Raw genomic sequence first — 68,951 nt, 5'->3', positions numbered from 1 at the left:
GCTGGCGGTAGAAATGTCTGCGTTCACCTTGAGCCCTAAACATTTCTCATCTAGATTTTCTTTCTTTCTTAAGATCATAGTTTTCTCCTTTGTGGCTTTTTGAAAATGGTGATTTTTAGGAGCTTGCTGTAATCTTGGATCCTTTTGAGATTTGAAAGCTTTAATGAGTTCATTCTTAATGGGCAATATCTGAAAGAAGGAGCGAGTTGATGGGAACAAGGAAGAGAAATAGAACAGAAGCCTTCAGGTTTTCTCTAAGTATCCTTAGGAGCCTGACGGAAGATGACAGTAGTGGTTTATTGCATAGAGGGGAAAGGTCAGAAGGCAGCGTGCAAGGTATGTGGGCGGGCAAGGCCTCCGCACAGTCTAAGTCAAACACGGTCACCTCTTTCTCTTCAGATTCTGTCTTCGTGTCCTGAGATCAAATGGCACTTCATTGGCCATCTACAGAAACAAAATGTCAATAAGTTGATGGGTAAGATAAAACTCTAAATATGAAGACACAATTTTTTCATCATTGTATCACTTACAGTACCTTCTGTGGAAGAGAGAAGATTTTAGAGTATTCCTGATTCACCATTTGTGCTTTGGAGTTTCTTTTGGGAAAGAAATCTTAGTTCTTTTTTCAATTTTTTTTTTTCAGTTGAAGTATGGCTGATTTACAATGTTGTGCCCATCTCTGCTGTGCAGCAAAGTGACTCAGTTATACACACATATGCATTCTCTTTATATTCTTTTCCATTACGGTTTATTACAGGATGTTGAATATAGTTCCCTGTGCTGTACAGTAGGACCTTGCTGCTTATCCATTCTACATATAATAGTTTGCATCTACTAACCCCAAACTCCCAGTCTGTCCCTCTCCCTCCCCCGCCCCCCTTGGCAACCACAAGTCTGTTCTCTGTGTCTGTGAGTCTGTTTCTGTTTTATAGATAGGTTCATTTGTGCCATATTTTAGATTCCACACATAAGTGATATCATGTGGTATTTGTCTGTCTGACTTACTTCACTCAGTATGATCATCTCTAGTTGCATCCATGTTGCCGCAGATGGCATTAGGAAATCTTCGTTCTTAATATAAGGGAAAACATCATGTAAGAAAAGAACGAACTCACCATTGACTGGGTAATATATACTTGGAAACCTACCCTACCTCACATTAGGTATTTTTTTGTGGTCTTTGAAATAAATTATAAGGAATTAAAGCCCATAAAATTTTTCAGCTGGCAAAGGAGACACTTTTGTCCTTTTCGCTTTAAATGAAAGGCTACAGTAAATAAAATGCAATAATGTACAATACTACAAGTAAAGTATATAATAATAAAATACAAGATAGAGTAGCATACAGTAAATAAAGTAAAATTAAGAGTTAACCATAGAAAGACTTAACTGCATGAAAATGACAGGTGGAGATCTTCCCGAATAACTGAATACTTATTTCTCTCAAGGTGTCAAAATTAAAGTAACCTGTATTTATTTTTTAAAACAGCCTTATTGAAGTATAATTGACATACAATAAATTGCACGTATTTAATTTGATAAGTTTTGACATATGTTTGCACTTATGAAACCATCACAACAGTCATGGTCTTAAACATATTCAGAATGGCCATCATCAAAAATTATACAAATAATAAATGCTGGAGAGGGTGTGGAGAAAAGGGAAACCTCCTTTTCTGGGAATGTAAATTGATATAGCTAATATGGATATAGCTAATAGGGAGAACAGGATGGAGGTTCCTTAAACTAAAAATAGAACTGACACATGATCCAGCAATCCCACTCCTGCACATATATCCAGAAAAGATGAAAACTCTAATTCGAAAAGATACAAGCACCCCAGTATTCATAGCAGCACTGTTTACAATAACCAAGACATGGAAGCATCCTGAGTGTCCATCAACAGATGAATGGATAAAGAAGATGTGGTACATACGCACAATGGAATATTACTCAGCCATAAAAATGAATGAAATTCTGCCATTTGCAGCAACATAGATGGACCTAGAGATTATCATACTAAGTGAAGTAAGGCTGAGAAAGACAGATCTATACTATCACTTATATGTGGAATCTAAAAAAAAAAAGGTACAAAATGAACTTATTTACAAAACAGCATCAGACTCACAGACAGGAAACAAACTTATGGTTACCAAAGGGGAAAGGCGTGGGGGGAGGGATAAATCAGGAGTGTGGGATTAACAGATACACACCACTGTGTATAAAATAGATAAACAACAAGGTCCTACTGCGTAGCACAGGGAACTATATTCAGTATCTTGTAATAACTTTTATGGGAAAAAAATCAGAATATATGTAACTGAATCACTTTGCTCTATACCTGAAACTAACACAATATTGTAAATCAACTATACTTCAATTTTTAAAAGAAGAATGCAAATAAGGTGATTAGCATATTACCTGGAGGATTTCAGTGTTTAATAAACGTAAGCTGCTGATGTTGCTTCTGTCTTGTTGTTTTTTATCTGAGGCAAGACTAAATGCATCTTTGGGAAAGAAGTTGGTTTTGATGACAGCTGAGTATCTCCCTTAGCTGTCAGTGGTCATTCTGATGTCCTTGTTGAATAAGAGCAGCCCCATCCCAGGAAGTTTAAAGACATGGAGATATCAGGCCCAGGGAGCACTTTAGCTTTCACTCTTTAACCTTTCCTTATTGTCATCTTGGCCTGTTTCTCTCAGTTTGAACTGAGATTTAATCAGATCAAGCCTGCCATTCAGAATCTCTACAATTACCAGCTTCTTTTTTTTTCACTGTTTATTGTTTTTTTAATTCTTATTTTTTTTATTGAAGTATAGTTTATTTTCTTTTTTTTAATATTTATTTATTTATTTTTGGCTGCGTCAGGTCTTAGTTGCAGTGTGTGGGCTTCTCTCTAGTTGTGGCATGCAGGCTCTCTAGTTGTGGCACGTGGGCTCTGTAGTTGTGACGTGCAGGCTCCAGAGCACGTGGGCTCTGTAGTTGCAGCACACGAGCTCTCTGGTTGTGGCGCACGGGCTCAGTAGTTGCGGCGTGTGGGCTTAGTTGCCCCACGGCATGTGGTATCTTAGTTCCCTAACCAGGGATCGAACTCACGTCCCCTGCATTGGAAGGTGGATTCTTAACCACTGGACCACCAGGGAAGTCCCTAAGTATAGTTGATTTTCAATGTTGTGTTAGTTTCAGATGTAAAGCAAAGTGATTAAGATAGATAGATAGATAGATAGATAGATTCTTTTTCAGATTCTTTTCCCATACAGGTTATTGCAAAATGTTGAGTATAGTTCCCTGTGCTATACAGTAGGTCCTTGTTGGTTATCTGTTTTATATATAGTAGTGTGTATATGTTACTCCCAAACTCCTAATTTATAAACTATTAGCTTCTTGAAGCTTATGGATGGATACGTGTGCCGCCTGATTGTAGCACGTCATCACCTCCCTTTCCTTATTCGTATTTTCCGATTAGACAGCAATGGGCTGACATTCGAACTTAATATCTAGTAAACTGTCACGTAAGTCTTAGCAGAACTGAGACTTAACTGTCCTTTTCCTGGGAAATTATTTTCCTGTCTACCAAGAAAAGCTTTGTGGTGTGCTGCTTGCTGCGGTCAGGTGAGTGAAGAATGACCTGGCCTCTTTCTCGTTACAGCTGTCCCCAATCTCTTCATGCTGGAAACAGTGGATTCTGTGAAGCTGGCAGACAAAGTGAACAGTGCGTGGCAGAAAAAAGGTTCTCCCGAAAGGTTAAAGGTTATGGTCCAGATTAACACCAGCGGAGAGGAGAGTAAGTGACCAGACCTGGACTGCAGACTTTTCTCCCCTTAGGATGGTTGTACCTCAGGAAGAATGGCAGGCCTAAGCATCTGATACCTAAGGTTACAGAAAGAAGTCACAGGCCTTTAAGGAAACTGTTGTATGTAGGGTCTCGGCACAGTGACATCCAAACCTGTCCACGTGTAATTCTTTAATACATCATGGTTCGTTATTTCCTAATTTTTGAGGAGGTGGGCAAGGGGAATCGAGAAGGGCATTGTGACTTTGATCCTGAAAATTCTCAGAGGTCACCATCCCTCCTGAAAGAGATTGCAGTTTTACATGTATAATACTTCTCAGGACCTAACAAAACTATTTAATGTTACATTAGGAGAAAATCGAAGAAATATCACTGTGAGTACCAATCAGTGAATATGTTTATGGGGCTTGGGTTAACAATGTAAAATAGTAAACAGAACCTGGGCTCTGAAATCAGACAGACCTGGAGTCTGAGCTCCACCACTTGCAGCGTTGTAACCTTGAGTAATGTACCTAACCTCTCTGCACTTCACTGCCTGCCTTATCTGGCAGTGCAAGCAGGGCAGTACTCCCAAGGGTGTTGTGAGGCTTGAACGTGGAAATGGAGGTAAAGCTGTTGCTATAGAGCCCTGAGCGTCTTACCTGTTAGCTCTTTGTTAAGAATAAGTGTTTACAGACCAGTCATTTGCCTACAAAGCTTAGGCTGAAGGAACAAGCATGGGGCCTAGAGTCAGGCTACCTGGATCCACATCCCAGTTCCACATTTCCTGGTTGTGTGACCTTGGGAAAGGTACTTGGTTTCCCGGTGCCTCAGTCTCCCCTTCTTTAGAATGGAGAAAGTAAGAGTACTTACTTCATCCAGTTACTGCGTTTAATGAAAAGCTCTAAGGACTTGGCACATGTGCCTGGCACAGAAGCGTTCAGTAAATTTTAACACTTATCGTTATATGTACGTGTACCTAGATTCTACAGTACATTATCAATATAGGTAAATCTGAAATTGACTCCAGATCAAGTCTGTTGCATCATTTCTTGATCAGTGGCTGTCATTTGCCCTAATTAAAGATTGGTGGATTGTTAGCGTCTCCATTTGTTAAGTTAGAGAAGGACAGTGTCCATCCTCATAACTGTACAACAGATAATCGTTTGCTGCGGCTTCCTCCTCTGGTTGTTAATTAGCAAGTTCAGTTAAATTTTGCAAGTTATAGTCAAAACTATGTAATATAAACTTCATTTTTTATTTTTTTACAATTCTAATAAATTAATAAAACGGTAGAAATACCAGATTTGGAAAAATAATTCTCGGGTTAATCTGGCATTTTGGCGATGTGAATCTTCTTGGTGTCTCAAGAAAAGCAGTGTTCTTTCTTTTCCTTCTACTCTAGCTGTTCTCAGATGCTGAGATAGAATAAAGAGAATCCAGTTTAGAGCTCTTCCCTTGAGAAACTCAGAACCAGGTCAGAAGGGGAGTAACACACACGGAGACCTCAATGTAAAGTCACTCCTTTGGTCTTGAGGACAAGTTCTTCCAAGAAGTCCTCTTGTCTGAGAGCCACCTCCTCCATCATAAGGAAGGGATGAGAAGGGGGCTCTCCTCTGGCTTCCTGGAACATCTTGGTATGTTCTATGTGTCTTCTGTTTCTTTTTGTGAAGGCAAACACGGCCTGCCCCCTGCAGAGATGGTGGCCGTGGTGGAACACATAAGCGCCAAGTGCCCCAGCCTGGAGTTCGTGGGGCTGATGACCATCGGGAGCTTAGGGCACGATCTTAGTCGAGGACCAAACCCAGACTTCCAGGTACTCGGGGCCCGGGGTGGGGCGCTGCTCACGTGCCAAGCAAGCATCTGGTGAGGTGCTGGAGCAGGGCTGGCTGCTGCCATCAACTCCACAGACATCCCGGACGTTGCCTGTCATGTTATATTATTACCGTCTTCTGGAACTCTCCTCATACGGGACACAGAACAGGTCTCCAAACCTCCAAAGACCCTTCTCGGCTCAGTGTGAACCTGCCTGACATGGTCTTTAGAGAAAATGAGCTCTGACTTCCTCCCCAACGACTGACAGCTTTCTTGAAAAGGAGGAGAATTTGCTAAAAAAAAAAAAAAAAAACCTTTCAGTAACTTCTGGCAATTTTTTTTAAACATTTTTTTTCTATCTTTTTAAAATATTTTATTTTATTTATTTATTTTTGGCTGCATTGGGCCTTCATTGCTGCGTGCGGGCTTTCCCTAGTTGTGGCGAGCGGGGGCTACTCTTCGTTGCAGTGCGCGGGCTTCTCATTGCCGTGGCTTCTCTTGTTGCGGAGCACGGGCTCTAGGTGCACGGGCTTCAGTAGTTGCGGCGCGCAGGCTTAGTTGCTCCGCGGCACATGGGATCCCGGAGCAGGGATCGAACCCGTGTCCCCTGCATTGGCAGGCGGTTGCTTAACCTCTGCGCCACCAGGGAAGTCCACGTCCAGCAATTTTAACAGGCCTTGAAACCATGAGGAATAAAGAATCTCTGTCAGAGATGTTGAGATTCAGCCGCTTTCAGGCATCCTCGGAGAAGGCAGGGATAAATGGATGTCACACTCGTCTCTCTGTCAGGTGTTACTGTCCCTCCGGGAGGAGCTGTGCAGGAAGCTGAGCATTCCTGCCGACCAGGTGGAGCTGAGCATGGGCATGTCCATGGACTTCCAGCATGCGGTGAGTGTCCTCCCCGGTGCCCTCAGTGCCTCAAGTTCGGGTCCAAAGGCCCCCAGCAAGAATGTGTTTTTGCTACAGAAAAACCTCGTTGTAGCGTTAGGTGCCCAGGAGTGCTGGCTCTCACCTATACTAGCATCCCCAGCCGCTTCTTTTTTGAAATGAAGTGTATAGAAATTATAGCCCCACACATAATTTTTTAAATTAATTCCCTAAGTGGAATCTAAAGGAAAATAAGAAGAAATTAAACTACAGCTTCTTAAAAAGGCATTTCACTGTGTTCATGCTTGGGCGTGGTTACATGACAGTAAGTCATGACGAAGTAGTCTGATGCCTCATCGTACGTGTAGATTCACCATGATGGCAGCAGCTCTAAGTACGTTCTGATAGGTGTGCTGTATTAACAACTCACGTACGTGATCTTCTGGGGCAGTGAATAACTTGATAAAGTGTTCCAAAAATCACACTATAAACTTTCCTCCAGGTATACAGCAGGAGCTCATGTGGAAAACAGAATATACTAAAGCAATGCAAAAATACTTTGTGTTTATAAGTAAAATGGAATTAGATCCTGTGCTCAGGAGGATCTAAGCTGTGCCACGTAGCTTGCAACATCTTAGTCCCCTGAGCAGGAATCGAACCCGGCCCCTGCAGTGGAAGCACGGAGTCCTAACCGCTGGACCACCAGGGAAGTCCCCTTACTTATTTCTTAAACACCCTCTCCTGGTGAACCACTGCCCCATAGTCCTCTGCAGCTGCGTCATCGTTGTCCTTCCGAGAAGCCCCTCAGATGAGGCGCAGCTTCAGCGTCTGCTGCGTTTCGTTACTTTAAACTCAGCCCTCGGTACTCCTTTCCCACAGATTGAAGTGGGATCTACGAATGTCCGAATAGGAAGCACCATTTTTGGAGAGCGAGATTACCCCAAGAAAGCTGCCCCAGACAAGGCTGCAGCAGAGCTGAAGGCCCCGGCGGCGGAGGTGGCCCGGGCACATTGAGCAGCGGCCCAGCCCAAGGGCCGGGTCCAGGAAGACTAACTACGCACTACTCTGGGCTTTCGCTTCCACGTGCCCCACGTCACAGCACGACCACACCCTCCTCGGGACCTGGAAAGAGCACACCGACCATTATGTGCGTCGATGGAAACCATCTGACTTAGTGTCTGACGCAGGAAGCTCACTTCAAGCAGTGACTTTGGATTGGATTTGAGGAATCCAGACTTTTCTGCAGAACAGGTACCTGGGCACTAGTCAGGAGTTGAGTTCAGGCTTGAACATTGCCCAGGAGCACCAACCAACTCATGAATGCCTTTCCCAGGTTAAAACTTGCTGACTGTCGATGCCTATAATCACCAAAGTCAGAGGGATTCTCACTTGTCGTCCACTTCAATAGAAAGTTCCCTGTTACCAACTTCGTACAAACCCCACTGAGTAGCCATTTCTGCTGCTCCGGAGCAGCGTGGTTTCTGCCCCCAGTCTCCACGCCAGCCAGTAAACGTTGGTCTCCACTCTGGAATGGCAGTACAGGTAACTTCAGGACCTGCCTTGAGTTAGTCCTCCAGACCCACATTGTGGCTGATGAAAGCTGTGTCCTCAGCCACCGTGTGGTGCTGACCCTGAAAATTACAGGGCAACTAACATAAGCGGTCCTTGGGCCTTTCTAACGTCCTCCTCCAGAGACAGGACTTTGAGCTTTTGCCCTGGGCCCTACGGTGATGACCATCAAATGATACGATTTTTCTGCCACCATAGTCCCCGTTATGATGATTTCTTATCTCATAGCTCCCCAGATATGAAAGATTCCCTCAAAGCCAGTTCAGGCTCACAGTTTCAACAAAGCCTGGCTTTGAGGTTCCTGTTCCTGGGAGCACTTTTTAGGCACATTTATAGCCTCCCCTCCCAACCATGTTTATAAGGCAGAATTTTGCAAGTCTTGACGTTAATGGAGTAGCTAGCTCTTCAAAACCCAGAAAGCACAATTCTCGGATAGTCACAACAGACAACTGTAGTCTGGGTCGTTGTTTGTTTTCTAGGTGGGTTTTTCTTACTTATTCAAGCCCCAGCCTTTAATTTTATGAAACAACTTCCATTAAGCTCCTGCCGAAATGAAATTTTGTAAAACTTAAACCATTATGATTCCTGTACTGTTTCAGTCAAAGCTACAGTGTGATATTTCAGTCTATTAAATAAAAATGTGAGTTTGAATTATGCCATCTATGCCAATTACAAAGCGATTAAAAGATTTATTTTCTACATCTGGTGTACTGAGTGAGTATAACAGGAGGGGGGCATTGGACCCGATAGGAAGCTTTGGAGAAGGGCTTCCTGTGGGTCACAGATACAGCCAAAGCCAGACTGCGGATGAAAGAGGGATTCTGAACTTCTAAGAGCAAGAAAGTGAAATGTTGGCATTTCAGGAACTGCAAGAATAAAGAGGTTGCCTCTTGCTGTAAGAAAATCTTAAAACTGCCTCTAGGTGGCGACATTGGCTAACCTGAGGGGCAAGCTTTGGCGCGCCACTGTCCCCAGACTACTCTAGAAGAGGCTGTCATCCGACGTCTCACCCCTTATTTTTTTTTTCAAATTTGCCTGGGAGTGGGTACAGGGTAGGGGGCCCGGGAGCCCAAGAGTGCGCCCCGCCCACTGCTCACAGCATCCGCCACCTCCTCCAGGCTGCCCTCCCGGTTCTCCAGTCAGACGCTGCCGCCCGTCACCCCTTCTTTTAAGGCAGAAACAGAAGGCAGGGAGGACACGATTCTCCCAAGTGATATGGCTGACTCTTGCAGAGTCACAAGGTTCTTCCAGATACAGCATTTCTTTTCGAACTCGGCTGAGGGTCCTGAGGGTGACTGTGGAACCTTTGGGTGAGAAACGGGTCTGAGCAAGAGAGCCCTCTGGCTTGTGCCTAGAAATCAAGAACAACGAAGCAGGGGAGCCCGGAGAGACGGACTCAAACCCAGATCAGGAAAGGAAACCAAAGTATGTCTGTCCGGTGTGCCCACCACAGGCCAGGACCTTTTGTGGAGAGAAAACAGCAAAGTTGTGTTACACGGGCCGGGCATGAGTACTCACAGATTTGCATCAAAGCCGTGACAGTATCCACAGCAGGTTTCCGGAGTGACAACAGCACGCTGTCCTGGGTCGGACCCTCCCAGGCAGCCTGTCTCTGTGACGATACTGTCAACCTCCTGGGCCCTGCTCTGCTTGGTGCCACTCAGAGGCTCCCAGTAATCCATCAAGGCTCTGTCCTCTGGAAGTTCCTCCCAGATTCATTGCACCTCTTAACAAAGCAACCTCTTAATAGTCAAACTCTACTCCTCTCCCCCCTTTTTTAATCATTCATGGCACATAAAGCACCATCCCCTACATCCACTCGTTTTGCCCTCACGGCAGCGGGTAGGGTGATTTAGGCTGTTGGGCGGTGTCCCTTCGCAGACGGCTCAGAGGCCCAGAGGATGTTCAGTGTGCTCCTTGCCTGAGGTCAGAGTGGGTTGGTGACAGGACAAGAAATAAACTCAAGACCTTTGATTCCTGTTCCAGAGCTTGGTCACCACACCACACCACATTGGTCTCTTCTGTTGTCTCAGGCTTTAATAGTTAGTAAGCGGCATATTCTTAGATTTATAAGCTTCATTTAGTTTAGGGTTTTTTTGGTTTTTGGTTTTGGTTTTGGTTTTAGTTTTTTTTTTTTTTCTTTTTTCGGCAGTGCCACACAGCTTGCGGGATCTTAGTTCCCTGACCAGGGATCGAACCCGGGCCATCACTGGATCGCCAGGGAACTCCCTGTAAGCTTCATTTAAGAGAACCTTCTTAAAAAAAAAAAAAAGAACCTTCTTACCATGATAGAAATGTATGTTTTCCAGCCTGCAGTCATTGTTGAGAACTGACACATCTTGATGCAGAACAAACTTTGAAACCACAAGTAGAGGGGATGAGAAGGAAGGAGAGAATTAAACGCAGCCTGAGTGAAATCAGCCTTCCCCTTCTTTTACCCTATTTCCCCCCAAACAGATTCAAACTGTGCCACAGGCTGCAGGGCTCAGGGTGTGGCGGACTGTGTCCTCCTGCCCCCAGAGCTAGATGGGCAGTGAATTCTGTTCCCCAAGGCTGGGCCGGGAGGAAGGAGGTCAAATGGGACATTCTGAAAATCCAAGACATCCTAGTTCTTCAGACAAGAAATGGCCCTGGGCTTCCCACCAAAGCACTGGAGGAGGAGGGCCTCGCCCCCAGTCCCTGGAGGGCTTCTATGAGGATGGATGTGCAGTGGTGCAATTGAACTGATTTGCTCCGGGAACTGCGGCTGCCTTTACCATGAAATCAGTTGAATGCTATTACATCAGCCTCGTGACTAAGAGCGAAAGAATCCAGCCGTCCACGAGATGTTTTACTAATCTGCTCCCCCCTCAAGAAGCTTGTTTGAGGTAAAGAGAAGGTCCTTCTTTCCCACCCGCGTTGCTCCCACCACACCCAGCAGCACCCAACTTGCACCCAGTTTGTAGATACTTGGGCTGCGTGTGGCTGAGCAGCTATTCACCAGGTAGAGTTCTCCTAGAAGCACCTCAAGGTCCCAGGGGACCTCAGAACTAACACTCTATTTTTCTATCAGCTGCAGCACAGTGAGCTGACATGGCACGCAGTGGGGACAGAGGTGAGGGGTGTTTTCAGCAACACTCGTATTTAAAATGAACACAAGCTCCGGCTCCTGATTTGAGACCACAAAGGAGCAGAAGGTGTCCTTGGAGTGCCGACGGCCTTCTCGAAGGTTCTTTCCGTGAACTGGCTTACTGCGCTCCTGCTGGGGCTCCCCTACCCCTGCACCAGCAGAGGCACGCCGCTCCCCAGCTTCAGAGCTAAGCTTGACCCAGCTGCCAATCTCCAAAATAAAATCAATGTGTGACCTTATTCACCAGCTGTACCGAAGAAACTAACTCAAACTAGGGCCAACTTTGAAGCCAAAAAGGAAAGATGAGAAGTTGGGAGAGAGAGAGAGAAAGAGGAGGGGGGAAGAAAAAACTTGGCTGGACATGAAAGGTGTCTTGTCTGTCTGTTCCCCATTAGGCGCAATTCTCTAGCAATCTGCAGCCTCGACATAATTCTCTTGACCAGAAACTCTCCAGAGAGATAGTGTCAGAAGGAAAAACAAACAGAATAGCATCTCTGACAGCAAAGTCACTTAAAAACCTATTTGGGGGTGGGGATAGGGGGAGAGATGTCAGCTCTTAGGAGAGGGCGCTCCTCAGCAGGCCATATGCGGAGGACCACTCGCCCTGGGACAGACAGGCATGGGAGGGAGTGCCCAGGAGAGAGCTGGTGGGGAAGCAAAACCCCAAGTCCTCTGCCCTCCCAGCCCCTCTGATGCCACACGACCCCCCTTGCCTGGATTTCTCAACTGTGCACTCAACACAAAACCCCACGGTGCTGGGCTTTGCACAGCCTGCGTTGCATTGAGGGGACTTCAGAAGGATTACCTTAGGAAAAAGTGCGCCCAATTTGTCCTAACTCCACTTCTCGTTTCTGACTGCCACCAGCAGCCAAAGGCCGAGAACCCAGCTCTCCCTATAAGCTGGCAGCCAGCTACCCAGGCTGCAAGGCCTGTCCCCCCAACCCCCTTTGACCTGCCTTTGAGCAAAGCCTTCAAGTGTTCAAAGCCCCGCCCTTGCCTGCAGGAGCCTGGGGGTTAGGATTCTGGAGTCGGGGTGCAGAGCGGGAGAGAGCACAGTTCTGCACTCAAGTTTCTGGGGCAGGCATCCTGTTATAGGAGAGGGCTTTTTTTTTTTTTTTTATAAGGAAGAAAAACTAATAAGAAGAAAAAAATAAGAGCTTTCCCCTGCCTTTCGGACTTGTTTATTGCTGGGATATCTGATTTCAGCAGAGGAAGCCGGCACTGAAGCAAGGTTTTTATTGGCCGCGAGCAAGAGGCATTCAGGCTTTGCCTTTGATTTGGCTTCTCCAGAACTGGAGGTACAGAAGAGCCCTTGCTGCTTTGATGAAGCAGCTCCATACTTCGGGGTCCCCCAAACTCCCTATTTCTGCAGTAGCAACAAAAATGCCCTTTGGAGGACGAGGATGGAGCGAGGGGGACCCAGAGTGGAAGGTGGCCTCGTGGACATTTCAGAAGAGAGAGCAAAATAGGGGACAAAGGTTTAAAAAGTTCTGAAATTGGCTCCAGGGCTGTGCTCTCTGCCCCCCTTCCCCCAAGTGGGGACCTGGAGGAGGGAAGGTCTGGTTTGGATGAAAGCTCAGTGTCTCTAGCTGACGGGGCTAGGCAGGCTGCTCGGAGGGCCAGGCCTGATGGTTTCAATGTGTGGGGAAGATACAGCCAGATCTGCAGAGGGGGCCCTGCCAACGGCACTCCTCAGCTGGGCTGGCAGGCTCTGGGGAGGGGCTGGCCAGCTGGGCCACAGGCCCTCGGGGCTGCTGCTGATCCCCCAGGGCTCTCCACAGACACCTTTGTGCCCAGACAGCAGCCGTTTGGTGTCTGGAGCTCCAGCCACATTGATCTACCCTCCGGCGCTGGCTTCCTGCCTCCCGCTGGCTTCCAAAGGGGGCACCTCCTCCCTCACAGAAAGAGAGGGTGTTCCTCCATTGGGGGGGCCTCTGGGTGAGCCCAGCCAGTTCACCCTCTCCCTTTTTTCCTCCCTGCATCTTACATCTATCTCTCCCTCGGATCCCCCCGCCCACCTTTCCCCCACAAACCACTGGTGATGGGAAGGACCCCGAGACTGAGGACTCTTGAGTGTCTTTGCTTTACTGCTATAGCCATCCACGGGCAGGAGCCTGCTGCTGCGGGTGCCAGGACTTTGGGGCCCGCGCAGATGGTAGAGGGCAGCCCCTCTGGCGGGAAGAGGCTTCTGCCCGGGTATGGCGCGCTTCCCGTTTCAGATTTGCGACCAGAAGGTCCACAGGAGAGCCACGTTCTTCCCCTCCCCGGACCTCACAGCATCTGTGTGTGCCTGTGTGACGGGTCGAGGGCCTGTCTCCATCACTGAGCACGTGGCCCAGTCGAGGTGGGCGCCGTCCCCGGCGTGCTCCGCTCACCTGTGAGGTCCAGGCCCGCTTTGGCAGCCACTATGCCGTTTGGCGCTCTGAACTGAGGCCCAGAGCCTCCCTCTGGCAGGGGTGGGGAAGCGGGAACAGGGCTCTCACTGTGTCCGCTGCAAGGAACCCGGGCATCAAAAGGATTTTATGCAGTGAGTTTGGGAACATACTCCCAGGGAGAGGAGCTGCAGGAAGACGTGCAGAGGAACCACGCTGGGGCCGGGGAGCTGTGGGCGCACACACACGCGTGCCTGCGCGCAAGCACGCACACGCACAAGCACGCACACGCATGGCCACGAGGCTTGCTCCAAGACTGACACCCGTCTGTCTGTGTCTGAATCCCAAATCTGGTCCTCGCCAGCCAAATTCCCGTGGGCCAAAGACTAACCCCCTTGGTGCCTTGGTTCCCTCATCTGTAAATAGGGCCTCACGGTGTCCTTGTGACCGAACCTGGCACATCGTAGGCGCCCAGGAAGCATCAGGGACCAGCACTGGACCCAGCCGGCTGGGCTTTGCAGTCTGTTGCAATCTCCACGGAGCAGCATCGGGGCAGAGCGCTGATGGACGGAGCAGATAAGGACCGTCGGGAAAACTGCCTCCTTCCTTCAGAAATGAAACACGAGCCTCTGAGGCCGAGGAGGAAGGGGTCCCTCCGACAGGCAATTAAAGCTCAGAGTGCCCAGCAAGCTTCCCTCGTGGGTCTCTCACCAAGTCCTGCTGACATAGGAGGCTGGATGGGGGCAGTGGAAAGGGCAGCTTCCCCTTCACAGGCTGGCCGAGCACGGAAACCCAAGCCTCCCTTCTAGTCCCCCTAGCTTGAAAGGAAAGGCCCAGCTGGAGACTGGGGCACAAAAACAGCAAAATCAGCCCAGAGTGAAACCAAAACTAGACACTGGCTCACACACTCTGGGCGTCAAGGCTCTAGCCACACACCCTTGCTCTCTGAGTGCAGCCCCTGGACAGGAGGCCCAGAGCGAGGGTCCTGCTACTGCATTTCTCCCCTCCACCCCTCCCATGGGCCTTGCAGGGCCCCAAGGCAGCCTGACAGGTCTTAGGGAATAAAGCCCACCTCCCGCAAAGAAGCCTGACCTTGGCCTTCCAGAGAGAAAGAGAGATTTGATGTACAAGAGGACAGCAGAGGAAAGGAGAAAGAAAAGCACAGAGAGGGGGAAAGAAGCAGAGGGAGGTGACAAGACAAACGGCAAAGGGCCAGCTCCAGAACCCCCAGCCCCTGCCCCACCACGGGCCAGCCAGGCGCCAAGAGGACAGCTGCCGCAGGAAATTGGGGTTCCACGCAAAGACTGACTTTTCCAGCAAACTGGAAATCCACTCTGCCAGGCTGTGTGTGAGTAACGTTTCTCTGAGGCTCCCCTGTGACTGGAGGGGCTTCCCACGTGCTGCAAGCGGTGGGGAGTGACCCATGGGAAGGGAGCAGTAGTTTTGGGAGAGGGCAACAGTGGCCCAGAGCATCAGACGTGGGAATCTAAGGACAGACACTGGGTGGGGAAGCTCCTGAAAGCTGGATTTGCAAACCCACGGTCACGCAAGGATGCTCTCCCAGGTCTGAGGCCTCCTGCCCCAGCTGCTCCTACAAAGAGCAGAGAACCAGAAGCAGGACTGGGTAACAGCTGCCTCTGGCAGCAGGACTGGAAAGAGGCCCTTGCTTTTCATTACAAGCTCTTCCGTGCTATTTCATTTTTTCACCATATGCGTGTATCCCTTTGATAAAAATAATTTTTGTAAATAGTGGTGAGGGCTGGAAGCAGGCTCAGCTCTAGACAAATGCTTGAGGTTTGCCTTGACCTCAGGCTCCCTGCCTCATGCTTTGCAGAGGGAGAGCCTCCACCTGGCCTAGTGCCCCAGGGTGACCCCAAACACTCCAGGCTAGTCTGGGTCGTCCTCCACCTCTCCAGCCACCCAGAATAATGCCCGCGACCTCCTCCAGCAGCTTTTGGCTCCTCTTCTATTTTCTTCAGCGCCGCTTCAGGCCTCCCTGGGGTGTGATGGGCACAGATGTGTGAGCCTCGGTACTGAGACAGGGAGACCAGAGACTGACATCCATGCAACACATCCACCACAGCAAACGGGGGCAGGTGCGGCAGGTGCAGTGAGAGGGGCGTCCAGAGAGCTGGGGCCCAGCCAGGCTGCTCCAGTGAGCACCCCTGTTACAGCACAGAAAGGAAGAAGACCAGCGAGCCCTCCCGCCACACACACACACACACACACACACACACACACACAAACTCTTCTTTTGGCCAGAGCTGCTTCTCCTCCCTCCAGGGCCTGAATACTCTGACCCCAGTGGGGCTCAGGGAGAGGGGTGCTGGCCTGAAACTGGGCCCCATCCTCTCAGCTGCCTCTGGAAACAAAAGGCTATGGATGGAGCAAAGCAGAAGCAAGAATAACTACAATTCTGCAGCCCATGAAAGGACAACCACATTCACAGAAAGAGAGACAAAATGAAAAGGTAGAGGACTATGTACCAGATGAAGGAACAAGATAAAACCCCAGAAAAACAACTAAATGAAGTGGAGATAGGAAACTTTCCAGAAAAAGAATTCAGAATAATGATGGTGAAGATGATCCAGGACCTCAGAAAAAGAATGGAGGCAAAGATTGAGAAGATGCAAGAAATGTTTAACAAACACCTAGAAGAATTAAAGAACAAACACCTAGAAGAATTAAAGAACAAACACCTAGAAGAATTAAAGAACAAACAAACAGGTGAGCAATACAGTAACTGAAATGAAAAATACACTAGAAGGAACCAATAGCAGAATAACTGAGGCAGAAGAACGGATAAGTGACCTGGAAGACAGAATGGTGGAATTTACTGCTGCAGAACAGAATAAAGAAAAAAAGAATGAAAAGAAATGAAGACAGCCTAAGAGACCTCTGGGACAACATTAAACGCAACAACATTTGCATTATAGGGGTCCCAGAAGGAGAAGAGAGAGAGAAAGGACCTGAGAAAATATTTGAAGAGATTATAGTTGAAAACTTCCCTAACATGGGAAAGGAAATAGCCACCCAAATCCAGGAAGTGCAGAGCCCCAGGCAGGATAAACCCAAGGAGAAACACACTGAGACACATAGTAATCAAACTGACAACAATTAAAGACAAAGAAAAATTATTGAAAGCCACAAAAGAAAAACAACAAATAACATAAAAGAGAACTCCCATAAGGTTAACAGCTGATTTCTCAGCAGAAACTCTACAAGCCAGAAGGGAGTGGCATGATATACTTAAAGTGATGAAAGGGAAGAACCTACAACCAAGATTACCCGACAAGGATCTCATTCAGATTTGATGGACAAATCAAAAGCTTTACAGACAAGCAAAAGCTAAGAGAATTCAGCACCACCATACCAGCTCTACAACAAATGCTAAAGGAACTTCTCTAAGTGGGAAACACAAGAGAAGAAAAGAACATACAAAAACAAACCCATAACAATTAAGAAAATGGTAATAGGAACATACATATCGATAATTACCTTAAACATGAATGGATTAAATGCTCCAACCAAAAGACACAGGCTCGCTGAATGGATACAAAAACAAGACCCATATATATGCTGTCTACAAGAGACCCACTTCAGACCTACGGACACATGCAGACTGAAAATGAGGGGATGGAAAAAGATATCCCATGCAAATGGAAATCAAAAGAAAGCTGGAGTAGCAATACTCATATCAGGTAAAATAGACTTTAAAGAATGCTACAAGAGACAAGGAAGGACACTACATAATGATCAAGGGATCAATCCAAGAAGAAGATAAAACAATTATAAATACATATGCACCCAACATAGGAGCACCTGAGTACATAAGGCAACTGCTAACAGCTATAAAAGAGGAAATCCACAGTAACACAATAATAGTGGAGGACTTTAACACCTCACTTACACCAATGAACAGATCATCCAAACAGAAAATTAATAGGAAACACAAGCTTTAAATGACACAATAGACCAGATAGATTTAATTGATATTTATAGGACATTCCATCCAAAAACAACAGATTACACTTTCTCCTCAAGTGCACATGGAACATTCTCCAGGATAGATCACATCTTGGGTCACAAATCAAGCCTCAGTAAATTTAAGAAAATTGAAATCATATCAAGCATCTTTTCCAACCATGACGCTATGAGATAAGAAATCAATTACAAGGAAAAAAATGTAAAAAATACAAACACCTGGAGGCTAGACGATACATTACTAAATAACCAAGAGATAACTGAAGAAATCAAAGAGGAAATCAAAAAATACCTAGAGACAAATAGATAACAAAAACACGACGATCCAAAACCTATGGGATGCAGCAGAAGCAGTTCTAAGAGGGAAGTTTATATCAATACAAGCCTACCTCAAGAAACAAGAAAAATCTCAAGTAAACAATCTAACCTTACACCTAAAGGAACTAGAGAAAGAAGAAGAAACAAAACCCAAAGTTAGTAGAAGGAAAGAAATCATAAAGATCAGAGCAAAAATAAATGAAATAGAAACAAAGAAAACAATAGCAAAGATCAATAAAACTAAAAGCTGCTTCTCTGAGAAGATAAACAAAATTGATAAAACTTTAGCCAGGCTCATCAAGAAAAAGAGGGAGAGGACTCAAATCAATAAAATTAGAAATGAGAAAGGAGAAGTTACAACAGACACCGCAAAAATACAAAGCATCCTAAGAGACTACTACAAGCAACTCTATGCCAATAAAATGGACAACCTGGAAGAAATGGACAAATGCTAAAAAAGGCATAACCTTCCAAGACTGAACCAGGAAGAAACAGAAAATATGAACTGACCAATCACAAGTAATGAAATTGAAACTAATTAAAAATCTTCCAGGGCTTCCTGGTGGCGCAGTGGTTAAATATCCGCCTGCCAATGCAGGGGACACAGGTTCAAGCCCTGGTCCTGGAAGATCCCACATGCCGCAGAGCAACTAAGCCTGTGTGCCACAACTACTGAGCCTGTGCTCTAGAGCCCTTGAGCCACAACTACTGAGCCCATGTGCTGCAACTACTGAAGCCTGCATGCCTAGAGCCCGTGCTCCAAAACAAGGGAAGCCACCGCAATGAGAAGCCCGTGCACTGCAATGAAGAGTAGACCCTGCCCACCACAGCAGACCCTGCTGCTCGCAAGCAGCAGTGAAGACCCAACGCACCCAAAAATAAATAAATAATTAATTAAAAAAAAAATCTTCCAACAAACAAAAGTCCAGGACCAGATGGCTTCACAGGTGAATTCTATCAAACATTTAGAGAAGAGCTAACACCCATCCTTCCCAAACTCTTCCAAAAAATTGCAGAGGAAGGAACACTCCCAAACTCATTCTATGAGACCACCATCACCCTGATACCAAAACCAGAGAAAGATACTACAAAATAAGATGACAGACCAATATCACTGATGAATATAGATGCAAAAATCCTCAACAAAATACTAGCAAACAGAATCCAACAACACATTAAAAGGATCATACACCGTGATCAAGTGAGATTTATCCCAGGGATGCAAGTATTCTTCAATATACACAAATCAATCAATGTGATACACCATATTAACAAATTGAAGAATAAAAATCATATGATCATCTCAATAGATACAGAAAAAGCTTTTGACAAAATTCAACACCCATTTATGATAAAAACTCTATAGAAAGTGGGCATAAAGGGAACCTACCTCAACATAATAAAGGCCATATATGACAAACCCACAGCAAACATCATTCTCAATGGTGAAAAACTGAAAGCATTTCCTCTAAGATCAGGAACAAGACAAGGGTGTCCACTCTTGCCACTCTTATTCAACATAGTTTTGGAAGTCCTAGCCACGGCAATCAGAGAAGAAAAAGAAATAAAAGAAATACAAATTGGAAAAGAAGAAGTAAAACTGTCACTGTTTGCAGATAACATTATACTATACATAGAGAATCCTAAAGATGCCACCAGAAAACTACTAGAGCTAATCAATGAATTTGGTAAAGTTGCAGGATACAAAATTAATGAACAAAAATCTCTTGCATTCCTATACACTAACACCAAAAATCAGAAAGAGAAATTAAGGAAACAATCCCATTCACCATTGCAACAAAAAGAATAAAATACCTAGGAATAAACCTACCTAGGGAGACCAAAGACCTGTACTCAGAAAACTATAAGACACTGATGAAAGAAATCAAAGATGACACAAACAGATGGAGAGATATACCATGTTCTTTGATTGGAAGAATCAATATCGTGAAAATAACTATACTACCCAAAGCAATCTACAGATTCAGTGCAATCCCTATCAAATTACCAGTGGCATCTTTTACAGAACTAGAACAAAAAATCTTAAAATTTGTATGGAGACACAAAAGACCCCGAATAGCCAAAGCAGTCTTGAGGGAAAAAAACGGAGCTGGAAGAATCAGACCCACTAGCTTCAGACTATACCACAAAGCTACAGTAATCAAGACAATATGATACTGGCACAAAAACAGAAATATAGATCAGTGGAACAGGATAGAAACCCCAGAGATAAACCCATTCACCTATGGTCAACTAAACTATGACAAAGGAGGCAAGGATGTACAATGGAGAAAAGACAGCCTCTTCAATAAGTGGTGCTGGGAAAACTGGACAGCTACATGTAAAAGAATGAAATTAGAACACTCCCTAAATTGGGCGATTGGGATTGACATGTATACACTGATGTGTATAAAATTGATGACTAATAAGAACATGCTGTATAAAAACGTTAATAAAATTAAATTTAAAATAAAACATTCCCCCCCCCCAAAAAAAAATTCCCTAACACCATACACAAAAATAAACTCAAAATGGATTAGAGACCTAAATGTAAGATTGGACACTATAAAACTCTTAGAGGAAAATATAGGAAGAACACTCTTTGACATAAATCACAGCAAGATCTTTTTTGATCCACCTCCTAGAGTAATGGAAATAAAAACAAAAATTTAAAAATGGGACCTAATGAAACTTAGAAGTTTTTGCAAAGCAAAGGAAACTACAAACAAGACGAAAAGACAACCCTCAGAATGGGAGAAAATATTTGCAAACGAATCAACAGACAAAAGATTAATCTCCAAAATATATAAACAGCTCATGCAGCTCAATATTTAAAAAAACAACCCAATCCAAAAATGGGCAGAAGACCTAAATAGGCATTTCTCCAAAGAAGACATACAGATGGCCAAGAAGCACATGAAAAGCTGCTCAACATCACTAATTATTAGAGAAATGCAAATCAAAACTACAATGAGATATCACCTCACACCAGTTAGAATGGACATCATCAGAAAATCTATAAACAACAAATGCTGGAGAGGGTGTGGAGAAAAGGGAACCCTCTTGCACTGTTGGTGGGAATGTGAATTGATACAGCCACTATGGAGAACAGTATGGAGGTTCCTTAAAAAACTAAAAATAGAATTACCATAAGACCCAGCAATCCCACTACTGGGCACATACCCTGAGAAAACCATAGCTCAAATAGAATCACGTACTACAATATTCATTGACGCTCTATTTACAATAGCCAGGACACGGAAGCAACCTAAGTGTCCATTGACAGGTGAACGGATAAAGAAGATGTGGCACATATATACAAAGGAATATTACTTAGCCATAAAAAGGAATTAAATTGGGGCATTTGTAGAGACATGGATGGATCTAGAGACTGTCATACAGACTGAACTAAGTCAGAAACAGAAAAAGAAACATCGTATATTAACGCATATATGTGGTGCCTAGAAAAATGGTACAGATGAATCGGTTTGCAGGGCAAAAATAGAGACACAGATGTAGAGAACAAACACATGGACACCAAGGGGGGAAAGTGGAGAGGGGGTTGGTGGTGCTGGGATGAATTGGGAGATTGGGATTGACATGTATACACTGATATGTATATAATAGATAACTAGTAAGAACCTGCTATATAAAAAAATAAATTAAATAAAATTCAAAGCAAAAAAAATAAGATTACTTAGAGATAATGGAGATAAACCTAAAATACAGTCAGCTAAAAGAGTTGAAAATAGATGCCTCTGAGAAAGCGGAAATGGGGGAAAAGGTAGTGGGCTGCCTTCTGTTTTCATAGAAAACCTTATAATACTTGTTATTTCTTTAAGCCATGCATATGTGTAACTTCTGTTTTTAAAAGAATATAAGTTTCCTGATGGCAGGGACAAAAAAAGAAAAAAGGATGGAGCAGCCCCTGGGTCGCGGGGGGAGGTCCTGGGAGAACAGATCACAGACCCCAAGGAGCCCCAGAGCCAGATGGGAAGCCAGGCCATGATGCGCACGGCCGCCCCAGCCCAGCAGAAAAGCCCCTCCCTCCGTGCCCTGATGAGAGGCCTCCTAGGTCCTGATCCACCTGGGAGACCCGGAGCAAGAGAGACGCAACCGTCCTGAGCTCTGAGCAGCCAGGCAGCTCACCGCGGGGCTTCAGGGGCTGGCCAGGGAGAGGCAGCGGCAGAAGGCGCGCCCTCACCCCTCCCAGCCTCCCCCCGACTCCCTCCAGTGACAGAGGCCTGTCGTCTCCCAGCCTCCCTCCTGGCCTGGCCGAGGCCTGATTATCCTCTGGGCAGCTTAGCCATTACCTCCTCAGAGGCCTGTCCTGATCGCCAGTGGACCCTAAGGGCCTTCCACCCCCATTATTCCCCCTAACGGCCCCCTTCCCTTCACGGCTCTCATCACGGTGTGTCATTATAGACTCATCTGTGTCCTACTTTGTTCCATCCCGGCCTCTCCTGCTGGACTGTCAACTCCATGACGCAGCAAGCTGGACCCCCAGCTCCGAGCACAGTGATGGGCCAAACTCTTGATTCGTTCCCCAGATCTGATCCTTCCTGAGTCTCCTCCAGCTTCCTAAGTGGGGATTCCATTCCCACAGCCTAAGCCAGACACCTAGGGGTCATTCTGGACAAATTTTTCTCACCCCGCTCTCTGTGTCAGGGATCCCGCTGGACTCGCTTTCCACTCACATCCAGGACCCAGCCTCCCCGCCCTCCTCTTTCACCTCCTCGTCCACTGCACTGTTGCACTGGCCTCGGACATGGTCTCCCAATCGCCGTGCTCCTCCCGCCAGAATCATCTGCCCAGGAGGCAGAGAGGAGATGTAGAAGTCCAATTCAGATCGGACCACTTCTCTTTTCAAACCCTCTAGGCTTCTCTTCTCATTCAGAATAAAATCCACATCCTTCCTGTGGTCTTCAATACCCAACATGATCTGGACACGAGGTCAGGGGTACTGTGAGGACACCGCCCTCTTTCTCTCCCTCTCGCTCCCTGTGCTGCAGCCACGTGGTCCCTAACTCTTCCTTGACTGACCACAGATGGCGCTCTCCCACGGTGCTGCCACTTGCCATGGCCTCAGCATGGAGTGCTCTCTCCCCCAAAATCCATGGGCCTGTTCCCTCATTCCTTCAGAATTCTTCTCCAAGAGCCCATGTTCAGAGAGGTCTTCCCATCATTCTTTTGTTTTTTATTGAAGTATAATTGATGTACAATATTATATAAGTTACAGGTGTACAATATAGTGAGTCACAATTTTTAAAGATTATACTCCATTTAGAGTTATTATAAAATAGTGGCTATATTCCCTATGTTGTACAATATATCCTTGTAGGTTATTTTATACATAATTGTACCTCTTACTCCCCTACCCCTGTATTGTCCCTCCCCCCTTCCCTCTCCCCACTGGTAACCACTAGTTTGTTCTTTATATCTGTGAGTCTGCGTCTTTTTTGTTATATTCACTAGTTTGTTTAATTTTGTGGGTTCCACATATAAGTGATATCACACAGTATTTGTCTTTCTCTGACTTATTTCACTTAGTGTACTACCCTCCAAGCCCATCTATGCTGTTGCAAATGGCAAAACTTTATTCTTTTTTATGGCTGAGTAGTATTCCATTGTGTGTGTGTGTGTGTGTGTCTGTGTGTGTCTGTGTGTGTACACAACAGCTTCTTTATCCATTCATCTGTTGATGGACACTTAGGTTGCTTCCATCCTCCCATCATTCTTTGTTCCCTTACCCTGTTTAATTTTGCTTCATTGGTCTTATCCCCACCCACTAGATTATACATATTTATTGATTTATTTACATATTATCTGGTTCCCTCTGCTATAACGTTAGCTCCATGAGACCACAAACTTTACCTTCTATGCACCGACTGCTGTATCTTCAGTGCCCGAAACGGTATCGGGCACATAGTAGATGCCCAATAAATGTTGTTTAAATAAGTAAGATCTCAGGAACACTTTGCTGAACAAATTAATTAAATGTCTCTTCTATTTGTTGGGCACTAAAACTGGCTGGGAATCATAGAAATAAGGAAAATAATAGCCTCTTCTGGGATCTTCCATCCTAGTGGAAGACTCATGTAAACAGTGAACTATAACACAGGACAAAACTAAGCAGGTATCAATAACAAACAGCAGCAGGCCCTACTAACGTTTACTGAGTATGTGACTGTGTCAGGCTGGAGTGTTTTCTGACTCCAATCAACTCTCCAATTCTCCAGCACCTACTGGGTGTCCTATAATTTAATTTGATTTTGACACCGACTGCTCGGCACAGACCACGCAAGCTAAGGGCTCAGCCCCACAGGGCTGCCTCCACTTCAGATGCCATTTACGAGTCCGGGGTCACTGTCCTGGCTTTAAATGAGATTTCCATGACCCCCTCTTCAAGTTCGATAATTTGCTAGAACGGTTCACAGAACTCAGGAAAACACTTTATTCACATTTGCTGGTTCATTATAAAGGATACAACTAAGGAACAGCCAAATGGAAGTGATGCATAGGACAGGCTATGGGGAGAAGGGGCGTGGAGCGTCCGTGCCCATCCTGGGCGTGCCACCGTTCCAGCACCGTGACTGTTCAGCACCCCAGAAGCTCTCTGAGTCTCAGTGTTCAAGAGTTTTTATAAAGTTGAATCTCCAGTTCCCCCATCCTGTTCCCAGAGGCCAGTGGGTGGGGCTGAGACTGCCAACCCTGGAATCACTAGGTCTTTCTGGTGACCAGCCCCCATCCTGAGGCTAAGAGTACCACCCTCATGAGCAGAAACTCCGGTGTGTCCCAGAGAGGCTCCAGATGAAGAACAGAAGATACTCCTGTCATTCAGGAATTGCAAAGGGTTTTAGGAGCTGGGGGTCAGGAACAAAGACCAAATATATTTTTATAGTATACCACACAGGCACCGTTGACATATAACTGACATCATCATCACAGTCCTCTGAAGTAAATATTCTTTTTTTATCCCCATTTCACAGATGAGAAAACTGAGACCTGGGTAAATTAAGTGAGTTGCCCAGAGTTACGTGATCCATAAAAGGGAGAGCCCAGGATTTGAAACTTCAGAGTCTCATGCTCTTAGGCACGGCATTCCTAGTGCAGGAGGTTATCCATCATCTGGGCGAATGTGAGCAGATGTCACTTAAAGGGGAAGTGATATTTTCATGGAGACAGAGATTATGACGCCCTCCTAAGAGAGCGTCTAAAGTATACACAGGTACCCTGTATGGGGTGGAGTCTGATCTCCAAAGGGAAGCCCTTGCAGGCCCAAATATTTTCTCGGTAGCTTCCCACAATTCCTATTCATTCCTTCCGGTTGAGGCATGAGCATTTCTCTGCCCTGAACGCCCAGTGTGACTGTTCCAACAGGACAGGCAGCTTAGCATAGTCCCCACAGGGAGGAGAGGACAGAGAGCTCAGAGGACCGCCCGGGAGAGCCATGGGGGTGGGGGGAGGTGGGAGAAAGGGGTGGGGTTCACAGGTTCTGTGCCTCCGTGTCCTTCTAATGTAAAAGAGCTCTGGAGGGCTGTCACGTTTGCATGATTGATCCAATTATGGGCCATGAGCTCATCCACTGTTACCCTGGGTCTGTGTTAGGATCCTGCCTCTGGAAGATGAGAAGGCACAGAGGGAGCCTGGAAACCTGATAATTAAATGTGAACATCCCCGGGATGGGGGGCACCCTGACAGCCAGGAGAAGAGACCAGGGCCTGGAGCTGGGCGGTGTTAGCTACTGCCAGCTCTGATTCTATAAGTGTTTATAGTCTCTCATAGCCTTTCGAGAGAGACTATTTTCTTCTATAGCCGAGGAATGGAGCTCCTTGGAAAGCTTTTGCCTTCCTTGACTCTGCTAGAAGAATTAGGGCTGGGGGTCCTGTTTCTACCACCAGCTATGGTTTGGGGGTGGACGTCTGTAAAGGTTCAGCTCAGAGAGGGCCAGGGAATCAAAATGAGAAAACCTTAAGGGGAAGTGAGGGAATTTCTTGGGCTGATTATTGAGAGTCCCTTCCTCCCCTAGAAATTATAGAGCACAGCAGATAAAACCGGACTCTGGAATCCGGAGTTCCTGGTTCAAATCCTGGTTCCATCACTTCTGAGCTGTATATCCTTGGGCAAATTACTCTTAAGGTGCCTCTTCCCCTCTTGTCTGTTAAAACAGCCATCCTCACCCTGTTGTGAGGACAAAATGAGCTAATTCTTGTAAAACATAGTCACAAGTGCCCAGCAGGCAACAAGCGCTCAGTAGATGCTAGCTGTCCTGTCGTGCAGGCTGTCCTGTGCTAACTCTGCTCTCCTCTGGGATCAGAGGGAGGGGACACCAACCGTGGCCCCATTTTCCACTCTCAGCTGTCCCCAGTGGAGGGTCTGGTCAATCGTGGGGTAAGAGGCCGCAGCCACTCCTTGACAAAGGGGAATGGATCAGCTTTGAAGTTGGAGGCGAGACAGACGTTGGCAGCTAACACCCAGCAAAGGCCAACTTCTTTAGAGACAGCATAACGGATATGAGTCCCCCCAGGCCCTTAAGGGGACAATTATGGTCTAGTAGAGTCAGGTCGGTTACACTTCTGTGAGAGATTGGACTAAAGCTTTTGGGAAGCCCCCCTCCCTTGCTTCAGGCAGGATTAATTCAGCCCATCCCTATATCGTGGTACCTTATCCATAATTCAACGAAGAGTTTATCACAGGCGATCAGGGCCAGGGTCATGAGGGTGGGAATTAAGCCTGAGTCATCCTTCTATTGCAAACAAACTTCAAAACGTGTAGCCACTTATTCATTCCACCCTGCACGTCTGAGAACAGATAACCAGGAAGGATTTTTATGCGAAAAGTTTTGAGTGGCTCAGACAAAAGAGCATTTTAAAAGGAGTCGGAGGAAAAGTTCCCAGCCCTGTCTTTTTATCTCTCAGCGATTTGGTTTCCTCATCCATGTTTGTAAAATGCAGAAGTAACCCCTGCTCCACTCACCTTCCTGGATGGGTATAGAGACCAAAAGTGACGACCAGCAGGACAGGACAGTGTTTTGTACGTGTCTCCACCACGCACCTCATTCCCACCTGTGGGGAAGCATCACCTGATTAAATGTCATTTGGCCTTGATTCAGCCTCAGAGAGCCGGTGTTTCAGTGGAATTCCTTTCCGTACTTAGAGTGTCTTCGTTTAGCAAAAAAGAAATGACGGGGAAGCTGTGTGACCCAGGCCAGAGGCCTCCTCTTCTCTTGTCTTTGAGAACTTCCCTGGCCTGTGAACAGGATGGTTGGGTGGCAGACTGGCCTGTGGGCCGCAGCTCTGTGAGGACCCTTCCTAGGAATGCAGGCCCAGCCCCTGTGCCCGCCCTGAGGAGGGCCGCTGCTGGGGGAGGCCGGTCCCCTTCTTCCATTTGCAATCACTATTTATTTATCTTTGAAAATTGAAGGAACCAGAGCCTGCAACTGGGAGAGACTTGTGGAGCCAGGAGAAGCCAGCGTCTGGGCTCAGTGTCTGCCGCCCACGCAAGGGAAAGAAGCATTCCCAGAAAAGGGGGGTGGGGACCCAGCTGAAAGGCCACCGTGCTGGAAAAGGTGCCACACACCCCAGCAGGGCCAAAGGCACAGAAAGAAGGTGGCAGTCACCGGAGGGACGACTTTGGTGGCCCAGTGAAGGATGGGGAACAAGAGCCCTGCCCAGGGATTCCTCAACCCGGGCAGCCTGCGTCTCCACAGCAAACGTGCTGTGGCATTAAGCGGCAGAGAAGGCCGCCTTCATGGGCAAACTGGGGAAGCAGATACACTGGGCCACACTTCACTGTTCCCTCTGTCCCCAGCCCGGTTCCCAACTTGCATTGCAGCCCATCTAAGAGCCAAGGCAGTTTTCATCCCCATCCGAGTGCCCCCCATCACTCACTCATTCTCAGGCCACAACTTGCAGGCAGGCACGGCCTCATTTTGACCCCCGAGATTAGATACCCCAGGATGTTAGGGGCTGTGTCCTTTGTCAGCGCTGCCGAGAACGGGCCCTCCTGACTCAGCGCTGTGCTCCTTCCACACCCAGCGGGAATCCCTGCTTTTCCCGCTGTGTTCCCCCCATTCCCACCTACCATCAAACACACACACACACACACACAAACACACACGGATGTGGAAAAGGTAGGCAGCCAGATCTGGAAGGCCTGCCTCGGCCTTTGACCCCTCCTTGGCCGAATGACATGCTCCCCCCGCTGGGCGAGGTCACCCAGAGGGTCTGAGCCTCCTTAGCCTCCTCCTTGTCTCCTGCAGTGGCTGGAGCAGGGCTGTGAGAGTGGGCCCCGGCTTCCAGACTGGCCCATCAGGTCAGGGGGTCAAGGGAAGCCGAGTCTCAGCAGCCTCAGAGCGGTGAACGAAGTTCAATACAAAACATGGGCATCTCTGGCCAAGCCCGCGGGTCAATGAAAGCCCCAGAAGCATCGGGAGGTGCAGGCTGGACGGCACGAGTGAGGGAGGGTTTTGTGGAAAGTGATGGCGGTTGGCCTTGAGGTCTGAGGTGGGTTATGGAGAGGAAGATTCCTGGGTGGGGGGAGAGAGGCGCGAGGGAGAAGTCTAGGCTCAGGGCGGGTGCAGGGGACACGCGGGGCCTCCAGCCGGCTGGCCCGCTCTTACTCCGAGGAGGGCAGCGGCCTGGCTGCGCATCGGGAGGCGCTAGGGCCTCGCGGACGGACGAGCTGGAGAGGGGAGGGCGCCCTCTCGGGAGGGCGGGCGGGGGCTGGCGGCGGCGGGAGCGGCGCCGAGCTGAGTTGCCTCCATCCATGGCACGGAGCGGCGGCGGCGGCAGGAGCCCGGCTCGATCCGCTAGGTCACAGCCCCGCGCAGAGCGAGCAGACGACGAGGAGCGGCCCGGCCTCAACCGGCCCGGGAGCACCACGCAGACAGTCGGGCCGCGCCGCCGGGGCCCGCCCGCGCTGCGCTGACAGCCGCGCCCGCGTCCTCCCCGCCGGGGCGCTCGCCGGACATGCCCCCGGGGCGCGGCGGCGGGGACCCCGGGGCTTGCCTCCGCCCAGGGCCCCCCGCTCCGCCCTCGAGCGCCCCGGGCCCCCGCTGAGCACGCCTCTCGCACGCCCGGATCCCTCCGGCCGGCGCGCAGACGGGCCCCAGCGCTGTCGGTCCCCGCGGGGCGATGGGCTGATGGGCGCCGCGGGACACAGGATGCGGTGGACGCCCGCGCGCCTGCTGCTGCCGCTGCTGCAGTGGCTGCTGCTTTTGGCGCCCGAGATCCGCGGCGCGCCCGGCTGCCCGGTCCCTATCCGCAGCTGCAAGTGCTCAGGGGAGCGGCCCAAGGGGCTAAGCGGCGGCGCCCCCAGCCCGGCGCGCAGGAGGGTGGTGTGCGGCGGCGGGGACCTCCCGGAGCCTCCCGAGCCCGGCCTTCTGCCTAACAGCACCGTTACCCTGTAAGTATCCTACTTGGCCGGCCCGGCTCGAGCCCCGACGAGGGGACGAAAGGAGACCAGACGGGAGGGCTGGGAAATGGGGGACAGAGTCGATGTGCCACTTCAGACTCTAGGACAGGCCCGAGTCCAGAAGCCGAAAAGGGAGGCTTGAAGAGAAGTAAGGGAAAGATTAGGGCTCCAGGGGTGTGGAGGGAGGAAGGAGCATCGGGGGGCGGGGGCGCCCCAAAGTGAGGCACCGCGGGCGCCCACTCACCTGCACAGGTGACAGGGAATGCGCGCTGGCGGGACGCCCACGCCCCTTGAGTTTCTAGCCAGGGCTGGTGTTGCGGACCTGCGGGGTTGGGATGGGGGGAAGGCTCAGGGAAGACCGACGCCCGCGGCCCAGTAGATGGCTGTGGTCGTTACCACCGCGGACGCGTCCCTGGCCGCACTGGAGGAGTCTCCCGGCTTCATCCCGCCGGCCTGGCTCCTCCAGTTGGGGGCGCCCCATCGGGGACGGGAGCCTGCCAGCCCCGCTTGCAGCCCGTCTCTCTAGCGCTGGCGGGAGGGTGGGCTCGAAAAAGTCTGTCCTTGGGGTGCAGGCACTTCTGGTGTGAATGAGACCCCGGCGTCCCGATTCCCACTAGGACCCCTCTCCCCGCCGTGCGCATCTGTGAATTGAGCTCTGCTCTGGATCCTGCATCCCTCCCTCTTCCTCCCCTCCTCGGATATAAAGACGAACTTTGGCTGTTTCTCGATTGACTTCTTCGCGAAAAGAGTGCGGAGAAAGAAACCTGGCTGAGGGGAAGGAGGCTGCCTCCCAGCCTCCTTCCGTCATACCCTTTCCTTCCTCAAGCCCGGGCCTTATTAAGCCCTCACTTCGCTGGCAACCAGCGCGGCCCGTTGCGCCCGCCACCCGACCCCAAGCCTCCTCGATGGGGGTCCGAAGTCCCCGCAACTGCAGGAGAATTAGCGACCCTCCCCACCGCAGAGATTTCCTGCGCAGACCACGTGCTTGGAGCTCCACGCACGCCGTGGACTGCAGGGTCGGGCCCTGGCGACAGTCCCTTCCTTTCCTGTCCTGCATCCAGCCTCCAAGCCACTTCCCCTTCCCTGTCCTCCTGACCCCAGCGGCGAACGTTTCCCCACGGCCCCTTGCCCAGAGTTGGAGCTGGCTCACAGTCTATCCGATTGTGTCCAGAACAATACAGTAACGCCTCTGGTTGGGTGAGTTCAGAGGCTGCCCGCTTCCTGACAGGACACGACTGGTCAACCTCTGACGTTGTCCGCCTGGCCTGCATTTTCCCCAGCTGGGGTGGGTGTGTGCATGTGTGCATTAGGGGGGTGGAAGCGTTGTCTCTGCTCTCTCCCACGTCCCAGCAGCTCAGGGATACAGCCATGGCCTGGGAAGGCAGCTGTGCCAGCTGCTTCAGGTCCCTCTGAGTGTCCACTGGGGTTGAAGCGTCCAGACAGGCCTGGGCATTCCCCAGCCCACTCAGTTCTGGAGGAGAAAAATGCCTGCTGTGTGGGATGGCTGGGCTGGTGTCTGTGTGAGTCCCCGCTGGGCCACAGTCATTCAGTTCTGAGAGGAGCGTGTGTGCCGTGGACCCTGCAGCAGAGCTCACACTTCTGTGCTGGGGTTAGGGAATCCTAACATACTGACGGCAGAAAGAAGGGAAAACATTAAAGGTGGTTTTGCAGTACATTTTAGAATGATTTGGTAACTAATGCTTTCCAGCCACGGCTAATTCCCATCGACGCCACTCCGGGGAGAGAGCGGGGCCAACTCTTGGCGAGAATATATCAGGACAGGGTGGCAGCCAGCAGGACTGCTAGCTCACCTTCCCATCCCAAACCATCCCCAGAGGAAGGGCCCTTCTTTTGTCCCAGGCCACTGACCTACCTGGCTTAAGATACCTTCCAAAAGAACAGCCCCCCCCCCCTGCCCCGCAGCATGGCTGGACATCTCCGCAGGAACAACAGACAGGGCAGGTCAGGCCGGAGCAACCCCCAAGAGCCCGCTAGCCCATCAGCCAGGGGTGTGACTAAAAGCAGCCACAGACATATGCCTTAGGCACCCCCCACAGGCTCCACCTAATCCCCATCCTGACTACAACCCCTCCCCCAAGCTGGCTTCTGAAGGAAAAAGAGCGCAAGTTCTTCTTCAGCAGAAGTTTGGCAGGGATTCTCTTCTGGGGGCTCAGTTCCCCCAGCAAACCCACCCCTACCCAGCAAGCATCTCGAGGGAAGAAGGAAAAGACGGGCTGGGAAGGGGCTTCTGCCACTCCAGCCTGGCAGCAAAGAGAGGCTATGAGCACAAAAACCTTCACACTCTCCCAAACTCCTTCTCCTTCCTCGTTTATTTATTTATTCTTTTTCCAAATGTCCCCTTTCCCCTTTCTGCCCATCACCTGGTGCAAACAACAGGACTTGAGCCAATAGTCTTTGCGTTATTGCTTTCCCCTCCCTCCGCCTCCCCTGTTTTCCTCCAGAATGGACCACCATCTCCCAGTCCCCTCCACACACCACCCTGCCCACGTGGGTCCTGGGGGAGTAGGGGGAGAGTCAGGCCTCTGCTTTGGAAAGCCCGGCTGACTGTTCAGGCAGGGAAAGTGCTAGATAAGGTGCCTGTCTGCAGAGAGCCTCCGTCTCTGCTCAGAAAGCCTCCAAGCCGTTGAGGGCAATCCTGTGGACAGCCCTGTGCACCTCACGGAAAACCCTTCCACCTCCACTCGGTTATCTCGGCTTCTGCCCTCTGGTTTTGTAGACTGCAGGCCCCCTTTCCCCACGCTTGGCTTTTTTTTTTCTTTCTTTCTTTCCTCTAATGGATTTTCGTTCGCGGTTTTCCAGGAAAGCTGAACTCTTGGCTTCCTTCCTGATCCACCTGCCCCACCCCAGCCCCCATTCTCAAGGCCTAGTGCACAGGGCAGCTGTGGGCATGTCCTGTCCAGAGCAGGAGCATTTATGGGCCTTCCCTGAGGGACAGGGTCTCATGGGCAGCGGGGTGGAGGTGGCTTAGCACAGGGAGAGCCCGGCTGGAGGAGGGAGACGCAGACCACTGTCAACGGCCCCACCCCACCCCCCACCCCCCTGCCCGCCCTGGCAGCAGCTGATGGGCCTGCCCTCTGGTTCTGGGCTCTGGGAGTTCAAGTGAGGGGGATACTAAGGAATTCCAGGAAAGGGCTGATAATGGATAACTCTAGAAGGAAACCTCCTATGAGGACCTCCCAGGACATCTGAGCAGGCTCTCGGAGGATACCAGGCAGTGTCATAAATTCCTGGGCCCCTGGGCCGAAAGGGGCCTTAGAGATGCCCCTAAATCAGCGTCTGACAGCTGAGCAAACTGAGGCCAGATGGGGAGAGGGCCACGTCTTGCCAAGAGTCACACAGCTTAGCTGACGCCAGCCTCAGGATTAGCTGGTTGGATTCGTTTAGTTTTCCTCTCAGGTGAGAGACTCACTGTTCACCTAGCTGGACTTGGGACCCAATGGACACAAAGCCTGCTTTAAAAAAACCCGGTTCCTTCCCAGCAGGACCCAGGCCCTTTTGACCTGGGAACATTCCAAGGCTGGGTGGAGAGAGGGGCAGGCATGGGACGGTCCCTCGGTCCAGATTCTCCCAGGACCCGCAAACCCTCATCCCCTCAGCCTCCCATCTGGGGGAGCTGCCCACCACGTAGGCTGCCCCCATAGGGGAGAAGGGGCAGTTTCCACACAGATGTGCCTAGTGGAGGCCGGGGCCCTTTGCTCGGAGTTTGGTGGTCTTTGGGAGCCCCGGGGGAGGGGGAGGGGAGGGGAGGGAGGGGAGGCCCCTTCACAGCCCCATCCCCCGTGCTTGGCCCAGCAGTTCTTGAGCACAGACGTCCCTCTGGACCTCCAGCTCTGGACTGGGCCCACCCCTCAGTGCCCCACATCCCAGCCCCCGGGGTCCACTTAGGGGGAGTTTGGGGCAAAGTGTGCCAACCGCCTGCACAGAGCGTGAGCGGAGGGAGATGGTGGCTGGAGGGGCGGGCCGCGCGGCCTCCCCACCCCCTTCCCTTCCACCCTCTTTCCCCCATATGGTTCTCATAAGGTCTGGGCTCAGAGACAGCAGCCAGAGGAAGTGGCAGTGTACAGAGAGCTTTTGTGCCTGAGCGGAGGGGGAGGGGGAGGGAGCGAGGAGAAAGAAGGAAAGGAGGGAAGAGGCTGGAGACTCCAACACACTCTCCCTTACCCTCCCCACGGTGCCGGGGGAGGGGCGGAGGGGAGGGTCTCAGCTGCAGCGCCCCCATGTGGGCTCCCGGCCCCCCGCTGGTCTGAAGGGAGGGACTCAGAAGGAATCTCCCCGACTACCTACTGGAGGAGTTGGAGGCCACCAGCCCAGGTTCCAGGATTCATTAGCCCCTTCCTGGAGGTGTTAGGAACCCTGCCCTGAGGGCTGCCCCTTGTGCAGGACGTCGGGGCCCAGGGTCCCAGTTCAGGAGAGCACCAGGCGGAGAGCAGAGCCCTCCGTGCTTCACTGGTTGAGTCCTTCTTGCACCAGAGAGACTGGACCTATAATTCAGGCCCCCAGTGGGACCAGGACCCAGAATGGGTTATTTGGCCTGAATTTTTCAGAACCCATGCAAGAACCCAGCCACTCCTGACCCCTAAGGAAGTCCCTTCCTGCCGCCTACTGTGATCACCCCTCTGGGTTAGGGTTGGGAGGGATGCAATCCCTAGTCCTGGTGAGTCTGCGAATTTCCCCCAAAGGCACGGGCAAACCGGTGTAATTTGAACCTCACCGTAAATTGACCCTTAAATTTGGGGTCATGTTTTTAAAGGGAGCGAGGGTTCCTAAGTTTATGTCACATGGGAGTCATTGGGATAAGAACTCTTTCCTGAAGGAGAAAGAGTTCCAGCCACCTCTGAGTTGATCTCTGCCCTTCCATTCAGTGAGCTTTCCTTGCCAAAGCCCAGAGAGGGGAGGTGAGTTCCCCCGTGCCACGCACCCTGGACCAGGACCCCTCACTCCCCCATCACCCTGAGGTAGAGCCTTCACCCCCGTGGGACCAGACAGAGAAGAGGGGAGGGGAGAGGAGGGAAATGGCCCTGGGCTGAGGAACCAGAAGGAAAATCCGGTTAACTGCTAGGAAGGGGCTGTTCAGAGGGGCTGTTTATTTTCATTCCCCCAGCCCAGCCGCTCCGTTCTATTTAGAGCTCAGACACTGACAGGACAAAGCTGCCTCCTCCCCTTCCTCCCTCCTCCGGGGGGCCCCCATCCTTCCCAAACTCCAGAACATTCCTTTGCTTTTAGAACTGGGTGATGGGGGTGGGAGAGCTGAGACACTGTGGAGTGTAGCTAACGCGGCAGCCTCCCAGGACCCAGCTTTCCCAGCCCTGGGAGTGGGGAGAGGTGGGCTTGGGGAGCCGGGCTGGGGGAGCAAAGGGTGTGTAAAATGGATGGGACCAGGTGAGGGGCAGGGGACCAATCTGTCACGGAGTAGCAGGGAACCAGCCTCAGAGAGCGGCCCAGGAGGGAGTTCCAGCCTGAGCTTGAGGGGCCAGACGTCTCCCAGCTGGAAAGCAAAGGGGAGGTCGAAGCTCCCTCCTCCCTGTGTCCTCTCCCGGCCCCCCCTCCCCCAGGGCGCTTTGCATGCTGGGAACTGTGTGTTGGAGCAGAAACTCTAGACTTCAGGAGACTCGGCATCCAGGATGGGAAAAGCCATCAAACGTACGGAGTGGGAACCTTCGGTCCAGACCCTTCTTTTACAGAGAAGAAAACCCCCAGAGAGGGGCTGACTTGCTCAAGGTCACACAGCTCCTAGCCAGACCCGAGGGCTCCTGCTCGGGGTCAGCCCGGTCCCACACTGACCAATCAGAGCCGTCCTCCCTGGGGACAGGGCAGGGACATAACCAATCCGCTTCCCCCACGTGGATAGTGAGCCGGGGAAAGGGGCGCCACCCGCGACGATACGTGTGTACTTAGGGGACCACTAAGTACAAAATCACTTCACAGAGGATTTGGTGGGAAGTGGAGGCAGGAAAAAATGCCTCCCGACTTGGGAAAAGCGTGGGTCCTGGACCAACCCCACCTTCCCTGGAGCTCTGCCCCTTCAGACAGCCACCCGCCCATTCCGCCAGTGCCTGTTGTGAGGTGAGAGAGCTGGCCTTGGACCTCAGGGGGCTTGCAGTCTCACCATGGAGACTGGATACAGGCTCACCAAGCAGGACAGGAGCCTCCAAGCTCCCAAGGAAAACGTCTGGGCTGGAAGGATTAAAGGACTAATTTATACTTAGGTGTAAATGACTGATGACAGACAGATCCTTTCGGGTTTATGTGTGTGTTTAAAGAAACCTGCTTTCTTCACCTGAAAGCTTGGCTCCCCCCGTGGTGAGATTTTAGGCTGTGAGCGCACGAAGTGCTTAAGGTGGATTGCAAGTAATTTCCCAGCTTCCTCAAGCCCCGGGGACACACGCACGCAAACAGTCCACCCAGTGTGACACATCTCCCTTCACCTTCCACGAGTGGGAGATGGTAAACACCAGGTCTCATTTGTGTTTGTAGTACTGATGTGTTCCGTAAGGCCGAGCACACAGTAGGTGTTCACGTAGGATTGAAGACCAAATGAATGGATGCCCAGGGTGAACGATTAAAGCAGAATCAATTCCAGTGCTGGGGGCCCCCAAATCCCCACCAAGCCACACCGACCACCCACCATGAACACCAGTAGGTTACTCCTTCCCATCCCCGCCCCAATTTCTTGGTTTCTGCCTAGTGACCATCAGGACGCTGTGACCTTGCAGAGAGGGTAGAGAAAAGGACCGAAGGAAGGCCCATGTGTAGGAGCCGTTGCAAAATAGTTTTCCCTCTTGGCCTTGACCTCAGGCCCTGCCTGGACAGCCCATCTTCAAGGCTGAGGTCAGAGGCTGTCTCAGGATATGGCTCTCTAAAGTCTGGGGAAAAGATGTCCCACATGGGTGCCCTCCTAACCAGAGGGAGGCTGACAGACAGGCTTCCAGCCAAGGGAGGGATGGCAGGAGGTGTGGAGGTGCTGTGTGTCCTCTCCAGCATCTATGTCCCCTGCAGTCAGGCTCGGTACACATGAAGGGCAACCTTTAGCCTGAGGTGTGTGTCAAAGCAGGGCCTGTGGACCAGAGGTAGTCTTCCGTTCGGAGGCCCCACTGTCCCATCAGTCAGGCTAAACGGTATCCACAAGCTTTATGAAGCAGAATAGTTATTGCTAATTGGCATAACATGACATTTGGTAGTTCTATAGCTAAGTCTTCATTAATTTATGTTTGTAGCATTTATATATATATATATATATTTTTTTTTTTTTTTTTTTTTGCGGTACGCGGGCCTCTCCCTGTTGTGGCCTCTCCCGCCGCGGAGCACAGGCTCCGGACGCGCAGGCTCAGCGGCCATGGCTCACGGGCCCAGCCGCTCCGCGGCACGTGGGATCCTCCCGGACCGGGGCACGAACCTGCGTCCCCTGCATCGGCAGGCGGACTCTCAACCACTGCGCCACCAGGGAAGCCCTGTAGCATTTATATTTCAGTGGTGATTTTTTTTTTTTTTTTTTAGGTTTCAGATGCCCTTGTGGGCCCTGGAAATGCTCCAAGGCCCTGGGTACTGTGCCTGCGGGCGGGGCTGGGAGTACAGTTTCACCTTGATGGTGCAGCTGGTAATGGGCCTGAGGCCCTTTTGGTGTTAGCAAGCAGACCACCCTCCTCCCCTCACTGATGGTCTCCCGAAGACACTGCCGAGGTGCCAGCAGCAGGTGCTGGAGACGGGTCCCTCACAGCCCAGAGGGCCTTGGCAGCGGCCTAAATTCCGGGCTCAGAATTCCTGGAGAGCACGGGGCCATAGTGTCCAGGCCTGTGGTCCTTGCCTCTCTGTGCTGGGGTGGGCTGGGGGGTCGGTGAGGGGCTGACATGTATGACTCTCCCCGCACATGTGAGAACCCTTTTGTTCGGGCAGGTGCTGGCCCCGTGCCCAATGGGGCGGTGCCCACGTGACCCCTATAGGGTCATCTTTGATGTCGGACTGGGATCTGGCGAGCGTTTGTGGCTGCCCAGAGGCCACAGGGCCTCTGCAGACGCCAGCCACTCGCTCCCGTGGCCTCCAGCCTCATTAGTGGTAACTGCTTGCTGCTCTTCCCTAAAATAGGACCCGAGCCGGGAGAGAGTTCTGGAATGGACTCAGTGTGCCCCCTCTCCTTGGCCAGATTTCAGATTCTGGGGTAGAGAACAGGGGCCCCCAGGGACTGGCCCCCCCTTCCTGTGAAAATGTGATGTTGAGTGGTAGACGCAGGAGGGAGGGAGAAGCCGAGGATGCTGGTTTGGGCGGGCCTGGGGTCTGAGGGATGGAGGCATGGCTGGGAAGCAAACCCACCTGGCAGACGCCCTGTGCTGGTGCTGGGGGGAGGCCGGTGGGGCTGAGGCTCTCTGGGCGGGGTTGGGAGGCGATTAGGAGGGGGCAGAGACTGGCGTTGTGTCTGTGACTCTGGACAGAAGCATGGGGCTGCCCTGCCTGTTTTCCTCCCATGAGAGCCTAGCATGGCGGGAACATTTTTCTTCCTTTTGGATGAGTGTGTGTGTATGTGTGTGTGTGTGTGTGTGTGTGTTTGTGTGTGTGTGTGTTTCAGCTACCCCATTAGCAGCCCCGTAACTGCCAACTTCCTACCTGCCCCAAACACTCTCCCAAATCCCTGCCTTCACCTCCAGAGGACTGAACCTACCAGCATAATTGAGGCCATTCTCCGCCTAATCTAGGTCTGAAGTAAAATCCCCTCAGCCCGATCTAGATTGTTAAGACCAAAAGATCCATTTCTGGGTATCTGGGGACTAAACCATACCAATACCTGCTGAAGTCTGTCCAAGAACTGGAGACGTGGCAAGAAGGGGCCCATTGGAGGAGAAGGAAGCAGCACTGTTTGCCTGGTGCCCCGCTTTAGTGAGTGGCTTAGAGGGTGGGCGATCAGGAATGTGTTCTCGCAGTGAGAAAAAAATCTCATTTCAAGACTCTCCAGGATGGAGTTTACACTGGGCTGGCCAAGCCTGCAGCATGGGCAGCAGCTGACCCCAGCGTCACCCTACTGTACCCTCTCCTCCCCAGCCCAACAGAGGCTGCCTCAGAGAAGGCGGGCCTTGGGGGGTGGCAGCCAGGAGATGAGCTGCTCTGGACCAGAGGCTTGTCCTCACCTGCCTTGGGGGCTGGTCCCCATCCTTTGCTCTGTTCCCAGGCCACACACACACACAAACACACACACACACACACCCCACCCCGGGCCACCTGAGTATCCCCCCAGCAGCCCAGACTTCTTCCTGGGAAGGTGCTGGCTACAAGGAGACTAAATCAGGGATAATAAGACTTAAAGCCACCAGCCCCATGTGGCCCTGAGTTCTTGCGATGTCGCTGGTCTGAGTTAAGTAAGTTGTGCTGGAAGAGGAGAATCCACACCAGATTCCGAGACTTAGTACCAAAAAAGGGAAAATATCTCATTAATAATTTTTGTTATTTATATAATTTATAATATATGTATATTTATAATATATAATAATATATTTATTATGTGTTGAAATGATAACATTTTGGGTGCATTGGGGTAAATAAAGTATATTATTAAGATTAATTTAATTTTTAACTTTTAAACAATGTGGCTGCTAGAACATTCTAAATTACGTATACAGCTGGCATTGTACTTCTGTTGGCCAGTTCTGGATTAAATCTGGGGTATGTGAAAGGTGTTCAAGGGTTAAAGGACAAAGAGTCTGGAGAATGTGGGGTACCTATACCCCCAACACAACCACTAGACTTGTCTGGATAGGGTTCTCCAATTAGGATCCCGGGTTTTAATGTTGGGGATTTGGGAGTTGGAGAATTTGTTTAATTTTCTGTTTTCAATTCAATGATCTTTGAGCAAAACATTTTTTGCCCATAATTTTTTTTTTTAATTTCATTTTATTTATTTATTTTTGGCTGCGTTGGGTCTTCGTTGCTGCGCACGGGCTTTCTCTGGTTGTGGTGAACGGGAGATACTCTTCGTTGCAGTGCACGGGCTTCTCATTGCGGTGGCTTCTCTTGTTGCGGAGCACGGGCTCTAGGCGCGTGGGCTTCAGTAGTTGTGGCGCACGGGCTCAGTAGTTGTGGCTCGCGGGTTCTGGAGCGCAGGCTCAGTAGTTGTGGCGCACGGGCTTAGTTGCTCCGCGGCATGTGAGATCTTCCCAGACCAGGGCTTAAACCCATGTCCCCTGTATTGGCAGGCGGATTCTTAAGCACTGCACCACCAGGGAAGCCCCTTTGCCTATAATTTTGAGATAATGTTTTACTAGAAGGTATTTTCATAGTGTAAGATTTTCATTTCTAAAGTCAGTGTTTCTCAAACTGGGATCCTCAGACATATTTGCAGGAAATAAGATACATTTCCCCTCCCTTTAACAGGTCCATACTCCACTCAAGTTTGGGAACGTTCTCAGGCTTCCCCCTTCGTGCACGGGGCTGTGATAACCTGGCTCCCCCTGTTCCTCTAACCTTCCATACCCCCTACCTCTCCGCTGTGCCTGCCCCCATCAACATCCCCATCCTTCTCCCTCCCCAAGACCCAGGGAGGGGCAGTCCCTGCGAGAGACCCTTGGGGTTTGGGGAGGCTAAAACAGATGCCCTTTCTCACCCCTCTTCCTGACATTTCAGGCCCCTCCCAACATTACTAAGGATACTGAGGGGTCCTCTCGCCTTCTCCAACATTTAATGCAACCCCTGAACCTCAGGCTCTCAGGGTGTATGAGGGAATCAGCAACAGATGAGGTGGGATGGGCTTCGATTTAAAACTCACACCATCAAGAGCCTGTCCCCACCCAGGGGGCCACTGCAGCCCCACCAGGGCCTGAATGAGACCATTCGAGGCCCTAAGAACTGACAAGATTATTTATAATTGGCCACCACAGGTAACGTGAAATAAAACTATCCTAACCCATAAAATTAGAATAAAGGGGTTTGAGAAAGTTCTAATTATTCATATGATGACTACTGTGATGTGCTTTTTGAAATATCAAGACAATGTGTGTGTGTGTGCATGTGCGTGTGTGTGCGTGCGCGTGTGTGCACGTGTGTGTGTGCGTGTGTGTGTGTGTGTGTGTAGCACTTTGGAAACCCAGCACTCCCTCGAAACCCTCCACACAGTCACCCTTGAGACCTTGCTGGGAAATGTCACCATTGGAAGGACAGTGAGAGGGGGACCCGAAGGGGAGGAGGGGCCTCTCTGGAGAGGGGAGAAGGGAGGAAGGAGATGAGGGGTCCACGTCTTCCCATTGACCCACAAAGCCCCCTTCCACCCTTGACTCCGTCCCGGCCATGGTCTGTTTTCCATGTGCCCTTGAACGTGGTGTAGCATGGACGCCTGGGGTCCTCTCACTGCCAGTCTGGTATGTGCACCCACCCACTTCCATTAAGCTTTGGGGCAGAGCTCTGACAGCCCCTCCCGGGCCCTGCCCCTGCCCCCTGCCCTCTCCCTTACTATCCAGCCCAGAGGCTGCTCACTGGAGGGGAGGCCCAAGGCCTGCACCTCTGGCCTTCCCAGGTCCGTTCTCCACCATTCAGAGCAAAGATGGGAAAACCTTTGCCTCAGCGCAGGGCAGGCGAGAGCTGGAGCTGAGAGGCTCATTAAAGCTTTTTAATAAGCAATTAACTCAAGGGATGAGCCCTCTGGCTGGCCTGGAACTCTCTCCTCCCAGCAGGGAGCCTGACAGAGAAAGGCTGAGTGGGTGGGCAGAGTGGGTTGGGTCAGGAGCTTGGGGCCCCTTTCTGCTTCCACAAATACAAACGAGTAAATAAACAAGACTCTGAGTGGGCAGAGGCAGAGGCTGAGGCCTGGGCTCCCCCGGGGCCGAGGAATCCATCAGTTTCCGGTCAAGGCTATAGACAGGCTTGGGGACGCATGGGCACTCCGTCCCTCTGAGTTGGGGGCCTTTGAGGGGAGGGAGGGCTCCCCTTCTGGTGGTCCTTAGCTCCCGGAGTGATGGAGACCCCGAGGAAGGGCAGGTCCTCGCACCTGCCTGACTTCCTCTTCTACCTGCCAGACCATTCTCCCCAGCACTGTCCTCAGATAACTGGGCCAATGGCTTGAGCGAGACAGAGCTGTGGCGGGCAGAAAGGGGGTGCCGTGGGCTCGGCCCTGTGGTTCCAAGGTTCAAACGGGTCATCACAACTTCACACCTGCTCAGCTCACCTGCGTACAGAGCCTAGGTCAGATCCAGGCTGTGGGGAGACCCAGGGCAGGTGAAACGTCCGACCTGGTATTCAGTGGGCTGACCAGTCTGCCCGAACCATTCGCTGGCCCCTCCCCGTGGTCTCCCGGAGCCCAGGGTGGGGCGGCTCCTTGCCCAGCTTCAGGGAGCGCCGCTTACACAGAAGGCAACACTCTCCCCTCTGTGTTCTCCCCTGTCCTCCAGGCTCTTGAGCAACAACAAGATCACGGGGCTCCGGAACGGCTCCTTCCTGGGACTGCCGCTGCTGGAGAAACTGTAAGTGTTTGGGCAAGAGGTCGGGCCAGGGAGGGTGAGGAATCCCGGCTGCTGAGGGGCCCGGGACCTGCTGGCCCAGCAGGGCCCACGGTCGGACTCGACCACCAAGTGGAGGGCAGAGGGACTGGTCCGGGAGAGAGAGACCAGTTCCCTCACCAGCCACAGCACAGAGAAGTGGGGACACGGCGCTGATCCAGGCAGGGATGGGGCTGTGGGAAGCTCATTAACACTCTTTAATGAGCAATTAGCTATGAGGGCTGAGCCCCTTAACTGTCCAGAAGCTGCCTCCCCGTCCCAGCTGGGGGCCCAGCATAAAGGGCAGAGGGAGCATTTAGTGTGACTGAGGCCTCTTTCCTCCTTCCCTAAACACAGTCGACAAACAAAGCTCCAAGGGGCCAGAGCCCTGGGCTGAGGGTGGGGACAGTGGGTCACATCCACTTCTCCCCCCCCCCCACCCCCACTGCCCTGGATTACAGCTGCACCAGCAACAGCATCCTCGGCCGCCCTGTGGACGGACGGCAAGGGCCCCGCTAGCCCGAGAGAAGCTCCTTCCCAGAATCGGGGACCTGCCTCGGTCACGGGCAAGTCCATGCCAAAGGAGGGGGTTGAGTCAACCCCTCTCTCGAGTCCCCGTTCAGCTGGCAACTCTCGATCTACAGCCTGTACAACAGCTTTGGGTCCTGTCTCCTCCACGGGACCCCTGGGCCTCCGGTCCCTCCTGGAGCCGGATCCTTGCCATCTCCCTCACATCCAAGCCCCTGTCTCCTAGCTCTGCTCCCACCTGCTGGGCACTCCCAAGGCCTCCAACAGGGTCCTGCCCCCTCTAGTACCGTTTTGCCTGAAAGGCTTGGATCAGAGCGATGGGGGATACGAACGAATAAGGCAGACGCCTGCTCTCAAACAGCCAAAGGGATCACCGTCTAGTGAGACCAGAGACCTTGCCATATATATAGGAATGAAGTAGGTCGGGCTTTCTGTAAAGGCCAAAGGAGGGATCAGCAAAGGCTAGAAAGTTCAAGGGTAATAGAGATGCAGTACCGACATGATGGAGTGTAGATCTTTAACCAGGACAACAACTTACGAGGTTGTCTCTATTACACCCACTTCACAAGGGAAGGGCAAGGCTCTCCCCCAAGCCGCCTGTGGGGAAAGCTTGGTGGCCTGGCTGGGTTGGGGGCGGGTGGAAAGGGACACAGCCACGTTTGGCGTGGAAAGGTGGAGCACGTTCTGTGGGATCAGGGCATGTTGGGGGTGGGAGGGCTCCCGGGATGTTAGCCACGGTGCGCGCAGACAGCCGTGACCAGGTCCCGCTGACCCTGCTCCAAAAGGGAGGAAGGGCTGCCCCCGAGCTGCTATTTAGAAGACTCATTAGGTACCAACATTCTCCTCCTCGAGCAGCTAAGCACTCAGGAGCTGTCTCAGCCCAGGCTTGGTCTTAGACTGAATTGCCAGAAAGCAGACGCTCCCTCCTGGGATCTTTTGGAGAAAAACTAACCGCAGCTGCCCGCAGTCCTTTGGCCCGGCCAAACCAGGGCCAGTCACCGCCCAGCGTCCGTCTCTGTTCTCCTTAGCGCAAGCGAGAGCTGCCCAGAGCCTCCTGAGGCCTCTGGGACATCTTCCCATCTTTACCCTCTCGCCTCATCCGCCAAAAATCTGCTGGGTCTGACCCCTCGCTGGGTCTGCTGGGTGGTCCTTCAATCTCATGAGGGTAGATTTTCTGGTGAAGATGAGACGATGGGCTTCTCCTTCCCCCCACGCAAGCCTACCCAACTGGACCCCTCCCCACGGCACCGGGAGCCAGATCAGCACCCTGCAGGTGCACTCAAACCACGGGAGGCAAGCAGAGCAAAGTGGGAGAGGAGACAGGAACAACGACCTATGCTGAGGGAGGAGAAAGGGCACTAGAGTGAGAATTCTAGGTCCTGAGTTGGAGCCCCTGCCCCGTTAGGAATCATCTAGTCGTTCACTCTCGAGATGTTTCTTGAGCCCCCTCCGTGCGCCAGGCTGCGTGCTGGGCATCCAGAGTGAACGCGGTAGGCCAGGTGCCCGCCCTGGGGAACTTACCTGCCGCTGATGGGACCCAGAACGTAGCAAAGAAATGTATAGTAGGTCAGGAGCCCATAAACACTGCAGAGGAAAACAAAGCAGCAGGGGAAGGGGGGCAGAAAGCACTGGAATGGGGGCCGCTATTTTATGTAATGAGGTTAAGTCCTCGCTGGAGGTAATGGAGGGAGGGACCTGGCGGGCAGGTAGTTGTCTAGAGGCAGAGGCAGTAGCAGCGGGGGAGGCCCTGGGGTCCAGCCTGTCTGGTGAGCTTGAGGTGCAGAAGAAGGGCAGCGTGACTGGGGAGTGGTGGGAGGTGGGGTCAGAGGGATGCCTCACTTTGGGGCCTCAGTTTCCTCATCTGTTAAAAGTGTGGGGGGGGAGTCCCTGGCGGTCCAATGGTTAGGACTCCACGCTTCCCTTGCAGGGGGCACGGGTTCGACCCCTGGCCGGGGAACTAAGACCAAAAAATAGTGGGGGGACAGGGCAGTTTGTAAAGTGCACTCTGGATTTAAAACTCTATGATCCTTGGGTGTGTGTAATACCCACAGAGCTGCAGGAGAAGGAAAAGATCAAAAAGCCCAGTGACACGGCCGGGCTTTCAGAGGAGGGGAGGCTTCTGGGCAGAGGGGTGCTGGGTTCAGCATCCTGGCCTCGCTTCCCTGGGATGGAGAGGCAGTGCAGGGGCTGGAAGAGCCCAGGGTCTCCAGCCTGGCTGGTCACCAGTGTATCAGTCAAGCTTCTCCAGAGAGACAGAACCAATAGGAGATGTATGTGGCTGTGTCCTTATATAAATATACAAAGAAATTCTTTCTTTCTTCTTCTTATTATTATTTTTGGCCTCATCACGCGGCTTGCGGGATCTTAGTTCCCCGACCAGGGATCAAACCCGGGCCATGGCAGTGAAAGTGCTGAATCCTAACCACTGGACCACCAGGGAGTTCCAAGAAATTATTTCTTTATAACGAAATGTATTTTAAGGAAATGGCTCATGTGATTGTGGGGACTGGCAAATCCAAAATCTGTAGGACCAGCCAGCAGGCTGGAGAGTCAGGCAGGAACTGATGCTGCAGTCTTAAGGCAGAACTTCTCTGGGAAACCTCGGGTTTTGCTCTCCGGGCCTTCAACTGATTGGGTGAGGCCCACCCATGTCAGCAGAGGTTGTCTCCTTTATTTAAAGTCAACTGACTGTAGACGGTAACCACATCTACAAGATACCTCCACAGCAGCACCTAGATTAGTGATTGATTAAGTCACCGAGGGCTATACTCTGACACATAAAACTAATCATCACAGTCACTACCCACTACCCCAGAGGTAGGGAGAGGTCCTGGGCCCCGGTCCTGAAGATGCTAATTCATCAGGTCAGCAGGGGCCTGGGAATTGTTTACAAGGTATGCGGGCAATTCTCAGGCTCATTGGGGTTGGGAACCAGTGGACCAGATGACCCCTGCACTGTGGGCCTATTCATTGCAAACAAGACGCCGTGGCTTGGCGTGCAGTTGGTGCCAGGAAACACTGATCTCTCTGTCCTCTTGGACTCAGCCGTCCAGGCTGGGGCGGCTGAGCCTGTGGCAGCTTCACATCCCACAGTCCATGCAGCAAGTCCCATGGGAGTTAGCGGCCTGTCTGATAACTGAGTAGATGTGGGCTGCTCCAGAAAGTGCCGGCATTGCCCGCCCTGCTGAGCGCCCCTCTGGCCTCTGCAAACAGGTGGGGTGTAAGTGGGGGGCTCCCCTGTTGTGCAGTGCAGGGCCCCGAGGCCAGGAAGGGGACACAGAGAGGGCCCTGAGAGGGAATGTGCCTGAGATGATCCCACGGGAGGACCCGCGCTCCAGAGAACTGAGGGGTGAGGTGGGATGGGGGAGACACACCTTAGGCAGGCAGGCTGAACTGGGGAATCTCAAACAGTCCAGCAGAGTTCAAGGCCAGCCCAGGACTGTGCAGAAGGGCCCAGAGGTGCGTGAGGCCCTGTCTCTGAGCCCTCCTTTGTGTCCCGCCTCCCTCAGCAGACTAGCCAGAGGAAAGGCTTCGGGAGTGAAGGGGCAGGCGATGAAAGGGCACAGGACTTCAGCCTGGAGTGAAAAGAGACTGGGATTGAATTCCACCTCCATATACCTTCTGGGTGCCTGTTCAGGCTCTCACCTGGACCAAGGGGCAAGGCACGGCTCCCTGACAGGTGGCCACGGAGGTAGATGAGTTCACCCAGGAAGAGAGCAGGGGACACCTCGGCCTCTCAGTAAATGGCCGTCCCCTTCTCGTCGGAAGAGTTGCAAGTGGCAAGATGTCACACCGGCCGCCCCAGACCGCTTAGATTCGTCCAGAGCCCCCAAGCCCTAGGCAGGCGGTCGTGTAGATGAAGTCTACGGGCGGAAAGGACTCGCGGATGGATCATTCCTCGGGTCCCTTGCATCTCTGCCCGGATCCTCCCCGCGCATTCAGCAGAGGGCTGGCCACCTGAAGACTTTCCTGGACTCCAGGGTGACCCAGTCACAGTGAGAAGCCCCCAGACCGTGGACCGAGCCGGCCACAGGGCAGACAGCCCCCAGGAGAGGTCAAGGGAGCCCGGGACTGGGCGTGCAGGCCTGCGTGTGGATCTGTGTGGACACACGCCTCCAGAGGCCTGTGCACGCCTGGAGGAGAGGGCCCGGGGCGGGAGCCTGGGCAGCCCCAGGATGATTTGTCATTGCCTAATGAGATTAATGAGCCCTGGGGGCTGGTATGCCGCGGTGCTGCGGCACTCATTAGACGCAGATGCTCACGGGAACGATGCGGGGGCCTGGGGGCGGGGGCGGTGCGTGCGGCTCACCCGCCAGGTGGTTTTCATTAATCTGGGGGCGGGGCCGAGGGTAAGGCGGCCGGGTTCTGCCCCCCACTCCCCCGCCCCTCGGCGCTGGAGAGGAATGCCGCGCCGAGGCAGAGGGCGCGGGAAGGGAGGCCGGTGGGTCCGGGGACAGCTCTCCGGCTCGCTGTTGTAGGCCCAATGCCTGGCACCGGGTATGTGCTCCATAAATACCTACTGGATGAGATCAGAGACAAGAGGGGCCCGGGGCGTGGCGCTGCGAGGGAGCCTAGGACCGCCTGGGGTCTCCTCCTGGTCGCCACAGCCTCTCCGTTTCCCCTCCCCCCAGGCAACCCCTGGACCTGCGGCGGGGGGTTCTGCCCACTCCTCAGCCAGCCCCCCCCACTTTCTAAGGAACCCTGAAAGTCCTAGAGGGCCCAGGGGAGCTGCTGTGCGGCCTCCAAACCTATAATTCGGTTTTCAAACCCACAAGCAGGGAGGTCTTTGGGGGCCAGAGGGAGCCAACTTCGTGCCACCCCACCCTGTCCAAGCGTGGGTACACACACACACACGCTCACATACACACACGCTGTCATACAGACTCACACACTCACTCTTAACAGCTTTAATGAGACATAATTTACATACCGTAAGTTCACCCGTTTAAAACGTAGGATCCCGTGGTCTTGAGTGTATTTACAGTTGTGCAATCATCATCTAATTTTAGAACATTTTCATCATCCCCCAAAGGAATCCTGAATCATTAGCCATCACTCCCCGTTCCTCCCCTCCCCCCCCCCGCCCCCCGCCCATTTCCCAGCCCTAAGCAAACCACTCATCTACTTTATGTCTCTATAGACTTGCCTATTCTGGACATTTCATATAAATAGGAAGCACACAGTATGTAATCTTTTGTAACTGGATTCTTTCAGCAAGCGTAGTGTTTTCAAAGCTCATCCATATTATAGCATGTATCGGCAAGTCATTCTTTTTTATGGCCAAATAATGTTCCATTGTATGAAGATACCATATTTTGTTCACTCATTCATTAGTTGATGGACATTTGGGGTGTTCCACTTTGGGGCTTATGAATAATGCTGCTCTGAGTATTCCTATATGTGTTCTTGTGTTCATGTATGTTCACTTCTCTTGGATTTGTACCAAGGAGTGGAATTGCTGGGTCATATGGTAACTTTAACTGCCAAGCTGTTTTCCAAAGTGGCTGCACTATTTTACACACCCATCTATAATATATAAGGATTCCAATCTCTGTTTTTTAAATCACAGCCATCTTAGTGAAGTGGTCTCTCATTGTGGGTTTGATTTGCATTTCCCTAATGGTGTTGAGCACCTCTTCATGCATTAATTGGTCATTTGTATATCCTCTTTGAAGAAAACGTCTATTCAAATCCCTTGCCCATTTTTTTTCAGCTGGGCTATTTGTCTTTTTATTATTGAGTTGTAAGAGTTCTTTATGTATTCTGGATAGAAGTCCCTTATCAGGTATATGATTTGCAAATATTTTCTCTCATCCCAGGGGTTGTCTTTCAACTTTCTTGGTGGTATCCTTTCAAGAGCAAAACTTTAACATTTTCAAGTGTAACGTATCAATCTGCTCTTTTTTTTGGCTGCGTTGGGTCTTCGTTGCTGCACCCGGGCTTTTTCTAGTTGCGGCGAGCGGGGGCTACTCTTCGTTGCGGTGTGCAGGCTTCTCATTGCGGTGGCTTCTCTTGTTGCGGAGCACGGGCTCTAGGCACGCGGGCTTCAGTAGTTGCGGCTTGCGGGCTCAGTAGTTGTGGTTTGTGGGCTTAGTTGCTCTGCAGCATGTGGGATCTTCCCGGACCAGGGATCGAACCTGCGTCCCCTGCATTGGCAGGCAGATTCTTAACCACTGCGCCGCCAGGGAAGTCTTCAATCTGCTCTTTTATTGCTTGTGCTTATACACTCAGTCTTACACATTCAGCTTCCTGAGCTGCTTTTTGCCCAAGAAGGACATAGGGCAAGATTTGCTCCCAGGTATCCCCCGCCCCCCAACTTCTGCCATAGGGTGTCCTTCCCCTCCATGTGGACATAGGTACAGGGAGAGGGGTCTATCTTGATCCAGGAGCCTGGTCTGGATTAGGCAAGGGGGTGTAGGGAGGGAGGCTCCACCCATAAGCTGCATTTTCTCCAGGTTCCAAGACCAGAGGTCTGTGGAAGCAGACAGAGGGCAGGAGATTCCACATCATAGAAGCATCTGTGTGTCCTTGCGACCTCACCTAAGGAATGAAGGAATCCAATGAGCAAGTCCAGAGCAGGAGTTTGTAACCTGGGTTCCACGAGCCCCTGGAATCAGATGCACAATATTAGGGGTAGTGCATTCTTCTAGGGCAGGACTCCATAGCCCTCATCAGATATTCAAAAGGATGTGCTAAGCAAGAAAGGTGCAGAACCACCAACCTATAGGGGCCTCGCGGGTCCACAAAAATATCCAAGTTCTATGGTAGCATTTCCTCCTACCACTAGGGAGGGTACAGCCCCAGAGCTGCGTCCCCCACCTTAGGGACCAGGAGGCCTCAGCTGCCCAGGGGCCAGCCCCCATCGGGCTACCAGCTCAGCCAGGAGCCGCCCCTGGCCTGTGCCCCTCCGGAGAGGACCCAAGACTGGTTGGTTCCAGGCCAGCAGGCCATCTCTGAGGGCACTCCTTCTGAGGGCTGCCTTGGTCACCCCGGAAGCCTCTCTGCGGGTGTGAGACAAGAGGTCAGGACCGCCGACACTTGCTGGAAGCTCCCCTTACAGAAGGCCCTGGCTGGCCCGGGCTGCAGGAAACCCAGGGCAGGAAGGGGCTGGGCCCGAGCGGGCTGCCGTGCTCCCATCTGTAGAGCATCAGTGGGGCAGCCGGGCGGGGGGTTCTCGAGGGGGGCCAGGGAGGAAATGAGAATAAACATAGTGAGCGGAGAGGGAAGGGGCGGGGGGCTGCAGCCTGGGCCCCTTGGCAGCCCATGAAGGGAAGTGACACAATGAGGAATGTGTTTCCCTCTGCTCGTCCCCCACACGGGTGGGAGGCGGAGCCCTGAGAATGGCCAGAACCCAAGAGGGGCCAGGGGCACGGGCTGCCGCAGCATCGGAGGACCGGGCTGTGGGGTGGGGGGGCAACCCTGGGCAGGCGGGCGCTCTCCCCGCCATCTCCAGCCTCCTCTCTGCAGGAGCCTTCTAGGGGCTGCCTTCTCGCACATTCCCTGCCTGCACCAAGTGGCCCTTCCGGGGGCTTCCTCTTCTTTCTCAGCGGGGCGCAGGGTTATGCAGCCCAAGTCCTTGGTATGAGAGGGTGCTGAGGTGTGAGGAGCCCCGGCCAGGGGCAGGGCTGGGCAGGGGATTTGTTGCATTTCTCTCTGTCTCTCTGTCTCTGTCTCTCTGTCTCTGTCTCTCTCTGGGTGTTTTTGTCCCCAGCGGGGACTGTCTGTGTGAAAACAGGCCCCCTGCTGGGATGGCACCTCCCCATCCTGGACACCCATTTCCTCTCCCCCCAGAAGGGAGCTGGCTCAGTTAACCCCCTGCTGCCCATAATCCGGAGCTGCCCCTGAGACTCTGGCCTGCAGAGCCAAGAAGGCGGGTCTGGGCCGGGGGGTGGGGGGTGGGGGGTGGCAGGGCCTTGGAGAGCAGGCTGACCCCACAGGCCAACCTAAGTTGATTATTCCAGGAACCCCCCACCCTTGCCCTCTGCCTCATGATCTCCTGGGTGCTTGGGTGTGCCCGAGAGGATGTTGGAACGTAGGGAGCTAGCCAGGAGGCTGCAGCCCTCCCCGCCCCCAGGTGGGCAGTGAGGCCTCCTGGTAAGGTCTCTGTGGGCCGCGAGCCTGTTCTGGTTTGGCTCGGGAAAGACCCAGGTAGGCCTTGGGTAGGTGGGCAAGTGTTGGGTCAGCCTGGCGCCTCTCCCCATGGCTGTGCCTGAGAGGACAGGGTGCTGGGGCAGGCCAGGGGGCCAGCCATCGCCTTGGGCCTCAGTGGTCCCAGAGGGCTGCCGGGTCTGGTGGGGGCCGGGGCCATGTGGGCACCGGCCGGTCCCCAGTGGGCCGGGACTGTCCCTTCGGCCCGCCCCTGCTGCCCCGGGAGGATGTGACAAAGTGGAGGGAGGGTGGCACTCTGACCGTGTGATGGAGTTTGAGCCACCAGAGCCTGGGACAGAAGCTACTCTGAAAACTTCCCTGCAGTTCGTCCCTCCTGGTGGGTGACCCTTGGCCCTGTGGTGCCTGGGGGCCAACTGCCATCTTCTGCCCAGTCTGTGACCCGAGGTGGCACTTCCCCTGCCACCCTCTCTCTGCACTAGGGGCTCGAGGAGGCCTGGGGGGAGGGCGGCAGGTGACCCCCTCGGCCTCAGCTTCCTCATCTGAGGGCTGAGGGGCGGGGCCAGGTGATGGACAACCCCCCCGGGGCAGCATCCACAGGGTCACCAGCCAGCCCGGGACCTTTCCTCACCTGCCCGGTGGAGCGTCCGCCCGATGGCTCTAAAGTACCTCCCCGCGGCCAGGCTCAAGATGACCTTACCTTTGCGTAGCAGTTGACAAAGGGCCGTTACACCCATTTTCAAACGATTCTACAGCAGCCCTGAGAGACTGAGAAACTCAGGGCAGCTCGTGGGAACCGGGAACCGAGGCCTCCTGACTCCCGGTTCAGGGCCAGCTCCTCTCCCGTTTCCGCCGCGCCGGCCTCCTCATCCAAGGCCCTCCCCCCGGATCTCTCGGTGTCTGCATCCTCCCTGACCCAGGGAGGCGGAGGGGGACCCGTCTGAGAGGCCAGGTCCTTCATCCGGCCTCCCAGCCGCGCTGAGGCGAGCAGGGACTTAGAGGGAAACCGAGAGCCCGGCACTGGCGGCGGTGAGGCCGCCCGCCCCGGGGAGCCGCGTGGCCCCGGAGCGGGCGAGGTGTGAAGCCCCCGCTTGCTTCCCACAGGGACCTGAGGAACAACGTCATCAGCACAGTGCAGGCGGGCGCCTTCCTGGGTCTGGGGGAGCTGAAGCGCCTGTGAGTGGCCTGTCCTGACCCCACGCCCCAGCCCCCTCGTCCCTGGAGGCGGTCCCGTGGGTGCTGCCACCCTCCCACTCACCCTCCCTCACTGCCTCTCCTCCCCGCACGCAACAGGCTGGGGGCAGACATTTCATGCCCCAGCACCGTGTCTTTCTCCGCTCCCGCCCACAAGCCCCGCCCACACGCGTGTGTCCCTCACAAGCGCATCCGTGCGCTACCACGTGGCCGACTTGCTGAGGTCGTGTGTGTCTCTCCAGAGATCTCTCCAACAACCGGATTGGCTGTCTCACCTCTGAGACGTTCCAAGGCCTCCCCAGGCTTCTCCGGCTGTGAGTGAGGGGCGGGGAGGGGGGCAGAGGGAAGGCTCCCCAAAGCCTCACGGTTCCCCACATTCTCGTCACTCACCACCCACCCCCTGTGGCCCAGGGGGAGCCTAAGATCCCCTCTCCCTGTTCCCTGCAGAAACATATCTGGAAACATCTTCTCCAGTGTGCCACCGGGGGTCTTTGATGAGCTGCCAGCCCTTAAGGTTGTGTGAGTATCCTTCCCCAGCCCCAGCAGTCAGGCCCTGCTTCCTTCCACTTCCCAGGAGGGAGACGCATAAGCACTGTGCCCACGTGGCCAGCCTTCTGAGGAGGTGGGACACACGATGGCTGAAGCTCCACCATACGCGCCTCCCCGTGCTTGCCATGGCGGCCATGGTGGCAGCAGGGCACACGTGCACAATTTTGCCCTCCCGGCCCTCTCCAGCCTCAGTCTCTCCCTGGGGCTCCATCCCCACCCCGGGGAGCCCACGTTCCCTCTGCTCTACCCTGTGGCCCCTCCACCCCCCTGCAGGGACTTGGGCACCGAGTTCCTGACGTGTGACTGCCGCCTGCGCTGGCTGCTGTCCTGGGCCCGGAATCGCTCCGTGCAGCTGTCGGAGCGCACGCTCTGTGCCTACCCCAGCACCCTGCACGCCCAGACCCTGGGCGGCCTCCAGGAGGCCCAGCTGCGCTGCGGTGAGCAAACCCGCACCCTCAGGCTCCCTCCTGAGGGGCCCCTGCTGGCTCAAGGCTCCCTGTGCACTGGGCTTGGTCTCCAGGGCGTCCTCTCCCTCAGATCCCACTGGGGGCTGGTCCTCCATCTGCTTTTGTAAACTTCCTTTGGGGCCGCTGCTTTGTTTATGTTTTCCATCTGGTCCCACCTCTTGGGGTGACAAGTGTGCAGTGGAAAGAAGCATCTTTATTTGTTCGAAACCCGCCTGCTCCTCTCCTGCGCTCTTATCTCCAGAGACTCTCCAGCCCCCCTTCTCCTTCCGAGCTGGGGCGGGCTCCAGACCAGACAGAGGGGCCTGGCTCTGCCCCCACTGGACCCTCACCCGTCACTCAGCCTCACTGCCAGTGTCCCCTCCCACAGAGGGGGCCCTGGAGCTGCACACACATCACCTCATCCCATCCCTCCGCCAAGTGGTCTTCCAGGGCGACCGGCTGCCCTTCCAGTGCTCGGCCAGCTACCTGGGCAATGACACCCACGTCCGCTGGTACCACAACCGGGCCCCCGTGGAGGGCGACGAGCAGGCAGGCATCCTCCTGGGCGACAGCCTCATCCACGACTGCACCTTCATCACCAGGTACAGGCCCTGCGGCCCCTTCTGGGCCCATGGCGCGGGCGGGGGTGGCCACAGTACCCTCATGCACCCCGCAAAGGAGATGGCCTGATCTGGGGATACGTGTGGGTGTGTTGACGCACATCCAGGACTAAGTCAGAAATGGTCTGGATGAGGGACAGATTGAACGCCTGATAGAAGAAAACGATTATTTCTGACGTTTCTTCAGTGCTTTTACAATGATATAGCGGCTCTCACCTGTATTATTGGACTTGATCTCTCCAGTAGATTTGCAAGAGAGGTAATATTATCTCTGTGATAAAAGATGGGGAAATTGGGGAATTCCCTGGCGGTCCGGGGGTTAGGACTCAGCGCTTTCACTACCAGGGCCGGGGTTCATGCTGGTCGAGGAACTAAGATCCTGCAAGCCGCACGGCACAGCCAAATAAAAGAAAGACACTAACCGAAGGCCAATCAGAGTTAAAGAAGTGTGTACGTGTTTCCCTGGCTCAGTTAAAGAAATGAGCCTGAAGCTGATGCCCTGCGTGCCCCAGGGTGGCCCCCGGGCGCTTGGGGAGGGTGGCTGGCCGCTGGGAGCGCCTCCAGCCAGCCCTCGCCTGCCCGCCCGCCCACAGTGAGCTGACCCTGTCTCACATCGGCGTGTGGGCCTCAGGCGAATGGGAGTGCTCCGTGTCTACGGTCCAGGGAAACGCCAGCAAGAAGGTGGAGATCGTGGTGCTGGAGACCTCGGCCTCCTACTGCCCCGCAGAGCGAGTCGCCAACAACCGCGGGGACTTCAGGTTCGAGACCCAGGCCCCGGCCCACACCCCGCTCCTGCCAGTGGGACCACCGGTGACCGGTCCCCCACCCACTCCAAGCTGGAGAAGACACTGCCTTTTGTCATTCAGCTCCAGGTCCCGCTGGCATATTTACAGAGACCGTATCCTTTTGTATAAAATCACCCTCCGAATGTGCTGTGCAGAACAAAAAGGGGTTTTTTTCCTTTTTCTTCCTTACATGCGTAGCTGACAAAGCTCTCCCACTACGGATGCCACACTTTCATATCCCAGTGGCCTCTCACTTAGGCAGGGGAGAAATTATTCTCCCCATCGTACAGCCGAGAAGACTAAGGCCCAGAAAGCATAAGTGACTTGAACTCAGGACTTCAAGTCCAGCCTCGCAGCACCAGTGACAGCACTGTCCCAACAAACACAGCTTTAGAAAGGAGGTGGAGCTTGGGAAGCCCTTGAAGTCCCGTCCAAACACACACCCTCTTCTGGGCCCGTCCTGCAGCTCCCAAGGAGTCTGGCCTCACAGTTCTCAGGGCAGGGGAGGGACTCTTGGCCTGAGGAGGCTAGGTCATCGGCAACTTCCCGCCTCTGCCCCCAGGTGGCCTCGAACTCTGGCTGGCATCACAGCCTACCAGTCCTGCCTGCAGTACCCCTTCACCTCGGTGCCCCTGAGCGGGGGTGCCCCTGGCACCCGAGCCTCCCGCCGGTGTGACCGAGCTGGCCGCTGGGAGCCGGGGGACTACTCCCACTGTCTGTACACCAACGACATCACCCGGGTGCTCTACACCTTCGTGCTGGTGAGGCCAGGAGAGGGGAGGGGTGCGGGAAAGGGGGAGGGGAGAAGCCTGCTGGCCTCATGGGCTGTGCTGCCTCTTGGGATGCATGGTGAGGGGCCGTGGTCACCGTGTCTCATGCTCTTCTCCTCTAGCTTTCCCTTTCCCAGGGGACTCAGAACCCCAGGGCCACACTTGGGACATGTGGGCCACCCCCAAGGTCCCCAGTACAGCAAGGACAGCCTTAAGCAGAAAGCAGGGACAGCGTGAGGTCAGCCCGTTGTCCTCAAGCAGTGGCATAACCAGTGGACGGCCCCGAGTTGGGAAGGGCTCACTCCTTACCTTCGCCTCCTGTCTGGATCAGACCCAGCTGTGGGCTAGACCCTGTTCCCTAGGCCCCGTTGCTCTGAGCATCAGCACAGGGGAGGGGGCCCCCGCGCTGTTTTGGGGGAGAAGGAGCCAGATTAGACGGTGCCCTTTCCTCCCCACACCCCCAGATGCCCATCAATGCCTCCAACGCACTGACCCTGGCCCACCAGCTTCGAGTATACACGGCCGAGGCCGCCAGCTTCTCCGACATGATGGACGTTGTCTACGTGGCTCAGATGATCCAGAAGTTTCTGGGTTACGTCGACCAGATCAAAGAGGTGAGATTCGATCGGGCCCCTGGGGCGCCTGGAAATCACCTGCCCCCCACCTGCTGAAGCCGGTCTCGCCCCAGCCTGTGGGTCCCCAGCGCCCCTCCTGCCCTCAGTGACTCCGCCCCCGCCTCCAGCTGGTGGAGGTGATGGTGGATATGGCCAGCAACCTGATGCTGGTGGACGAGCACCTGCTGTGGCTGGCCCAGCGCGAGGACAAGGCCTGCAGCGGCATCGTGGGCGCCCTGGAGCGCATTGGGGGGGCCGCCCTGAGCGCCCACGCCCAGCACATCTCTGTGGTACGGTGGGCCGGCTGGGAGGGTGCCCTGCCCAGGGAGGGACAGGGAGGGACTAAGAGGTGACGGGGGCCAGCCCTTGTCAGCCAGGAGCAAGTCCTCCGAGTGTGCACCAGCCGTGCGCCCAGTTAGCGAGAACACCGAACGTGACTAGGGTTCCGTTTGTGTGGCATCAAATTCCAACTTGTCGGGAACAGGGCAGAGGAGAGGGAGGCCGGCGACATCGGAGAAGTTACACAGGGCTTCGTGCGTGGACCGAGTTGAAGGGCTAGCCGGATGGAAGCACGTGGGGGGTGGGGTGGGGAAGGGGTGACGGAGACTTCTGTTCCCTGAGAAGAGGGGGAGTTTCCAGCGGTGGGTGGCGAACCAGCTAACAAGCAGCGCACAGCATCTCCTCTGCGTGAGACTGTGCTGGGTGCCGGGGGAGATCCGAGGTGGGCGAGGACCCTGCTCCCCGGCATAGCTGGGGCAGCAGGACTGGGACGTGGCAAGAGCTGGGCCAGCTCCAGGACGGGGTGTGAGTGAGCAGGACGAGGGGCCGAAGAGCAGGGGTTCGGGGGACTCCACGGCAGACACGAGGCTGCCAGGCCCTGAGTGATGAGCAAGGACGGCGGGTTGGCCTGAGCAGGTCTGCGGTCTCCAGCAGGAGAAGGCCAGGAGAGGGGTGACAAGGTCCCTGTCCCTAGAACTCGAGGAACGTGGCCTTGGAGGCCTACCTCATCAAGCCGCACAGCTACGTGGGCCTGACCTGCACGGCCTTCCAGAGGAGGGAGGCCGGTGCGCCGGGCACCCGTCCCTTGGGTCCCGGCCAGAACCCCTCCCTGGAGCCGGAGCCCCTGGCCGACCAGCAGCTCCGCTTCCGCTGTACCACGGGGAGGCCCAACGTTTCTCTGTCGTCCTTCCACATCAAGGTGGGCGCCGGGGGAGGGAGGATGCTGAGAGGGCAGGTACGGGGTGCAGGCGCCTGGTCAGGTGGATGGTGTGAGGGGATGCAGGACTCAGACAGGGGGTGAGGGGATGGAGGAGGAGGGGCTGGAGGAGGACCCCGGGTGTCTCTGAGGAACTCCTGTTTCCCCCCAGAACAGCGTGGCCCTGGCCTCCATCCAGCTGCCGCCCAGTCTATTCTCGTCCCTCCCGGCTGCCCTGGCCCCCCCGGCCCCCCCAGACTGCACCCTGCAGCTGCTTGTCTTCCGAAACGGCCGTCTCTTCCGCAGCCACGGCAACACCTCCCGCCCTGGAGCTGCTGGGCTTGGCAAGAGGCGCGGCGTGGCCACCCCCGTCATCTCTGCGGGAACCAGTAAGGGCCTGCACCCCGCCCGCCCTACCATGCCGCCCGGGAGCCCTCCCCTGCGCCCCCCGCGCCCTGCTGGAGGTGGCCGGGGGCGGTGGCCCTGCACCATTTCCTTGGGCGGTGCGGGGCAGGGATGTCCCATGAAGGAATGGACTGGTGGAGAAAAGGCTCAAGAGACCCTGGGTTTCACAGCCCAGATTCGTCAGATTTCCAAAGGTCTATAACATGAACCCTCCACCCACCTGGGCCTCCTTCCGTCCCCCTTCGTCACCTGGTGCCAACTTCCCTCTCAGGGTGCCCTCCTGAATCCTCCCTTCATCCGGGCTTCCACTCCCTGCGCGTCACCTTCCACCTTCTCGTCCCGGACCCCAGAGTCCTCCCTTCCTGGGCATGTCGCCACGACTCATTTGGCACTTAGGTGGGCCACCACCTCCAGGTGTCTTTGATTCATCCTTGTGTCTCCCAGTTAGGCTGAGGCCCTGGGGGGCAGGCCCGCACTTGGCATCTAACTCTATTCCCCAAGCCCAGCGCACGCCCTGACCGAGCCTGAGTGGTCCCCCTCCCCTGTAGGTGGCTGCAGCGTGGGAAACCTGACTGAGCCGGTGGCCGTTTCGCTGCGGCATTGGGCTGAGGGGGCCGAGCCCGTGGCCGCTTGGTGGAGCCAGGAGGGGCCGGGGGGGCCCGGGGGCTGGAGCTCTGAGGGCTGCCAGCTCCGCTCCAGCCAGCCCCACGTCAGCTCCCTGCAGTGCCAGCACCTGGGCAACGTGGCCGTGCTCATGGTGAGGGTAGCGGGCACGGGGGTGGAGGGCAGGGGAACGCAGAAGGGGCGCCGGTGGGGGGGACCAGGGGCACTCTGAGCGCCTGGGGCCACAGAGATCCTGAAAAAACAGAGGCCTTATCGGGCCTCGTGACGGTCAGGACTCGCAGGGAAATAAATGGCCCTCTGGTCTCCCCCATACCTCTTCATCTTTCAGAAGACAGGCAGGTCCTCAGGCCCTCTATCAGGTCATCCCCATAATAGCAGCCCCAGAGCAAAAAAAAAAAAGAGAGGTCCTGCCTCTACTCCCATACTGAGAGAGATGGATCAGAGACCACCCAGCCTGGTCTCCACATCCTGCACTTTCTGACACCCAGATCGTTAAAGTGAAAAAAAATCTGGGAACGCTTCTCCTTCCCAGTCACCCTCCTCACTCACCCCTGCCCAGTGCCCGTGCCCGCACCACACTTCACAGACTGCTTTTCCAGATCCTGAGCAGGCGTGCAGCTGTATGATAGACAGAACCTGCCCCTCTTCCCTCCTCTCTGATTCTCGGGCTGGGAACCTGAAAAGTTCCCAGAAAGGCAGATCATTAACGCCACCTAGACCGACTTTCTAAGAGAGGGTGTCACGGTGCCTACATCTTTGCTACCCAGATAGACCAAAGGCCAAAGCTGGGGCCCAAAGCTGACTGGGCTTGGGAAGAGGAAAATTGGCCTGGGGGACCGGCCAGGACTCCACAGGGCGGCCTCTCAGCTCCCGGCTTCCCCTTACTCACTTCTTCTCTCTGCTCTTTCCAGGAGCTGCGCGCCTTCCCCAGGGAGGTGGAGGGCTCAGGGGCAGGCCTGCACCCTGTCGTGTACCCCTGCACGGCCCTGCTGCTGCTCTGCCTCTTCTCCACCATCATCACCTACATCCTCCACCACAGGTGAGAGCTCCTGCGGGAAGGGAGGGCATGCTGGGTGTTACTAAGTACTGGCAAGGCGACAGTGGGTGTTCCTTTCCCAGGCTCTTGCCTAGCCTTTCCTTCAAAGGTTCTGCAGCTGGAAAATGCGTTTGGGGGTTAAGGTGTCCATCCCATTCACGCCCACGCGTGCATACAGATGTCTGCCTTCTCCTCGTTGACTCTCCCAGTGACCTTGAGACCCCCATAGGCCTGACTTGGGTTGGGTGGCCCATTTGTTAAAGACTGTTTCTGTGGCAGCTCCATCCATGTGTCCCGGAAGGGCTGGCACATGCTGCTGAACCTGTGCTTCCACATGGCCATGACCTCCGCCGTCTTTGCGGGAGGCATCACACTCACCAACTACCAGATGGTCTGCCAGGCGGTAAGCAGGAGAAGGGCTGGGGTGGGGGGTCTCCAGGATCGGAGACGGCAGCCTGGGGTACAGGAGGGAGGCGCACGGGAGGAAGGGGGCTCCGCTCTTCGTGTCCAGCCTCGTGGGCGAGGTGGGCATGAGAGTAGGGGAGGTAAGAAGCAGAGCAACTAAGAGACAGGACAAAGTGGAGAGTGGGATCCTGCGATGGAAGAGAGGTCGAGGACGAGACAGGCAGCAATGACAGGGTCATGGAGAGTCCCTGGCACGGGGGAGAACCCTGGGCTGGAAGTAGAGAGGGTACTGGCAGGGACAGAACCCTGGGGAGGTTCTGGGTGGAGCTGGAGGCTGGGCACAAGGGAGGCACGGGAGAGCACTGCGGGGCTGAGGCTCTGGGACGGCCAGTCCCCCAGCCTCAGTGCCTTGACCCTATAGGTGGGCATCACCCTGCACTACTCTTCACTGTCCACACTGCTCTGGATGGGGGTGAAGGCCCGTGTCCTCCACAAGGAGCTTACCTGGAGGGCACCACCTCCACAAGAAGGGGATGCTGCCCTGCCTGCCCCCCGACCCATGCTCCGGTATGTCAGCTCTGCAGGGGGGAAGGGCTCAGGTGTCGGGGGAGGACACCAAAAGCTGTTCTCCCAGGGTGGATGCTGTCCCAGGGGTCCAAGGTCCTGGGAGATCACACTCCCAAGACAGAAGAGGTGGGGAGTTCCCCGGGGGCCCAGTGGTGAGGACTCAGTGCTTCCACTGCAGTGGGCCCGGGGTTCAATCCCTGGTCAGGGAACTAAGATCCCTCAGCCAAAAAAAAATAAAAGGCAGAAGAGGCAAGGCCCTGGGTGGCACTAGGTTGCCCAGTGCCATGGAGGGGGTGCATCCTTGGGGTTTTCAGGCATGACAAGGCCAGGAAGGGAGCGACCTCAAAGGGCATTGGGCAGGGATCCTGGGAACCCAAGTGGCACCCCTGGCTTCTGCACTGTTTAGGGTGACAGAAAGCAATTCTGGCCACTGTCCCTTAGAACAGTCTTGGCCAAATCCCTTAGGAACCTACTGACCTGCCCTGGAGAGGCATTGCATCCCTGGCAAACAAACTCTGACGTAATTTCTAGGGGAAAGAGGATAGGACAGAGACCCCAAGGTGAAGGTTCTGAGCACCTGGCCCCCTCCTTGTTCCCCAACTCTCTGACCCCCAAACCCATTCCTCTCCAGGTTCTATTTGATCGCGGGAGGGATCCCACTCATTATCTGTGGCATCACAGCCGCTGTCAACATCCACAACTACCGGGACCACAGCCCCTAGTGAGTGCACGGCCCGCCTGCCCCAAACCTCCCCGCCCTGCCCCGGATGCCTCGCCCTGCCCCATGCCTCCTACTCCAAAGCGGCGGCACCAAACACGCGCCCAGCCCGTCACCCAGCCCCAAGCCCTGCATGCTGACTGAGCCGCTTCCGCCTCTCCACTCACCATACCCTCCCTTCCCGCCCACCCAGCCTCCGCGCCCCACCTCACGCGTGCCGCCTGTGTCTCCCCTCAGCTGCTGGCTAGTGTGGCGCCCAAGCCTAGGAGCCTTCTACATCCCCGTGGCTTTGATTCTGCTCATCACCTGGATCTATTTCCTGTGCGCGGCGCTGCGCTTACGGGGTCCTCTGGCACAGAGCCCAAAGGGGGGCACCAGCAGGGTCTCCCTGGAGCCAGGGGAGGAGCTGAGGGGTTCCACCAGGCTCAGGAGCAGCGGCCCCCTCCTGAGTGACTCGGGTTCCCTTCTGGCCGCTGGGAGCGCAGGGGTGGTGACGCCTGGGCCCCCGGAGGAGGGTGACGGTCTCTATTCTCCAGGAGCCCAGCTGGGGGCGCTGGTGACCACGCATTTCCTCTACCTGGCCATGTGGGCCTGCGGGGCTCTGAGTGTGTCCCAGCGCTGGCTGCCCCGGGTGGTGTGCAGCTGTCTGTACGGAGTGGCGGCCTCCGCCCTGGGCCTCTTCGTCTTCACCCATCACTGTGCCAGGCGCAGGGACGTCAGGGCCTCCTGGCGCGCGTGCTGTCCCCCCGCCTCGGCCTCCCGAGCCTCCCCGCGGGCCGCGCCCGCCGCCCCCGAGGACGGGTCCCCGGCGTTCGGAGAGGGGCCCGCGTCCCTCAAGTCGTCCCCGAGCGGCAGCAGCGGCCCCGCCCCGCCCCCGGGCCCCTGCAAGCTCACCAACCTGCAGCTGGCGCAGAGCCAGGCGTGCGAGGCGGGGGTGGCGGCCCGCGGGGAGGCGGAGCCCGAGACGCCGGGCCCCCGGGGGAGCCTCGGCCCGCGCCACCCGAACAACTCGCACCACGGCCGCCGGGGCCACAAGAGCCGGGCCAAGGGGCATCGCGCGGGCGAGGCCGGCGGCAGGAACCGGCTCAGGGCGCCGCGCGGGGGCGCGGCCGGGGCGGCCGAGTTGCCGTCGGGCGAGAGCGGCAGCCCGCACAACAGCCCGTCCGACAGCTACCCGGGCAGCAGCCGCAACAGCCCGGGCGCCGGCCCCCGGCTCGAGGGCGAGAGCACGCTCACGCCGTCGGAGGGCAGCGACACGAGCGCCGCGCCGCTCCCCGAGGCCGGCCGGCCGGGCCAGCGCCGCAGCGCTGGCCGCGACCACCTCAAGGGCGGCGGGGGCGGCGCGCTGGAAAAGGAGAGCCAGCGCCGCTCGTACCCGCTCAACGCTGCCAGCCTGAACGGCGCCCCCAAGGGCGGCAAGTACGACGACGTCACCTTGAGCGGCGCCGAGGCGGCCGGCGGCGGCTGCATGAAGACGGGGCTCTGGAAGAGCGAGACCACCGTCTAGCCTGGGGGCGGGCGCCGCTTCAGGACGGGAGGGCCGCGCGCGCAGGAGACCCCGCTTCTCGGGGGCCCTCAGAGACGTCGTTCGGTACGTCCCCAGGATTGAGGTAGAGGTGCCTCGCTGCGCCCGGGCTCGCCAGCTTTAGTCCTGGAGGCTGGGGAAAGGACAGGCACAGGCCCGCCAACGCGAAGAGGGCCATCCCTCTGGGGTAGCGACAGACAATCCCCGAACCGCAGACGGGATACGTTTCCGTCCCAGCGCAGGCTGGTTTCGGCAGCCCCTGCCGTCCAGGCTCGGGGGAAAGGTCCTGTGGGTCTGCGGAGTGAGCAAGGGCGGCAGGGACAGCACAGCTCAGGCGGGCTTCTCCTAAGGTACTCCCCGCACCCCCCGCCCCACTCACGGGCGGCCATCAGCCTTACCCGGAACACACGGGCGATGGGGGCCTGAGTAAGGTGTTCTCTCCTCACTGCCCTCCTCTGAATCAGTCACCCACCTGTGCCCAGATCCTAGGGCCTCTCCCCCACCCAGTTCTGGCTAACTAGGGAGCCAGCCTAGCAGATGAGCCAGGTGACCAGGACCAGTGGGAGGAAACAAGGTGCTGCTTTTCAGATCAACTATGCAAAATGAGAAGGTGGGGCAGGGTGAAAGGCAGCTGCAGGGATCAACCAGCCCTCTGGGAAGGGGGCAGGTGGAAAGGTGCACCATCAGGGCTGGAGGCCATTACCACAGGACTGGGACACACACCACACGGCAGGGCTCAGAGGTGGCACTTCAGGACAAAGCCCAGGCCCTACACCTAAGAAGCTGCCTGACAGATGCCTGGAGATGATGTGAGGGAAGCAGAGTTAGTGCTAAGATCTGGAGCTGAAGCTAGTCCTGCCTTAAACCTAATCCTATAAAAAAACAAAAACAACAAAACGCTCTGAAGAGGGGCGCCACCGCCAGGCTGCAGGTGGTGCTGGAGAAGCACTTACTGTCCAATCACAGGCCCATGTCCCCAGTCTCGGCCCTCCACACCGAGGGACTGACAAAGCGCACTCCCTGCCACGTGAGGCCATAGAGGAGAACCGTTCCAATGATCTGATCTCCAGCTCCATATTAGGGAGAAACCTCCAAAACATCAAACCAGGTTCCTGCCTCCCGTAAGCCCAAGCCAAGTCCCCAGGGTAGTGGGGTGGGGGGAGGCCTGCAGCTCACCTGGGGTCCGCACCTTCACTGCTTTTAAACACCAGCACGCATATTTCTCCCAACCTAAAAAGCAACCACCAGCCTTTGGTTACAGGATGCAGTGCGAGTGGAGGGAACCCTGGGCCTCATGAAAAGCCACAGGGAAACCCGGCCCCGTCTCCATATCACCCCAGCCTGATCACCAAGGCAAGAGAAGACAGAGGGGAAGGGAGAAAACCCACACGCCTTGGGATGCATCCTGTTATTTATGCTTGCTGCACAGACAATATTAGACAGAAAAAAAAAGGCAAAAAAAAAAAAGCTTCGTATTATTCTTCCACTTACGCTGGCTGCTGTTTACATACCCCGCCAATGCCTTAGCACTGGAGAGCTTTTTGCAATACGCTGGGGAAAGGGGAGGGAGGGGATGAAAAGTGCCAAAGAAAACATGTTTTTAAAAGCTCGGGTTTTATACAATAGAATGTTTTCTAGCAGATGCCTCTTGTTTTAATATATTAAAATTTTGCAAAGCCCTTTGAGCTATGAGCTTACTCCAGCCCCGGTCCTTTTGTTAGGAGGGAGAGGATCTCTGACACTGTACACACGAACCCACTAAGGCCTGTGAATGGACGCAGGGCCAAGGGCTGCCCAGTTCCATCCTCTGAGGGCTGATACCATCCGGAATGCGCACTGCTCCACACCAGCAGGGAGGCCCCGCCAGCCCTGCAGCTGCGGTGTATCCAATCTGAAGCGAGAGCAGGAGAGCACCTGGCACTTTCCCAACAGTCCAAGAGAAAGCCAGCCCACAGAACAGAAGTATGTGCGACCACTGTCTGGGACCGAGGGATGGGACTCTCCAACCCAGGCGTCCCCGTGTTCCTTCTGACTTCGACTCTGGGACCTGGGGTCCAATAACTGCAGAGCCCCTCTTGGGTCCCTTAAATGAGAAGGGAGATACCTAAAGACTTGTATACACTGATTTCTCTGGCTACATCAGGCCTGTTAGCAAGCCGCCATCAGGTGGGGTTAAGCGCCCGCGCCCCCCCACCCCGCAGACCCCGGCTGTGCATCAGGGAGGGTTAGGGACACTCGTGGCAGCCTGTCTAGCGGCCTGGGCTCTCTGGAAGTCCCTAATTTCCTGAGGGGAACGCAAATACTGCTCGATCTCACTATCAGAAATGTTCTCATCTCCAGTGACCGTGCAGACAGGGGGTGTGGGACAGATCCGCTTTGGGGGCTTCAACATGCAGGGTGGGAGGAGGAGGGTGGGGCTCGCTGGCCGCTTCCCTGCGGACAAATCTACGGAGCCATTGCCCCGGTCCTCTTTTCCCCATCCTTGCCCCTGGCCCGGCCCCTGCAGCTCCTTCTCCCGGGCGTCCAGTGCGTCTGGCTCTGCTGTTCCGTCTCGAAAGGCCTTGCGGACCAACATGTGGCGGTGCTGGAGAAGGTCGCCGACGTGCGCAACCACAGACCGCTTGTCAAGCTTCAGGACCTGCAACCAGGCCAGCTGCTCGGCCAGCCGCAGCAGCACAGCCAGCAGCTCCTGCAGGCGGGAGGAAGCGGGGTAGGGCAGGTCCACGCTCGCCAATTTACAAAATCGGGCAAGGGAACACGTCAGCCGATCTGAAGGCCGCAGCGACTGCCAAGCCAGGAAAGTGGCAGCGGTGATGACAGGCAAGGGATGCCGCCCGGTCACCAGCCATGTCTCATCTGCCAGCTCCACCAACTGCAGCGTTCGCGATAGCATCTTCTCCTTGTCTTCCACGTACTTGGCTGGCACAGACGGGGAGGCTTCAAACAGTTTGAAGCTGAAATAACCAAAATGAGGGTCTGATCTCAATACCTCTGGGGGACCGCTCTTTCAAAGCGCGGAAGATGGGCAAGCTATGCTATCCTCCCGGGAACACTCGAGCCTGCTGGGCAGCAAGTTTATCCAGGTACCGAGAGAAGACAGGGTGAGTCTCCTGCTGAAGAGGTAAAGGGCAGGAGAATGCAGAAGGGAGCTAACATTTCTTGACAATGCCCCTCCCCCCACCCCATCAGCCATCATTCTGAGGGCTTCACGAAAGTTCTCCTTTAATCTACTACTCCACAGCCTGTCACGTGCATTCAGAGTCACAAAACTTGCCCACAGTCATCCAGCTTGGACGTCACCAAGCTTCACACCCAAGACTGTTTCACACCGATAGTCTTTGCTTTCTACCATATTTGTCAGAAAAAAAGAACACAGCTACTCATTTTAAAAAAAAACAAAAAAACTGGCTTCTAACTCCAGCTCCCTCAGTTACTAATATGCTTTCAGCTCTAATCACACATGATCCTGTCGAGGCAGGGCTGTTCCATCTAGCCAAGTAGGCCACACACAACATGAGTGGTGGAACCCAGGAGCCCCGTGCCAAGGCTAACACCTTCCGTCCTACATCATTAGGTTGCTGTAAGGGCAAAGGGATTTGAAAACTGTAACATTCCAGAAATGTAAAACAGGATTAACCTGATTAGTGAGTGCTAGGCACAGGAAAGGGAGAAGACTTTTTTCTCCCACATCCTTGTAGATGGGCTTTGGTCAAAAACAGCCAGCCAGAGGTAAAAGGATTCAGGTCTAAACCCATCCCATCCCCGTGTCTCCCACTAGGCAGGTACCTGCTACAGTAGGTCTTCACCAGGTCCACCAAGCACAGAGATGGCACATCCAGCCCCAGGAGCTTCACCATCTGCAGGTAGGTGCCAGAAAACACATCCAAATCTGCATACAGCAGGGTGCAGATGGTTCCCATGGTCAGGGGCCAGTTGCGCTGCCGGCAGGTGATTAAGACACAGCACCCGACCAACACCTCCTTCTTCTGCAGCCTGGCAGCACGGATGCCAGAGTGCTGGTATGCCTGTTGGTAGTAGGCAACTGCCGTGTCCTCAAATGTTGGTGGCAGCTGCAGAACTCGACAGAGGTCTCTCACTCGGCAGAGGCCTAAGAAACCCACAGCAGGAGTTAGAGGGGCCCCAACAGCACCTTAAAAGGATCATACACCACGATCAAGTGGGATTTACCCCAGGGATGCAAGGATTTTTCAATATCTACAAATCAAATATTGTGATACACCACATCAACAAATTAAGGGATAAAAGCCATATGATCATCTCAATAGATGCAGAAAAAGCTTTTGACAAAATTCAACACCCATTTATGAGAAAAACTCTCCAGAAAGTGGGCATAGAGAGAACATACCTCAACATAATAAAGGCCATATATGACAAACCCACAGCTAACATCATACTCAATGGTGAAAAGCTGAAAGCATTTCCTCTAAGATCAGGAACAAGACAAGGATGCCCACTCTCGCCATTTTTACTCAACATAGTTTTGGAAGTCCTAGCCATAGCAATCAGAGACAAAAAAGAAATAAAAGGAATCTAAATTGGAAAGGAAGAAGTAAAACTGTCACCGCAGATGACACGATACCGTACATAGAGGGGTCAAAGAAGCCACCATGCAGCTCCTAGCAATTTCTGTTCAACTCGCCTCAGATACCAGAGGCACAAATAATGGACCTTTCTACAATGACAAGAGTGACACTTGGTGAGGTCATTCAAAAGGCACAAAGACATTTATGAAAGGAAGTCACACTTCAGTGCCCCATCTTCTGGAGGCTGGTTTGATTTGTGGCCAAGCCGAAGTTTGAGGTGGGTTCCTTGAGTCTACCTCAGACATACCCCCCAAGCAAACCTAAACCTTCCACCTAACTGCCACCTGTCTTAGAACCATCTCCATCCTTTATTTCTAATCACCATTCTCTTCTTCTCTACCTTATCCAATAATGCTGAAAACAGGAAAGACAAGCAGATGGGCTAGACAGGGGTCCCCAACCCTCGGACCAACCACTACCGGTCCTCGGCCTGTTAGGAACCGGGTGGCACAGCAGGAAGTGAGCGGCAGGCGAGCCAGCGAAGCTCCATCTGCCACTCCCAATCGCTCGCCTTACTACCTAAACCATCCCCCCCCAACCCAGTCCGTGGAAAAACTGTCTTCCACGAAACCGGTCCCTGGTGCCAAAAAGGCTGGGGACCACTGGGCTAGACCATCAGGAGAACTTTCTTTAAAGCCACTGTGTCATAAAAGGTTGATACTCACCTCGTTGCTGGCTGCGACTAACTTGTTCGTTTTCCCCTGTGCTTCGGGAATATGTTACTTCTGTAAGATAATGAACAAATAGCTTGTTTAGCGTCTATTCACCAAATCCCTGCCCTCCCACCACACAAAACCGGGGAGCAGAATCCCAATCATCATGCACCCGCTCCTCGTCTCACAGAAGGTGCCCATCTGTGCAAGTTAAAGGTCCACCTGGTTTTCCATGACCACAAGCAATACCAAATACACAGAGACTAAAGAGGACTAGGACTGCCCTAAAGCAGCTCCAAGTGTTCCAAATTTCCAGCTGTCCCTCCTGTACATCCAGTTCAGGCAATTCTCCTGCCTGCAGATTCTGAGAGCTGCATTGCGTAGGGACTTGGAAAGCAAAGTAAAGAAAAAAAAAAAAAAGATGCTTTTGCCAATTAGTGCTCAAAACTACTTCGGGATAACAGTATTTTCTGTATTCGTAAAGAACTGATCTACCAATACAATTCTTCGACCATGCCCAGACTAGGTAAACGAGTGGAACTTTGTTTCTGTTTCATTTATTCAACATCTGTTAATACCTACTACATATACCAGATATGGTGCTAGAAAAACACAGATAAATGGCAGTCCCTGACCTTCTGCAGCTCGCTCGTCCACTTTAGGCTGTTTTCTCTCATATTTAAGGGTGCACGTGACAGGGAGAGGGCGGGAGATAAGAAGACTCTGACGTCAATCCCTCCACAGCCCCAGGCTGTACCCACGGCCCCGGAAAAGCCCGCAGAGGTACCTCGGAGGTTGCCCTCGTCAGTGAAGGTGGTAGTAAGGACTCCCTCGGTGACCACACAGCCGCAGTCGGAGCACACCAGCTGGTTCTGCGAATAGTGCGAGTCTTCCACGAGCTCAGTGGAGCCGCAATCGGGACACCGGCCTCCGCCCGGCATCTCACAACCCGTCCAAAGCCGAGGAAGCTTTCCGACACCCGCCCCTAACGTCGACAGCAGCAACTGTGCGGAAACAGGAAGTAGGAGCGGAGCCTTGTAAGGTCTGCACCTTTCTCTTCCGGCCAGCGTAACAGCTGTACTATAGGTATTTCCTCCGCGGCTGCGCGGCACTTCCGGTCCGTTCCTCTTTGGCTCGGGTAGAAACGTGATCTATGAGAGGAGGTTCCTGTTCTGGACTGTGTCTTCGACTTCCCCGCAATCTGTAGTTACTTTGAGGTGGGCCCGACTGAGGATTGCATTTGAGTGAGCGTTCTACCTGCATGGACACGGATAACAGACAAGATATTGTTGCCATCCGCAAACAACTCTTCTTTCTAAAGCGCTAGGGGAATCGCAGATTCTCCATTTCTCTTTGGTGACGGATGTTGATTTTGGCCATAGTACAAAATCTGTGTCTAAAAAGGAGAGTAGTGTATCAAGAGAGCAGGAAATCGTGCTCTTTCCAGAGTGGCTTCCCCTCAAGCAAGCTGTTTCCTCTCTTTGCAGTCTATTTTCCTCCACTGTAGAATGAAGGAGTTGAATTAAAATCCAGAGTGGCAACCTCGGATGCTTTCAGAGGCTAGGCAAGGAATGTCTAAGGGAGTTGGAGAGAAAGAATATGCGGTGGTGAGACTCTTGGCAATCTGAAGGGTTCAAGCAGATTCGGATGTTTTTAAACCTAACCTTTAAGATGCTCCAAGATTCTAGCTCCAAAGTTCCTAGCATGGGATAGTATAGATAAAAGAATCTTGAGCAAAAGAGTGCCTCTAGCAAGCTTACACATGAGAGATTTTGTATGTCATGTTTGAATATAAATTAAACATGACCAAAGAGAGTGTGCTTTCTCATAAGTAAATCCTAATTGCACTCATCAAGAATACAGGTTTTGGGAATTCCCCGGTGGTCCAGTGGTTAGGACTCCATGCTTTCACTGCCGAGGG

At 53.7% G+C, this 68,951-nt stretch overlaps 3 protein-coding genes across 4 annotated transcripts in view; 2 read left to right on the top strand and 1 right to left on the bottom strand.

The window, feature by feature from the left end:
• The window catches only part of PLPBP (pyridoxal phosphate binding protein), an 11,132-nt gene extending 2,436 nt beyond the window's left edge, over nucleotides 1-8,696 (top strand). For both annotated transcript variants that reach the window (XM_029226722.1, XM_029226721.1), the window contains exons 4-8: nucleotides 400-475; nucleotides 3,648-3,782; nucleotides 5,444-5,586; nucleotides 6,375-6,473; nucleotides 7,332-8,696. In XM_029226722.1, the coding sequence (XP_029082555.1) occupies nucleotides 400-475; nucleotides 3,648-3,782; nucleotides 5,444-5,586; nucleotides 6,375-6,473; nucleotides 7,332-7,466 (588 nt within the window). In that variant the 3' untranslated portion in view covers nucleotides 7,467-8,696. The remainder of the gene's footprint in view (nucleotides 1-399; nucleotides 476-3,647; nucleotides 3,783-5,443; nucleotides 5,587-6,374; nucleotides 6,474-7,331) is intronic.
• Nucleotides 8,697-28,605: 19,909 nt separating this feature from the next.
• On the top strand, nucleotides 28,606-61,755 carry ADGRA2 (adhesion G protein-coupled receptor A2). The gene is made up of 19 exons (XM_029226509.1): nucleotides 28,606-29,210; nucleotides 41,600-41,671; nucleotides 51,425-51,496; nucleotides 51,757-51,828; nucleotides 51,962-52,033; nucleotides 52,337-52,500; nucleotides 52,898-53,111; nucleotides 53,723-53,887; nucleotides 54,477-54,675; nucleotides 55,149-55,298; nucleotides 55,427-55,588; nucleotides 56,272-56,496; nucleotides 56,666-56,882; nucleotides 57,447-57,655; nucleotides 58,434-58,561; nucleotides 58,838-58,961; nucleotides 59,385-59,530; nucleotides 60,162-60,251; nucleotides 60,486-61,755. Exons 1-19 carry the CDS (start codon nucleotides 28,948-28,950, stop codon nucleotides 61,753-61,755), a joined length of 4,014 nt encoding a protein of 1,337 aa, XP_029082342.1. The 5' UTR covers nucleotides 28,606-28,947.
• A 1,615-nt stretch (nucleotides 61,756-63,370) lies between these two features.
• BRF2 (BRF2 RNA polymerase III transcription initiation factor subunit) lies at nucleotides 63,371-68,061 on the bottom strand. Its single transcript, XM_029226510.1, has 4 exons — nucleotides 67,818-68,061; nucleotides 67,043-67,102; nucleotides 65,560-65,881; nucleotides 63,371-64,727 (listed from the first exon to the last, which is right to left on the bottom strand). The coding sequence occupies exons 1-4, from the start codon at nucleotides 67,969-67,971 to the stop codon at nucleotides 63,989-63,991; spliced, it is 1,275 nt and encodes a 424-aa protein (XP_029082343.1). The 5' UTR covers nucleotides 67,972-68,061; the 3' UTR covers nucleotides 63,371-63,988.
• Between the last annotated feature and the right edge of the window lie 890 nt (nucleotides 68,062-68,951).

This window comes from Monodon monoceros, unplaced genomic scaffold (genome assembly GCF_005190385.1).
Source record: "Monodon monoceros isolate NGI ecotype Baffin Bay Population unplaced genomic scaffold, NGI_Narwhal_1 Super_Scaffold_17, whole genome shotgun sequence".
Lineage (NCBI taxonomy): Eukaryota > Metazoa > Chordata > Mammalia > Artiodactyla > Monodontidae > Monodon > Monodon monoceros.
The sequence above is the reverse complement of the archived record's forward strand: the minus strand, read 5'-3'. Positions and strand labels throughout refer to the sequence as shown.

What these genes read in the sequence shown, in the direction of transcription:
- ADGRA2 (XM_029226509.1), top strand. Translation starts at nt 28,948, where the DNA reads ATGGGCGCCGCGGGACACAGGATGCGGTGGACGCCCGCGCGCCTGCTG. An exon ending in CTGCCGCTGCTGGAGAAACT is followed by an intron (nt 41,672 to 51,424) that starts GTAAGTGTTTGG and finishes TGCTTCCCACAG; the next exon opens with GGACCTGAGGAACAACGTCA. An exon ending in TGTCGTCCTTCCACATCAAG is followed by an intron (nt 56,497 to 56,665) that starts GTGGGCGCCGGG and finishes GTTTCCCCCCAG; the next exon opens with AACAGCGTGGCCCTGGCCTC.
- BRF2 (XM_029226510.1), bottom strand. Translation starts at nt 67,971, where the DNA reads ATGCCGGGCGGAGGCCGGTGTCCCGATTGCGGCTCCACTGAGCTCGTG. An exon ending in TAGTCGCAGCCAGCAACGAG is followed by an intron (nt 65,882 to 67,042) that starts GTGAGTATCAAC and finishes TGGGTTTCTTAG; the next exon opens with GCCTCTGCCGAGTGAGAGAC. An exon ending in GTGAAGACCTACTGTAGCAG is followed by an intron (nt 64,728 to 65,559) that starts GTACCTGCCTAG and finishes TGGTTATTTCAG; the next exon opens with CTTCAAACTGTTTGAAGCCT.